This window comes from Chiloscyllium plagiosum, unplaced genomic scaffold, assembly GCF_037043375.1.
Source record: "Chiloscyllium plagiosum isolate Xiang-an unplaced genomic scaffold, Cpla_swu_hap1 HiC_scaffold_16, whole genome shotgun sequence".
Classification (NCBI taxonomy): Eukaryota; Metazoa; Chordata; class Chondrichthyes; order Orectolobiformes; family Hemiscylliidae; genus Chiloscyllium; species Chiloscyllium plagiosum.
This window is the reverse complement of record NW_028270154.1, coordinates 2670479-2742567: the sequence shown is the minus strand read 5'-3', so window position 1 is coordinate 2742567 and position 72089 is coordinate 2670479.

Below are 72089 nucleotides of genomic sequence, written 5' to 3'. Positions count from 1 at the left end.
CGAGTTTTCCCCTGATACCCACCGAATCCAGTTTTGCTCAGGCTCCATGTTGCCACACTCGGTTGAATGCAGCCTTGATGTCAAGGGCTGTCCCTCTCCCCTCCCCTCTGGAATTCAGCTCTTTTGTCCATGTTTGACCCAAGACTGGAATGGGGTCAGGAGCTGCTTGGCCCTGGCAGAACCCAAACTGGGCCTTGGCAGGAAACCAGACAGTAAGCCCCACAATGCTGGCAGCAAGGAAAGTGCTAAGAAGGTGATGAAGTGCAAACATATCAATGAGGTTTGGAGTCAGTGAAATTAAACACCAGTTTCATGTGACCAGGCTTTCCATTTCATTAACTCCCCTCCCCTCCAACCCTGCACCATATCAATGGAATAAGGTGATCAGAGGTTTTACAAAAATAATTCCATACATCCCAAATAATATTTGAAAAGCTAAAATTGATGCTGGAGGCAGTAATATTACCATTGAGTATCCTGAAAGACATATACCTCAGAAAGTGATCTTTCATGTTACAACCTACAAGAAATCATCTCACAGTAAAATAACAAATCACCAATTTCATGCCTCGACAGAGTCACACTGCAATACTGATCTAGGTGCTCCTCCTGGCTTCTTGAAACCTGGGAAATACGAACAATCCTGCAGTGCCAGGACGTTCAGTGTGCACAAATCTCTGTGTAGTCACAAACCACGAGATTCAAACTACCCACTGTGGTGGAACAAACCACGTGTAATGCAGTCAAATCTGTTCAGTGACCTCAAACGCCTGTCAGATTGATTTGACAAGATTATAAAATTTAAGGGTGAAATAGCATTTCTTCATTTAGTTGGTGGAATACACCTTATTGATCCTCTAAGGAACTGTAGTGTACACAGGCAGAAGGAGCTTTGACATTTAGAATGTCAAACACAACACAGATTGGTATAGCTCCATCACAAGCACTTCAAAGAACGATAGCAGCGCGGGAGTTTGTCCAGATCCAAAGAGTCTCAACTTTTCAATTAAAAGTTGTCCACACAAAATACCATGCTCGATAAATCAGATCCTAAACCTTTCCAAATGAGACTCCATTCCAAGTTCAGTGTGAAGTGTGGATACTGGCCTGTCCTTTCGATAGAGTATCTCAGGAGCTCATAACATCTAGAATCTTTTGGACAGGACTGTTTTCCGTGGTGACCTCTTGGGTGATGGGTTTTCCAATAGTAGCTCCAGAAGCTGATCAATATGATAATTGAGAATGTCCTGACTGTGTTGGTAGAGCTGAACATATCAGGGGCTTGGAGAAGTGGAGGCAGAACATGACGCCAACCTTCACCCACTGCTGGTACAACCACAAGGACTGGTATTTAACACCATGAAGTGGCCGGTCATTATCAGCCAGAGAAACATCTTTGGATCCATTTATTTCTCCCACATTGATCATCCAAACCATGGATGACTGAATAAATGCCTACTTCATGGGACAAAGAGGATTTGTGAAGTTACCTCAAACATTAAAATGTGCCTCTTTGTTTATTATCAATTCCTGAAGAAGGGTTCATTCCCGAAACGTCGATTCTCCTGTTCCCTGGATGCTTCCTGACCTGCTGCGCTTTTCCAGCAACACATTTTCAGCTCTGATCTCCAGCATCTGCAGCCCTCACTTTCTCCTATCAATATTATGCACAAGATATCTACACTGAGACATCTTATCCAGAAGGACATTTGGCAAGATGACCAGCAACATGTCTTCAATTCTCTCGAGCAAGTTCTGTCAGAACAATCTTCCTGATTGCAATACTATGACTGCAGCAAAGACTTAATTCTTCAAGAGGCTTCACCACAAAGAAACCTAGCTACATGTTTTGTGTAAGACAGGAAATATAACCTGTCATCTGCACTAGCCACTCTGCCAATTTTGAACATGAGACATTCACTCTGCTTCGCAGCATCATGCAGTTTCACACAGACTTAGTTGGCAAGAAAATCATCTTTGAAACAGACCATAAGCTACTGCAAATGATCAGAGACGAACCGTGAAAAAATGCATCACCTCGTTTGCAAAATGTACGTGTCAAGGTGCGAGGATATGACTTTGCAGTGAGATAGGAACCAGTTACCGGAATGATTACATATGACATCCTGAGTAGGTTGCCAAACCTACACAAAGTCCAAAATATTTCGCTCATTTTACAGGATGATGCCCTTGACGATGAAGTGAAGGATGTTCTCAAGGTGAGCTGTTACAATTTGGCCAGAGCCAACGTTAACAGCTGCAAACAACAACTAATGGGATAAGCAACCACAAGAGGAGCATTCCTTTATCCAGCAATGGCTTGAGAAGATTTGTTCATTTCAGCCTCACATAGACCAACTTTGTTTATGATGAGAAGTCATTGTCAAGGGCAAACAAGTCCTCATGCTCCAAGGATTATGTCAAGGTTTCCTGTTTATGTTACAAAACTAGAGACATAAGGGAATTGAATGGATAAAAAGGCTGGATGTAAGTTTGCTCGCTGAGCTGGAAGGTTCATTTTCAGATGTTTCGTCACCATACTAGGTAGCATCATCAGTGAGCCTCCGGTGAAGCACTGGTGTTAGTGACTTGCTTTCTAGTTATGTGTTTAGGTTTCCTTGGGTTGGTGACATCATTTCCAGCGGTGATGTCATTGCCTATGGTTATGTCATTTTCTGTTCTTTTTCTCAGAGGGTGGTAAATGAGGGACTAAAAAGGCTAGTATGTTAATCTGTCTGCTTTCTTCCATTCACTTATAGGACATGGGCATCACTAGCTGGTCAGCATTCTTTAATTGTCTGCCCTTAGTTTACATTAAGAAGGTGATGTTGAGCTTCCTTCTTGAACCTCTGTGGTCCACATGCTGTAGGTTGACCCACTATGCCCAGAGGGAGGGAATTCAAGAATTTTGACCCAACCAGGGATAACTCAAGATGGTCATCATCTTATGAGTGCCTCCTTGTGACAGTATTCCCCCAAATCCTCTTCATCTCCTCTCATCCCTCAAAGCAGAAAAATACTGAAGCTCTGCCCTGCCCCATAATGCATCATCCATTCAGGAGCCAGATGGAGCAGACAGTCTGTAAACAATATTACTTACATCTGGTTGAACAAGAATGAAGACACACAGATGTTTGTCAAGGGATGTGATGTAATGTAAAGAATATGTTTTTTTTTCACATCATACGGTTCCTACAGTGTGGAAGCAGCACACCAAACCTCCACAGAGCACCCCTTCTAGACCCACTTCAACCCTGTAACCCTGCCTTCCCATGGCCAATTCACCAAGCCTGCACTTCCCTGGACACTATGCGACAATTTAGCACATCCAGTCCACCTAACCTGTGCATCTGGGAGGAAACCCATGCAGACACGGTGAGAATGTGCAAACTCCACACAGACAGTCACCCGAGGCTGGAATTAAACGTGAGGCCACCGTGCTGCCCCTACATGTATACTGTTAATGTCAATGATCTGAAATTCACAACCCGCTATGTTGCACTGACCTGTGAAGCCAATCTGAAGCCCAACTAACCAACGCTATTCTATTATCATCCACTGACGATTTAAATACTCTTAAAGTTGGCAAGTCTACTACTGCTGCAGGCAGGGTGTTCTGCGCCCCTACTACTCTCTGAGTAAAGAAAGTGCCTCTGACAGCTGTCCTATATCTATCACCCCTCAATTTAAAGCTATGTCTCCTTGTGCTAGCCATCGTCATCTGAGGACAAAGGCTCTTACTGTCCACCCTATCTAACCCTCTGATCATTTCATCTGTCTCTATTAAGTCACCTCTCAACCTTCTTCTCTTCAATGAAAACAGCCTCAAGTCTCTCACCCTTTCCTCATAAGACTTTCCCTCCATACTAGGCAACATCCTGTTAAATCTCTTCTGTACACTTTGCAATGCTTCCACATCCTTCTAATAATGCACCAATCAACACTTTTGTACAGCTGCGACATGACCTCATGGCTGCGAAACTCAATCCCTCCACTAATACATTCAACACAACGTATGCTTTCTTTACAACCTTATCAACCTGGGTGGCAACTTTCAGGGATCTATGCACATGGGCACCAAGATATTTATGCTCATCAATACTACAAAGAATCTTATCATTAGCCCAGTACTCTGTATTCCTGTTACTCCTTCCAAAGTGAATCACCTCACACTTTTCCACATTAAACTCCATTTGCCACCTCTCAGCCCACCTCTGCAGCTTATCTATGTCGCTCTGTAACCTACAAATCCTTCAGCACTATCCACAACTTCACCGACATTAGTGTCATCCACAAATTTACTAACCCATCCTCATCTAAGTGAATTATAAAAATGACAAACAGCAGTGGACCCAAAAGAGATCTTTGCAGGACACCACTAGTAATGAACTCCAGGTTGAACATTTCCCATCAACCACCACCCTCTGTCTTCTTTCAGCTAGCCAATTTCTGATCCAAACCGCCAAATCACCCTCAATCTCATGCCTCCATATTTTGTGCAATAGCATACCGTGGGGAGCTTTACTCTCCTTTACTCTCATCCACCTGCTTGGTCACCTTCTCAAAGAACTCAGTAAAGTTTCTGAGGAACTACCTATCCTTCACAAAACTGTGTTGACTATCCCTAATCAAATTATTCCTTTCTGATGATTATAAATCCTATATCTTATAATCTTTTCCAACACTTTAACCACAACAGAAGTAATGCTCACTGGTCTATAATTACCAGGGTTGTCTCTACTCCCCTTCTTGAACAAGGGGACAACATTTGCTATCCTCCAGTCTTCTGGCACTATTCCTGCAGACAATGAAGACAGAAAGATCAAAGCCAAAGGCTCTGCAATAACCTTCTGGCTTCCCAGAAAATCCGAGGATAAATGCCATGTGGTCCAGGGGATTTACCTATTTTCACACTTTCCAGAATTGCTGGCACCTCCTCCTTATGAACCTCAATCCCATCTCGTCTAATAGGCAGTATCTCAGTCCTCTCCTCAACAACATTGTTTTTCATCAGTATTCACACTAGAAAAAACATTCAGTTAGTGCCTATCCTATCTCCTCAGACTCCACACACAACTTCCCACTACCGTCCATGACTGGCCCTAATCTTACTCTAGTCATTCTTTTATTCCAGATATACCTATCGAACGTTTTCCTCAAACCTACCTGCCAAACATTTCTCATGTCCTCTCCTGGCTCTTCTTAACTTTCCTGGCTAACTTGTATTTCTAAAGTGTCCTAACTGAGCCTTCACATCTCATCTTTACACAAGCCTTCTTCTTCTTCTTGACAAAAGATTCAACTTCTTTAGTAAAACATGGTTCCCTCACTCGACCACTTCCTCCCTGCTTAACTGGTACGTACTTATCAAGGACATGCAGTAGCTGTTGCTTGAATAAGCTCTATATTTCAATTCTTCCCCTTCCCTGCAGTTTCCTTCCCCATCCTCTGCATCCTAAATTTTGCCTCATCACATTTTCTCCAGCTAAAACTCTTGCCCTGCAGTATATACCTAGTCCTTTCCATCGCTAAAGTAAACGTAACCAAATTGTGGTCACTATAACCTAAGTGCTCACCTATCTCCAAATCTAACACCTGGCCGGGTTCATTACCCAGTACCAAATCCAATGTGGCCTCGCCCCTTGTTGGCCTGTCTACGTACTGTGTCAGGAAACCCTCCTGCACACATTGGACAAAAACTGGCCCATCTAAAGTACTCGAAAGTTAGAGTTTCCAGTCAATGTTTGGAAAGTTAAAGTCCCCCATAACAACTACCCTGTTAATTTCACTCCTATCCAGAATCATCTTTGCAATCCTTTGCTCTACATTTCTGGAAATTTTCGGAGGCCAATAGAGAATTCCCAACTGGGCAACCTCTCTGTTCCTGTTTCTAACCTCAGCAGACGAGTCCTCATCAAATGTCCTTTCTGCCACCGTAATACTGTCCTTGACTAAAAATGTTATATCCCTCCTTCTTTTACTACCTTCCTTGTTCTTACTGAAACATCTAAATCCCACAACCTGTAATAACCATTCCTGTCCTTGCTCGACCCACGTCTCCGAAATGGCCACAACATCAAAGTTCATGTACCAACCCATGCTACAAGTTTGCCTACCTTATTCCGAATGCTCCTTGCATTGAAGTAGATACATTTAAAACTACCTTTCTGCCTGCTGGTACACTCTTGTGACTTGAAACTTTATTTATGACTTCACTACTTTCAACCTCCTGTACATGGGAGCTGCAATTCAGGTTCCCTTCCCCCTGTTGAATTAGTTTAAACCCTCCCGAAGAGCATTAGCAAATCTTCTCCCAGGATATTGGTAGCACTCTGGTTCAGGTGTAGGAGTTTGTAGGAGTCCCACCTCCCCCAGAATGAGCCCCGATTATCCAAGTATCGGAATCCCTCCCTCCTGCACCATCCCTATAGCCACATGTTCAACTGCTCTCTCTCCCTATTCTTTGCCTTGCAAGCACATGGTACAGGTAGCAAACCAGAGATAACAATTCTGTTGATTCTCACTCTAAGCTTCCACCTTAGCTCCCTGAATTTCTGCTTACATCCCCATTTCTCTTCCTACCTATGTCGTTGGTGTCTATGTGAACAAAGACTTGGGTCTACTCCGCCTCCCCCTTCCGAAAACATGATCCGAGACATCACAGACCCTGGCACCTGGGAGGCAATATACCAATCTACATTTTTTAATGTTGCCAGTTAATTTATTCTCTTATTGAAGGCTTCCAAAATATTTCTAATCCCCAGACTTACTCATGTTCTTTGCAATGTCCCTTTCCTATTGTCTGATAACATCCTTAACCTCCTTAGTGAGCATGGCTGCATCTTTCCATTAGGTTTTCATTTTCAATTAAAAATATTTGTGTTGAATATTTTGAATTGTTTCCTTCTATTTATTTATTAACATACCTTTTTGTTTATTTACCGAATCAATGATAGCCTGCTCTTTTCTCATGTCTATGTCATTGGTAAGTAAGTTTAAGATTCTTCTTTGAGATTAGATCATGTCACTTTCAAATATATGTAGAATTCAATTGTATCATGATCACTATTTCCCAGTGGATGTTTGTCTATGCAACTACGAATGAACTCTGCTATTATGGTCCAGACCAAACACCCTCAAAGCACATGAAGGAGACAGCCTGGAACATAACTTACTCTTACCTTAAAGGAAAGTGATAGGCGTTGATTTCCAGATAAGCTGTCAGGCACTTTATGCATACACTATGGTTAAATACAAACAAAATGAAGGATTGGAATAAGTTAGCTCTGTTGGAAAACTTTACAGAATAATAGGTGATTTAACTACAAAACAGCAATTGTTCCAATCGTGACATCCCATAAACACTTCCTTGGCAAAGGCAAACTCAGTAAAACAGATTGTCGCACGTGCAATTCTAGCAGCAGGACGAGAACCCCACCTTTTAGCTATAACAGAGACAGAGAGAGAGAGAGAGAAATGTAGCAGCTTTCACAACTCCAAAAGCTGTTAAAGCTAAAACTAAAATCTTGATTCTGTGGGAGCTTGACCCCACCCATTCAGGCTATTTCTATTTTTTCAACTTTAGAAAATAACCCAAGGCCTCACAGGCTGTTTACTTTATTTGGCTTGAAGCAGACCACTGAGTACCCCATCTCACCCTCTCCTCATTAAAAGAACTGGAACAAAATATACCTCAAAAAAGCCATAGTATGGTAGTTCTGCCTCACTACACAACACTGGACCTAAAATAACTTTATTCTTGGTTGGTCCTGCAACATATTGCTGCAGGAAACTGTCAAAACAGCATTCTGCAAAGCCTTCTTTTAAAAATCCAATTTTACCAATTTCTGGTTAGTCCAGTCTATATAAAGATTGAAGTGCACCACAACTAGTCCACTGCCTTCACTACAAACTCCAGCAATGTCTTGTCAAAACAAAAAGTGCACTTTGAAATGTGGTGAATGGTTTAACGTAACACAATTCTGCAGCTAATTTGCACACAGGAATGTCCCACAAACAGCAAAAATATTGACCAAAGGATCAGGTCAATGTGGACATGTTCTCTAAGCCAGTGAGGGGAAAATCCCTGCTCTGATTTAAAATACTGTACACTCACTTGAAAGCAGAAAGAAAGCCTTTACTTAACATCTCATCCAAATGATTGTACCTCAAAGAATATTTCCCTCCCTGGGTATCAGGAAAGATAAACGTCTTAAAATTCTCAGCAAAACAAATGAATCATTTCAGTCTCGTGCCTTTGTTCTGATGCCTCCTATAAATAAATGTTTTGTTTTACTTCATTTATGGTTCAAAGGCATTTCCTTGTCTTTTGTTTGAAAAGGCCAACAGAATAATTCACTTCAGGTCAGACCACAGAAAGAAACGTGACTGAGATGAAAGAATCCAGTTTAATTCTGAAATGATTTCCATCGACAAATTGCTTGACATTTGCATTCAGCATTTCTTTAAAATTAATCATTGGTATCAATGTTTTCATCTAAAGCTCATTTTGTTGAAGTATTGATTGCTTATAAATATTAATATTTATAATTTTACAATGTCATTGATTTATATTTACAATACATGTTCCTGTACAATTATCTTCAAAGTTTCTTTTAGCTACTCGGTGTCAATCAGATCAGTGTTGCTGGAGATACTTCCAGGTGAGATGTAACAATGTATTAATCAGAGAATGATGGAATCTACTTCAAAGTTCCATTTCCCCAACAGTGAGAGACACCTGGGAAGTTCTGAGGATCATAAGACCATAAGAAATAGGAACAGGGAGGAGGCCATTTGACCCCCTTGAGCCTGCTCCACCATTCAATAGGATCATGGCTAATCTGACATTCCTCGTGTCCATTTTCCTGCTCTTTTCCTCATACTTTGTCTCCCGACTGATCAGGAATCAATCTATCTCTGCCAAGAATACTACCCTCACAGCTCTCTGTGGCAGAGTTTCAAAATCTCACAACTCTGAGAGAAAATAAATTCCTCCTCATCTCAGTCTTAAACTGGTGCCTCTTAATTCTGAGACTATGCCCTCTGTCCCTTGGTTCTCCCATGAGGAGAAATTACGTCACCTCTGACTCTTCTAAACTTCAGAGGATAGAAGCCTGGCCTGTCTAGCCTCTCCTCATTAGGTAATCTACTCAATCCAGAGTTTAAGTTAGTCTATTAAACTCCTCGGAACTGTGTCCACTACACTAACACTCCGTAAGTACAGTGCACCAGTTGAAGTCTCACCAATGCCTTGCTTTACTGAATAGTTGCCCCAGGAGTCGGGTTTATTCTGGTCTTCTCTAAAAGAGATGGTACAAGCCTTCCTGAGCTCTCGATCCAAGTTTCCTGTCCACCTCCACAAGATCCCACACCGCTGTATCAATATCACTGCAACTGGACAATGATCATATTGAAATGATAAGCCAGCACTCCCATGAACATTCCATCCAAATAGCCTAAAGCTTTGGAGTTAATTGTGGAGGAGAGGGTGTGCTGGAGCTGACTGCCTGACACTCTCTTCTTTCTCCCCACCATTTGCCCCACTCCCACAGGCTCCTGCAGATTAAAACTCAGCCTTCCAATCCAAACTTAATGAAGCTGAACCACGTATGTGATCTACGTATGTTTGTGAAAACTATATTTCATTGCTGGTGAAAATGGACAATTTTTCTATTAGACATGCGGTTGTAGCATTGAGCTGACTGCTGTCAGAGGAGATTCAAGGAAAGAGGCTGCTGAGCAGGGCAGACATTTAAACAATCCGCCCCCACCCCAGTCTGACCTATCACCCTCACCTTGACCTCTTTCCACCTATCACATTTCCGACGCCCCTCCCCCAAGTCCCTCCTCTCTACCTTTTATCTTAGCCTGCTGGACACACTTTCCTCATTCCTGAAGAAGGACTCATGCCCGAAACATTGATTCTCCTGCTCCTTGGATGCTGCCTGACCTGCTGCACTTTTCCAGCAACACATTTTCAGCTCTGATCTCCAGCATCTGCAGTCCTCACTTTCTCCTCAGACATTTAAACAGCAAAGTGCTCACATTTCTCAGCTGATGTAAAGAGAGAAGCAGACGGAGCAGGAATAATTTCAATCCAATTCATTGATCAGGCAACCCAATGGGGATTTCTGGAACATGCAACTCCTGATATTACTCTCCTCTGAAGTCAGGGAGAATGAAACCGAGCACTGCGTCAGATCCTGACAATCTCTTGACAGGCTGCTATGGTTTAAAACTGTATCCCTAATGCTTCCGATGAGCAGCCTCACCAACAAATGGCCTTTGACCTGAAACATTGGCTCCAATATTCACATCTTTAGGGTTTCCAAGCATGAGGAAGGAGTTCAGAAAATGTGAGGTTATACTGAAATTCTATTACACTGCAGGATTGAACAATGTGTTTGGTTTTTGTTAGGTTCCTAATGTATTAGAAAAAAATGAAACAGAGATAATAGGAAGAGAAGGAAGCTGTTCACATCCTTTGAGCCTGCTCCATGATTCAATATAATCTCTACCTGATCATCCAACTCAATCCTGTTTCCACTTTCTCCTCAGAGCCTTTGATCCCCTTGGAACTGTGTCTAATTCCTTTCTGAGGACATTCATTGTTTCATTGTTTTCTGTGATAATGAATTCCACAGGGTCCCCACTCTCTAGGTGAGAAATTTCTCCTCAGTTCAGTCTTAAATGTCCTACCCCATAACATTAGACTGTGATCCCTGCTTCTGGCCTCTCTGGATATCTGGAATATTCTTCCTTCCTTTGCCCTGTCTAGTCTTGTTAGCATTTTACAAGTTTCTGAGAGATTCTCGCTCATTCTTCTAAGTTCCTGTAAATAAAGTCTTAATCGATCCAGTGTCTCTTCATGCATCAGTCTTGCCATCCCAGGAATCAGTCTGGTAAACCTTTGTTGCAATCCCTCCATAATTGTAACACCCTTCCTCAGATAAGGGGACCAAAACTACACAAAATACTCCAGGTGTGGTCTTACCCAGGCCCTGTATAATTGCAGCAAGACATCTCTGCTCCTGTTCTCAACTCCCCTTGTTTTTAAGGCCAACATACCATTTACCTTCCTCACCACCTGCTCCATCTGTGATGCTTACTTTAAATGAACTATGTACAAGGACACCTGTTGTACCTCCCCCACATACCCAATCTATTGCCATTCAGACAGTCATGCAGCTTCCTGTTTTTGCTACCAAAGCAAACAAATAAGCAAATGAAGTGGAATTATAGTTTAATGGGTTGTCTTGAAGCAATGGCCTTGGTTACGGTCTTTTATTTCAAACTGCCAATCAGATAAATGTTGCTTCCTGTGAAACTATTTATCCGTTTTACAGAGTTTGTAGATTGACCTGAATGCTGAACTCAATCATATGTATTCATTCGCAGGAGATGTGCATCACTGGCTGGGTCAGTATTTATTTCCTAATCCTAATTGCCAATGAAAAGGTAGTAATGGTGACCCTTAAACATTGTCATTTCAGAGGGCAGGTAAGAGTCAAACACATTGCTCTGAGGCTTTGAGTCATGTACACACTGGAGCAGGGAAGGATAGCATACATCTTTCTTTTAAAGATATTGGTGAATCAGAGAGATTTTTAACACAATCTGGTGATTTTTTTCCTTTGAATATATTCACAGAATGTGAATATCACTGGCAAAGCCAGCATTTCTTACCTACCCCTAAATGCCCCTAAACTAAATGGCTTCCTCAGCAATTTCAGACCATACATCCAGGAGAAAATGTCAACCAGGGCAGATTTCCTTCGCTGAAATACATCTTGACAATAATTGACGATAGTTTCTTCGTTATCATTGCCAAGAGTAGCATTCAATACCAGATTCAGAAATTAAATGCCTTAAACTCCCATAGTGGGAAATAAAAGCATGTTCCCAGAGCTTTAATCCAAGCTCCGCCTTACTAGTTGAGTGTTGACCAGTTTCATGGTCAATATTACTGATCATTTTTTTATTCCAAGGCATAGTTCATTATTGAATTTGAAAGCCCCCAGAGCTGTGAACTCCAAAATCACAGAAGTGTGTTCTGAAGAAGGATCACTGGACCTGAAACGTTAACAATGATTTCTGTCCATGTATGCTGCCAGGTCTGCTGATTTTGTCCTGCAATTTCAGTTTTTGTTTGACAAAGGGCAGAGTTTGTTGAAATTTGAAAACACATAGGTCGATGTTATATGATTGGGGCAATGCACCAAGAAATCAATCAGTAAAGGGCCGTTACCTATTTTTTAAAATTGAAACAGCTGCGGTGCAAGTGCATGTTCTTTCTGTCTGCAAGTAGTAGAAATCTGGCTGTCATATATGTCATTTTCAGTCCAAGCAAGTATGCTAACCATTGAGCCCAGCAACAATTCTCAGTCAGTTTTCAGCATGATCCGTCAGACAATCAGGATTATCCAACAAATGTTACCCAATGGGAGAATTACATCCACTGTTGAACATTGTGTTGCAAGTTTTACAAATGTAGAATTGTTAAATAGGGCCAGTACCTTGTTTGCTGTGAACAGCTAAAAGGACATACTGTTGGATACAATCCCCAAACCTAGAGGGATCTGATATAGTTCTAAGTCAGGATGCTTTCTTGACATTGGAGGATACTTGGAGGTGATTTTTCTGCTGAGACCTTTTTGAACACCACTTGACAAAGACTTGGATTTATACAATAGAATGGTTTCCACTGAAGTATAGTGAACAGTAATATGGGAAAACTGAATGGCCATTTTGCAAACAGTCATGTCACAACTGTTGAAAAAATGCCCGTGTCCTTCTCAAAACCAGCTCTACAAAGCGTGCAGGCCAAACCTCTGCAGGATGAACTTCAATGAGATTGGGCACTGTGTCCAGAAAGTTCAAAAGGCCTTTCTCCTGCCTGATCCTGTTTCTCAACTCTCCAATGGCCAGTGTTCTAGTGGAGGATGAAGTAACTGAAGCTCCCCTTGAAGAGCGGCAGCAGCTTTGACATGAATGTTTGGGAGGAGGTTGTTACAAATGGAGACAACCTGTTCGTCAAGCTCCATCATGTGCCAAATGCCATCCAATGAGGTCACGTGGCAGTGCAGGAGAGATAATGAAGCAGATCTTGCTCTCCAGCTCTCTTCACCTCATAGGATGCCCTGCCCCTAAAGGCCTGTGGGTCAAGAATCAGACAATTCAGTCACATGGAGAGCTTCAGCAGAAACTCACAACCCACAGGAAACATCATCCTTAATTAACAGACAGCGGCTAATAGTGATGAAGATGCGATTGGTCTTGGAAATAGAAAAGAAGTTATAGTGGAACAATGGTGATGTTATTCAGCGATTGGGGCAGTGTAGAAGCTGTCTCACTCTATGTTGTACCATGTTATGTCTGATTCTGTCTCCATTTCCAAACACTAATGTCCTTCAATTTGAGAAGCAAAAGAATATAGATATGTTACTTGGCCAGCCTATTTATACTGATCTATATCCTGTCTGCACTAAGCTGGCCTTATTTATCAACCATGGTCACAATCTGTATGAACTTTTCGATTTAATGTAACTGCTGCTGGATCTGTCAGATCAATCTCAAAATAATACTGGATTGTTTTACATTGACAGGGGCTGAAGACTGTTTGAAGCTCAACATTGATCATTAAAATATTCTTAAAAATATTACCCTGAGGCTGGAGGAGAGTGCCTCACTCTTGCCCCAGTACACCCCAGGTTTCTTAATAAACACATAACTGCATTATATTAATGTAAAACCTACTCAGTAAAGATGCAATAATGCTTTAACATAAATCATTGTCAGTATTACAGAAGTATAAATGTTTAGTCCTGTAAAATATCCAAAACATAATTACACACTTTTCAGGAAAAGAGAAAACATACTCGAATGAGATTGGCCTTCTGAAGCAAAAAACATTGACCAATAGGTTATTCTTGAAGACAAGAACATACAATACAGGAGAGATGACAGTTTAGTGGTATTATCATTGAGTTATTAGTCCAGAAACCCAGATAATATTATGGGAAGCCATGTTCAAATCCTGCCATGGTGGATAGTGGAGTTTGAATTCAAGAAAAGTCTGGAATTAAGATTGTAATGATGACCATGAAATGATTGTTAGGGACATTCCTAACTGGTCCACAATGTTCTTTAGGGAAGAATCCACATCCATAGATCCCAGTTGACAGGTTTATTAAGGAGGCATATGGTGTATTGGCTTTTGTTAGCAGGGAGATTGATTTTAGACCACACTTGAAATATTGTGTTCAGTTCTGGTTGCGTCATTATAGGAAAGATGTGGAGAGGGTGCAGAGGACATTTACCAGGATGCTGCCTGGACTGGAGGGCTTGGCTTATGAAGGGAGATTGAGGGAGTTAGGGCTTTTCTCATTGGAGTGAAAAAGAATGAGAGGTGACTTGGTAGAGGTGTACAAGATGATGAGAAGCACAGATGGAGTGAATAGCTAGAAACATTTTCCCAGGGTGGAAATGGCTATCATGAGGGGGTATAATTTTAAGATGATTGGAGGGAGTTTGGGGGAGATGTCAAAGGTAGGCTCTTTGCACAGAGAGCAGTGGGTGTGTGGAATGCACTGCCAGCAGTGGTAGTAGAGTCAGAGATATTAGGGACATTTAAGCGACACTTGGATAGGCACATAGAAGATAGTAAAATGAAGGGATGTAGGTTAGTTTGATCTTAGAGTAGGATAAAAGGTTGAGTACTGAAAGGCCTGTACTGTGCTATGTTCTTTAAAGAGACTACCATCCCAACTCCAGACTCACAACGCAGCTATCTCTTAACTACCTGGGTATCTGGGTCAATAAGCACACAATACTAAGTTATAGTCCAACAAGTTTATTTCAAACATCAACTTTCAGAGCCTTGGTCCATCTTCAGGTGCTAGGGATGGCAATAAATGCTGGACTAGCCAGTGATGACCATATCCTGTGAATGAATTTTAAAAATGTTCTGGATTCTGTTGCTCTGATCTTCTGGTACATGGGGTTAAGTCTCTAACAGACTGTCGACTCCAAACTCTTGCAAGTGCAGCTTGCTCAGTGAGTACAATCCTGAGATATTTCTGTCAAACACTCTTTCAAAAGAACAAATAGGTTTCACCCTGAACTCAACATTTCCTTTCAGAAATGAGAGCGATCAATCAGGCAGCTTATTTTTAACAAGTTTTCCTCTGATGGAACCAGTTAGAAACATGAACCTGACCAAGACTGTTCAAAATGGCTGCGATTGAGCATCAAGGTGGCAGCGGAGAAACAGCACTGGGTTTGTGCTTGGGGCTCGACCACGTCTGCCTGCTTTGCTTTTTCTTTTTGCTTTTACTCTTATTTTGCTCTTTGTCTTTCCTTTTCTCTTTAATAGTCTTTCTGGGTATTTTAAGCAGGGTGAGCAGGGGCCCGTTCCCTCTGTGTGATAGAGGCGGCTCCTCCCGGTGATTGGAGGCGACCTCTTCTGTATCAGGGTCTGTGCCCTAAGCAGCCCCCTGCCCTGATCAATGGCCGCACCAGTGCTGGTGCTGAGTTAGCAGAGACATCAGTGTCCTGATGAAGGGCTTTTGCCCGAAACATCGATTTTCTTGCTCTTCAGACATTGCCTGACCTGCTGTGCTTTTCCAGCACAACTCTAATCTTGACCCTGTTGCAGAAACGCCATCTGTTTCAGAGACCCCAGCCACTGTTACAGAAAGCTCAGAGCCTGTTACAGAGACCCCGACGCGTGTTACAGAGACCCAGGGGCCCGTTACAGAGACCCAGGGGCGTGTTACAGAGAACCCAGGGGCCCATGACAGAGACCCCGGGGCGTGTTACAGAGACCCAGGGGCCCGTTACAGAGACCCCGGGGCGTGTTACAGAGACCCCAGGGGCCCATTACAGAGACCCCGGGGCGTGTTACAGAGACCCTGGAGCGTGTTACAGAGACCCTGGAGCGTGTTACAGAGACCATGGGGCATGTTACAGAGACCCCGGGGCGTGTTACAGAGACCCTGGGGCGTGTTACAGAGACCATGGGGCGTGTTACAGAGACCCCGGGGCGTGTTACAGAGACCCCGGGGCCTGTTACAGAGACCCTGGGGCATGTTACAGAGACCCCGGGGCCTGTTACAGAGACCCTGGGGCATGTTACAGAGACCATGGGGCATGTTACAGAGACCCTGGAGCGTGTTACAGAGACCATGGGGCGTGTTACAGAGACCCCGGGGCGTGTTACAGAGACCCCGGGGCGTGTTACAGAGACCCCGGGGCGTGTTACAGAGACCCCGGGGCCTGTTACAGAGACCCCGGAGCCTGTTACAGAGACCCCGGGGCATGTTACAGAGACCCCGGGGCGTGTTACAGAGACCCCGGGGCGTGTTACAGAGACCCCGGGGCGTGTTACAGAGACCCCGGGGCGTGTTACATAGACCCTGGAGCGTGTTACAGAGACTCCGGGGCGTGTTACAGAGACCCCGGGGCGTGTTACAGAGACCCCGGAGCGTGTTACCGAGACCCCGGGGCGTGTTACAGAGACCCCGGGGCGTGTTACAGAGACCATGGAGCGTGTTACAGAGACCCCGGGGCGTGTTACAGAGACCCCGGGGCGTGTTACAGAGACCCCGGGGCGTGTTACAGAGACCCCGGGGCGTGTTACAGAGACCATGGGGCGTGTTACAGAGACCCCGGGGCGTGTTACAGAGACCCTGGGGCCTGTTACAGAGACCCCGGGGTGTGTTACAGAGACCCCGGGGCCTGTTACAGAGACCCCGGGGCCTGTTACAGAGACCCCGGGGCGTGTTACAGAGACCCTGGAGCGTGTTACAGAGACTCCGGGGCGTGTTACAGAGACCCCGGGGTGTGTTACAGAGACCCCGGGGCGTGTTACAGAGACCCCGGGGCGTGTTACAGAGACCCCGGGGCGTGTTACAGAGACCCCGGGGCGTGTTACAGAGACCCCGGGGCGTGTTACAGAGACCCCGGGGCGTGTTACAGAGACCATGGGGCGTGTTACAGAGACCCCGGGGCGTGTTACAGAGACCCCGGGGCCTGTTACAGAGACCCTGGGGCCTGTTACAGAGACCCCGGGGTGTGTTACAGAGACCCCGGGGCCTGTTACAGAGACCCCGGGGCGTGTTACAGAGACCCCGGGGTGTGTTACAGAGACCCCGGGGTGTGTTACAGAGACCCCGGGGTGTGTTACAGAGACCCCGGGGCGTGTTACAGAGACCATGGGGCGTGTTACAGAGACCCCGGGGCGTGTTACAGAGACCCCGGGGCCTGTTACAGAGACCCCGGGGCGTGTTACAGAGACCCCGGAGCCTGTTACAGAGACCCCGGGGCGTGTTACAGAGACCATGGGGCGTGTTACAGAGACCCCGGGGCGTGTTACAGAGACCCCGGGGCCTGTTACAGAGACCCCGGGGCGTGTTACAGAGACCCCGGGGCGTGTTACAGAGACCATGGGGCGTGTTACAGAGACCCCGGGGCGTGTTACAGAGACCCCGGGGCCTGTTACAGAGACCCCGGGGCCTGTTACAGAGACCCCGGGGCCTGTTACAGAGACCCCGGGGCGTGTTACAGAGACCCCGGGGCGTGTTACAGAGACCCCGGGGCCTGTTACAGAGACCCCGGGGCCTGTTACAGAGACCCTGGGGCCTGTTACAGAGACCCCGGGGCCTGTTACAGAGACCCCGGGGCGTGTTACAGAGACCCCGGGGCGTGTTACAGAGACCCCGGGGCGTGTTACAGAGACCCTGGGGCCTGTTACAGAGACCCCGGGGCGTGTTACAGAGACCCCGGGGCGTGTTACAGAGACCCCGGGGCGTGTTACAGAGACCCCGGAGCGTGTTACAGAGACCCCGGGGCGTGTTACAGAGACCCCGGGGCCTGTTACAGAGACCCCGGGGCCTGTTACAGAGACCCCGGGGCGTGTTACAGAGACCCCGGGGCGTGTTACAGAGACCCCGGGGCCTGTTACAGAGACCCTGGGGCGTGTTACAGAGACCCCGGGGTGTGTTACAGAGACCCCGGAGCGTGTTACAGAGACCCCGGAGCGTGTTACAGAGACCCCGGGGCGTGTAACAGAGACCCCGGGGCGTGTAACAGAGACCATGGGGCGTGTTACAGAGACCCCGGGGCGTGTTACAGAGACCCCGGGGCGTGTTACAGAGACCCCGGAGCGTGTTACAGAGACCCCGGGGCGTGTTACAGAGACCATGGGGCGTGTTACAGAGACCCCGGGGCCTGTTACAGAGACCCCGGGGCGTGTTACAGAGACCCCGGAGCGTGTTACAGAGACCCCGGGGCGTGTTACAGAGACCATGGGGCGTGTTACAGAGACCCCGGGGCGTGTTACAGAGACCCCGGAGCGTGTTACAGAGACCCCGGGGTGTGTTACAGAGACCCCGGGGCGTGTTACAGAGACCCCAGGGCGTGTTACAGAGACCCCGGGGCGTGTTACAGAGACCCCGGAGCGTGTTACAGAGACCCCGGGGTGTGTTACAGAGACCCCGGGGCCTGTTACAGAGACCCCGGGGCGTGTTACAGAGACCCCGGAGCGTGTTACAGAGACCCCGGAGCGTGTTACAGAGACCCCGGGGCGTGTTACAGAGACCCCAGGGCGTGTTACAGAGACCCCGGGGCGTGTTACAGAGACCCCGGAGCGTGTTACAGAGACCCCGGGGTGTGTTACAGAGACCCCGGGGCCTGTTACAGAGACCCCGGGGCGTGTTACAGAGACCCCGGAGCGTGTTACAGTGACTCTGGGGTGTGTTACAGAGACCATGGGGCGTGTTACAGAGACCCCGGGGCCTGTTACAGAGACCCTGGGGCGTGTTACAGAGACCCCGGGGCATGTTACAGAGACCCCGGGGCGTGTTACAGAGACCCCGGGGCGTGTTACAGAGACCCCGTGGTGTGTTACAGAGACCCCGGGGCGTGTTACAGAGACCCCGGGGCGTGTTACAGAGACCCCGGGGCGTGTTACAGAGACCCCGGAGCGTGTTACAGAGACCCTGGAGCATGTTACAGAGACCCCGGGGCGTGTTACAGAGACCCCGGGGCGTGTTACAGAGACCCTGGGGTGTGTTACAGAGACCCCGGAGCGTGTTACAGAGACCCTGGAGCATGTTACAGAGACCCCGGGGCCTGTTACAGAGACCCCGGGGCGTATTACAGAGACCCCGGGGTGTGTTACAGAGACCCTGTAGCGTGTTACAGAGACCCCGGGGCATGTTACAGAGACCCCGGGGCCTGTTACAGAGACCCCAGGGCGTGTTACAGAGACCCCGGGGCGTGTTACAGAGACCCCGGGGTGTGTTACAGAGACCATGGGGCGTGTTACAGAGACCCCGGGGCGTGTTACAGAGACCCCGGGGTGTGTTACAGAGACCATGGGGCGTGTTACAGAGACCCCGGGGTGTGTTACAGAGACCCTGGGGTGTGTTACAGAGACCCCGGGGCGTGTTACAGAGACCCTGGGGCGTGTTACAGAGACCCCGGGGTGTGTTACAGAGACCCCGGGGCGTGTTACAGAGACCCCGGGGCGTGTTACAGAGTCCCCAGGGCGTGTTACAGAGACCATGGGGCGTGTTACAGAGTCCCCAGGGCGTGTTACAGAGACCATGGGGCGTGTTACAGAGACCCCGGGGCATGTTACAGAGACCCCGGGGTGTGTTACAGAGACCCCGGGGTGTGTTACAGAGACCCCGGGGTGTGTTACAGAGACCCCGGGGCGTGTTACAGAGACCCCGGGGCGTGTTACAGAGTCCCCAGGGCGTGTTACAGAGACCATGGGGCGTGTTACAGAGACCCCGGAGCGTGTTACAGAGACCATGGGGCGTGTTACAGAGACCATGGGGCGTGTTACAGAGACCCCGGGGCCTGTTACAGAGACCCTGGGGCGTGTTACAGAGACCCCGGGGCCTGTTACAGAGACCCTGGGGCGTGTTACAGAGACCCCGGGGCGTGTTACAGAGACCCCAGGGCGTGTTACAGAGACCCCGGAGCGTGTTACAGAGACCCCGGGGTGTGTTACAGAGACCCCGGGGTGTGTTACAGAGACCCCGGGGCGTGTTACAGAGACCCCGGGGCGTGTTACAGAGACCCCGGGGCGTGTTACAGAGACCCCGGGGTGTGTTACAGAGACCCCGGGGCGTGTTACAGAGACCCCGGGGCGTGTTACAGAGACCCCGGGGCGTGTTACAGAGACCCCGGGGCGTGTTACAGAGACCCCGGGGTGTGTTACAGAGACCCCAGGGCGTGTTACAGAGACCATGGGGCGTGTTACAGAGACCCCGGAGCGTGTTACAGAGACCATGGGGCGTGTTACAGAGACCATGGGGCGTGTTACAGAGACCCCGGGGCCTGTTACAGAGACCCCGGGGCGTGTTACAGAGACACCGGGGCCTGTTACAGAGACCCTGGGGCGTGTTACAGAGACCATGGGGCGTGTTACAGAGACCCCGGGGTGTGTTACAGAGACCCCGGGGCGTGTTACAGAGACCCCGGGGCGTGTTACAGAGACCCCGGGGTGTGTTACAGAGACCCCAGGGCATGTTACAGAGACCCCGGGGCGTGTTACAGAGACCCCGGAGCGTGTTACAGAGACCCCGGGGCGTGTTACAGAGACCCCGGGGCGTGTTACAGAGACCCCGGGGTGTGTTACAGAGACCCCGGGGTGTGTTACAGAGACCCCAGGGCGTGTTACAGAGACCCCGGAGCGTGTTACAGAGACCCCGGGGCGTGTTACAGAGACCCCGGGGTGTGTTACAGAGACCCCGGGGCGTGTTACAGAGACCCCGGGGTGTGTTACAGAGACCCCGGGGCGTGTTACAGAGACCCCGGGGTGTGTTACAGAGACCCCGGGGCGTGTTACAGAGACCCCGGAGCGTGTTACAGAGACCCCGGGGCGTGTTACAGAGACCCCGGGGCATGTTACAGAGACCCCGGGGTGTGTTACAGAGACCCCGGGGCCTGTTACAGAGACCATGGGGCGTGTTACAGAGACCATGGGGCGTGTTACAGAGACCCCGGGGCCTGTTACAGAGACCCTGGGGCGTGTTACAGAGACCCCGGGGTGTGTTACAGAGACCCTGGGGCGTGTTACAGAGACCATGGGGCGTGTTACAGAGACCCCGGGGCCTGTTACAGAGACCATGGGGCGTGTTACAGAGACCATGGGGCGTGTTACAGAGACCCCGGGGCCTGTTACAGAGACCCTGGGGCGTGTTACAGAGACCCCGGGGTGTGTTACAGAGACCATGGGGCGTGTTACAGAGACCCCGGGGCGTGTTACAGAGACCCCGGGGTGTGTTACAGAGACCCCGGGGCGTGTTACAGAGACCCCAGGGCGTGTTACAGAGACCATGGGGCGTGTTACAGAGACCCCGGAGCGTGTTACAGAGACCATGGGGCGTGTTACAGAGACCATGGGGCGTGTTACAGAGACCCCGGGGCCTGTTACAGAGACCCTGGGGCGTGTTACAGAGACCCCGGGGCATGTTACAGAGACCCCGGGGTGTGTTACAGAGACCCCGGGGCATGTTACAGAGACCCCGGGGCCTGTTACAGAGTCCCCGGGGCGTGTTACAGAGACCCCGGGGCATGTTACAGAGACCCCGGGGTGTGTTACAGAGACCCCGGGGCCTGTTACAGAGACCCTGGGGCGTGTTACAGAGACCATGGGGCGTGTTACAGAGACCCCGGGGCCTGTTACAGAGACCCCGGGGCATGTTACAGAGACCCCGGGGTGTGTTACAGAGACCCCGGGGCCTGTTACAGAGACCCTGGGGCGTGTTACAGAGACCATGGGGCGTGTTACAGAGACCCCGGGGCCTGTTACAGAGACCATGGGGCGTGTTACAGAGACCATGGGGCGTGTTACAGAGACCCCGGGGCATGTTACAGAGACCCTGGGGCGTGTTACAGAGACCCCGGGGCCTGTTACAGAGACCCTGGGGCGTGTTACAGAGACCCCGGGGCATGTTACAGAGACCCTGGGGCGTGTTACAGAGACCCCGGGGCGTGTTACAGAGACCCCGGGGCATGTTACAGAGACCCTGGGGCGTGTTACAGAGACCCCGGGGCATGTTACAGAGACCCCAGGGCGTGTTACAGAGACCCTGGGGCGTGTTACAGAGACCCCGGAGCGTGTTACAGAGACCCCGGGGTGTGTTACAGAGACCCCGGGGCGTGTTACAGAGACCCCGGGGCCTGTTACAGAGACCCTGGGGCGTGTTACAGAGACCCCGGAGCGTGTTACAGAGACCCCGGGGCCTGTTACAGAGACCCCGGGGCGTGTTACAGAGACCCCGGGGCCTGTTACAGAGACCCCGGGGCGTGTTACAGAGACCCCGGAGCCTGTTACAGAGACCCCGGGGCGTGTTACAGAGACCATGGGGCGTGTTACAGAGACCCCGGGGCCTGTTACAGAGACCCCGGGGCGTGTTACAGAGACCATGGGGCGTGTTACAGAGACCCCGGGGCGTGTTACAGAGACCCCGGGGCCTGTTACAGAGACCCCGGGGCCTGTTACAGAGACCCCGGGGCGTGTTACAGAGACCCCGGGGCGTGTTACAGAGACCCCGGGGCGTGTTACAGAGACCCCGGGGCCTGTTACAGAGACCCCGGGGCGTGTTACAGAGACCCCGGGGCGTGTTACAGAGACCCCGGGGCGTGTTACAGAGACCCCGGGGCCTGTTACAGAGACCCTGGGGCGTGTTACAGAGACCCCGGGGTGTGTTACAGAGACCCCGGAGCGTGTTACAGAGACCCCGGAGCGTGTTACAGAGACCCCGGGGCGTGTAACAGAGACCCCGGGGCGTGTAACAGAGACCATGGGGCGTGTTACAGAGACCCCGGGGCGTGTTACAGAGACCCCGGGGCGTGTTACAGAGACCCCGGGGCGTGTTACAGAGACCCCGGAGCGTGTTACAGAGACCCCGGGGCGTGTTACAGAGACCATGGGGCGTGTTACAGAGACCCCGGGGCCTGTTACAGAGACCCCGGGGCGTGTTACAGAGACCCCGGAGCGTGTTACAGAGACCCCGGGGCGTGTTACAGAGACCATGGGGCGTGTTACAGAGACCCCGGGGCGTGTTACAGAGACCCCGGGGCCTGTTACAGAGACCCCGGGGCGTGTTACAGAGACCCCGGGGCGTGTTACAGAGACCCCAGGGCGTGTTACAGAGACCCCGGGGCGTGTTACAGAGACCCCGGAGCGTGTTACAGAGACCCCGGGGTGTGTTACAGAGACCCCGGGGCCTGTTACAGAGACCCCGGGGCGTGTTACAGAGACCCCGGAGCGTGTTACAGAGACCCCGGAGCGTGTTACAGAGACCCCGGGGCGTGTTACAGAGACCCCAGGGCGTGTTACAGAGACCCCGGGGCGTGTTACAGAGACCCCGGAGCGTGTTACAGAGACCCCGGGGTGTGTTACAGAGACCCCGGGGCCTGTTACAGAGACCCCGGGGCGTGTTACAGAGACCCCGGAGCGTGTTACAGTGACTCTGGGGTGTGTTACAGAGACCATGGGGCGTGTTACAGAGACCCCGGGGCCTGTTACAGAGACCCTGGGGCGTGTTACAGAGACCCCGGGGCATGTTACAGAGACCCCGGGGCGTGTTACAGAGACCCCGGGGCGTGTTACAGAGACCCCGGGGCGTGTTACAGAGACCCCGGGGCGTGTTACAGAGACCCCGGGGCGTGTTACAGAGACCCTGGGGTGTGTTACAGAGACCCCGGAGCGTGTTACAGAGACCCTGGAGCATGTTACAGAGACCCCGGGGCCTGTTACAGAGACCCCGGGGCGTATTACAGAGACCCCGGGGTGTGTTACAGAGACCCTGGAGCGTGTTACAGAGACCCCGGGGCATGTTACAGAGACCCCGGGGCCTGTTACAGAGACCCCGGGGCGTGTTACAGAGACCCCGGGGCGTGTTACAGAGACCCCGGGGTGTGTTACAGAGACCATGGGGCGTGTTACAGAGACCCCGGGGCGTGTTACAGAGACCCCGGGGCGTGTTACAGAGACCCCGGGGTGTGTTACAGAGACCCCGGGGTGTGTTACAGAGACCCCGGGGTGTGTTACAGAGACCATGGGGCGTGTTACAGAGACCCCGGGGTGTGTTACAGAGACCCCGGGGTGTGTTACAGAGACCCCGGGGTGTGTTACAGAGACCCCGGAGCGTGTTACAGAGACCCCGGGGTGTGTTACAGAGACCCCGGGGTGTGTTACAGAGACCCCGGGGCGTGTTACAGAGACCCCGGGGCGTGTTACAGAGTCCCCAGGGCGTGTTACAGAGACCATGGGGCGTGTTACAGAGACCCCGGAGCGTGTTACAGAGACCATGGGGCGTGTTACAGAGACCATGGGGCGTGTTACAGAGACCCCGGGGCCTGTTACAGAGACCCTGGGGCGTGTTACAGAGACCCCGGGGTGTGTTACAGAGACCCCGGGGCCTGTTACAGAGACCCCGGAGCCTGTTACAGAGACCCCGGGGCCTGTTACAGAGACCCTGGGGCGTGTTACAGAGACCCCGGGGCGTGTTACAGAGACCCCAGGGCGTGTTACAGAGACCCCGGAGCGTGTTACAGAGACCCCGGGGTGTGTTACAGAGACCCCGGGGTGTGTTACAGAGACCCCGGGGTGTGTTACAGAGACCCCGGGGCGTGTTACAGAGACCCCGGGGCGTGTTACAGAGACCCCGGGGTGTGTTACAGAGACCCCGGGGCGTGTTACAGAGACCCCGGGGCGTGTTACAGAGACCCCGGGGCGTGTTACAGAGACCCCGGGGCGTGTTACAGAGACCCCGGGGTGTGTTACAGAGACCCCAGGGCGTGTTACAGAGACCATGGGGCGTGTTACAGAGACCCCGGAGCGTGTTACAGAGACCATGGGGCGTGTTACAGAGACCATGGGGCGTGTTACAGAGACCATGGGGCGTGTTACAGAGACCCCGGGGCCTGTTACAGAGACCCCGGGGCGTGTTACAGAGACCCCGGGGCGTGTTACAGAGACCCCGGGGCCTGTTACAGAGACCCCGGGGCGTGTTACAGAGACCCCGGGGTGTGTTACAGAGACCCCAGGGCGTGTTACAGAGACCCCGGGGTGTGTTACAGAGACCCCGGGGCGTGTTACAGAGACCCCGGGGCGTGTTACAGAGACCCCGGAGCGTGTTACAGAGACCCCGGGGCGTGTTACAGAGACCCCGGGGCGTGTTACAGAGACCCCGGGGCGTGTTACAGAGACCCCGGGGCCTGTTACAGAGACCCCGGAGCGTGTTACAGAGACCCCGGGGCGTGTTACAGAGACCCCGGAGCGTGTTACAGAGACCCCGGGGCGTGTTACAGAGACCCCGGGGCGTGTTACAGAGACCCCGGGGCGTGTTACAGAGACCCCGGGGCGTGTTACAGAGACCCCGGAGCGTGTTACAGAGACCCCGGGGCGTGTTACAGAGACCCCGGGGCGTGTTACAGAGACCATGGGGCGTGTTACAGAGACCCCGGGGCGTGTTACAGAGACCCCAGGGCATGTTACAGAGACCATGGGGCCTGTTACAGAGACCCCAGGGCATGTTACAGAGACCCCGGGGTGTGTTACAGAGACCCCGGGGCGTGTTACAGAGACCCCGGGGCGTGTTACAGAGACCCCGGGGCGTGTTACAGAGACCCCGGGGCGTGTTACAGAGACCCCGGGGTGTGTTACAGAGACCCCGGGGCGTGTTACAGAGACCCCGGGGCATGTTACAGAGACCCCGGGGTGTGTTACAGAGACCCCGGGGCGTGTTACAGAGACCCCGGAGCGTGTTACAGAGACCATGGGGCGTGTTACAGAGACCATGGGGCGTGTTACAGAGACCATGGGGCGTGTTACAGAGACCCCGGGGCCTGTTACAGAGACCCCGGGGTGTGTTACAGAGACCCCGGGGCGTGTTACAGAGACCCCGGAGCGTGTTACAGAGACCATGGGGCGTGTTACAGAGACCATGGGGCGTGTTACAGAGACCATGGGGCGTGTTACAGAGACCCCGGGGCCTGTTACAGAGACCCCGGGGCGTGTTACAGAGACCCCGGGGCGTGTTACAGAGACCCCGGGGCCTGTTACAGAGACCCCGGGGCGTGTTACAGAGACCCCGGGGTGTGTTACAGAGACCCCGGGGCGTGTTACAGAGACCCCGGGGTGTGTTACAGAGACCCCGGGGCGTGTTACAGAGACCCCGGGGCGTGTTACAGAGACCCCGGGGCGTGTTACAGAGACCCCGGGGCGTGTTACAGAGACCCCGGGGCCTGTTACAGAGACCCCGGGGCGTGTTACAGAGACCCCGGGGCGTGTTACAGAGACCATGGGGCGTGTTACAGAGACCCCGGGGCGTGTTACAGAGACCCCAGGGCATGTTACAGAGACCATGGGGCCTGTTACAGAGACCCCAGGGCATGTTACAGAGACCCCGGGGTGTGTTACAGAGACCCCGGGGCGTGTTACAGAGACCCCGGGGCCTGTTACAGAGACCCTGGGGCGTGTTACAGAGACCATGGGGCGTGTTACAGAGACCCCGGGGTGTGTTACAGAGACCCTGGGGCGTGTTACAGAGACCCCGGGGCGTGTTACAGAGACCCCGGGGCGTGTTACAGAGACCCCGGGGCGTGTTACAGAGACCCCGGGGCGTGTTACAGAGACCCCGGGGCGTGTTACAGAGACCCCGGGGCCTGTTACAGAGACCCTGGGGCGTGTTACAGAGACCCCGGGGTGTGTTACAGAGACCCCGGGGCGTGTTACAGAGACCCCGGGGCGTGTTACAGAGACCCCGGGGCATGTTACAGAGACCCCGGGGCCTGTTACAGAGACCCTGGGGCGTGTTACAGAGACCCCGGGGCATGTTACAGAGACCCCGGGGTGTGTTACAGAGACCCCGGGGCGTGTTACAGAGACCCCGGGGCGTGTTACAGAGACCCCGGGGCATGTTACAGAGACCCCGGGGCCTGTTACAGAGACCCTGGGGCGTGTTACAGAGACCCCGGGGCATGTTACAGAGACCCCGGGGCATGTTACAGAGACCCCGGGGCATGTTACAGAGACCCCGGGGCGTGTTACAGAGACCCCGGGGCGTGTTACAGAGACCCCAGGGCGTGTTACAGAGACCCCAGGGCGTGTTACAGAGACCCTGGAGCGTGTTACAGAGACCCCGGGGCATGTTACAGAGACCCCGGGGCGTGTTACAGAGTGCACGATACAGGGACCCCAGGTGATATCAAGGACTGAACAGAGGTGAAATGGAATGTAACAATAAGAGGGGAAGATGATGTCTACTGCAATAAAATCTTGCATTCTCTTGAGAGTTTCAAATTGGCACCGGAGCGTGGTGATACTTTGTGTTGTGCATGGTATTAGATGTTTCACTGTATTTTCATATACATGAGACAATAAATCTCAATCTAAATACAACAATCCCCAGTAGCCGTCTCCAGATAAACAGGAGTTATTACCAATAATTAGAGCCGTGTTTAAAAAAAAACTGTCCAATGTCCCCAGTGAACTTTCAATGACCTCTTTCAATGAAGCCCCTCAAATTAAATCTAAAACCTTCCAGAACCCTTCAATATGTCATTCCTGCAAGTAATGTTAAACATGAAGCATCTTCATTACAAAAGGAATTGATTGTGAGAAAATTTAATGTCGTAAGTGATACAGCAGTTAGGAAAAAATGCATTTTTCTGGGGCCTTTCACAGTTTCTAAACATGAGACTAGGAGCAGGAGTAGGCCATTCAGCCCTTTAGCCTGCTGCACCATTCACTATGATCATGGCTAATTGTCCAACTCAGTCCCCTGTACCCACTTTATCACCACACCTGCGATCCCTTCAGCCCTATCAACCATATCTAACACCTTATTGAAAACATTCAATGATTTGACCTCAACTGCTTTCTGCAGCAAAGAATTCCACAGGCTCCCCACTCGCTGGGTGAAGAAACTTTTCTTTAACATTAATATGTTTACAACCAATGAAGTATTTTTGAGGTGAAAAGGCATCGTGACTGGTATAAAATAGGAAAACATGGCAGGTACAGAATCATAGAAACATAGAATCCTTACATTGTGGAAGCAGGTCATTCAGCCCATTGAAGAGCAACTCCCCTAGACATGCCCCTACCATATTCCTATAACCCTGCATTTTCCCATGACCAATCCATCTAATCTGCACATCTTTGGAGTGTGGGAGGAAACAGGAGCACCTGTAATATATGCACAGCAAGCACCTATGTACCTAAATATGGTAATGATCATATTGTTTTTTTAAATTATGTATGATGGACAAGTCTTTAAGAAATGTAACATGCTGCAAGAATTATAAACTGGGCTAAGAATAGTATAAAGTGTAAAGAATCATGTAAAAACTATGAAGTATAAAGGCTGTATCTTTGGCTTCTTTCACTACATACCAGTTATGTCGAGTTTCTTTGGTTTCCCACTGTGAGGCCTGGTGAGAGTTCAAGCTGTATCTTCCCAAAAGTATCTTATTAACTACCAACTTCCTCTCCCTGACATCACTTACATCTGATTCGAGCCTCATTCTAATTGCACTATTTCTGGATCAACTTGTTACTTAGTGGACATCTGCTGAAGCATCAGCATCCTGAGTCTCAGAACTTCATTGAAAGGGAGGGCCTGCAATCTCATTGGTTTAGTGTCGAATTTCAGAATTAAGAGTGTGACACTTCATTGGGACTGATTTTCAGAGATGTGGCTGGGAAAAAAAATGTGTTGTTTCTGATCTTTCAAAATCATCTTACACATATGCATAGATATGGTATTTTTCTTTCTTTTGTACAATAATGTTATTTTCTTTTGTTAAAAGTACATTGGTAATCTATTGTGAAATGCTCAATGACTGATCACCATGGTAACCAATATTAAACTTACAGTCTATCAAGTGAGGTTTTAATTTGGGATCTGATTTTCTAGACATTACAATCAGCTGGGATCAGAATTATACCAAGGTAGCTTGGACATCTTTTCTATTGTGTAATAAACCAGACTTATTTAAGAAAAAATCATCTTCTCAGTAAATTACCAAATGGTTTTTCTCTACCACCTTAGACTGATAGTGGCACTGTATCTAGCTGATGGATCTTAAGCATGATGGCCTGTACAGTCAGTTATACTAACTTCCAGACATTTGCCAGCTGCAGTACATTAATTGCCAATAACCTAGATACTTGCTTATCACTAATGTGTTGCAATTTATATTCTCCACTAACTTTAGCACAGGAGATTAGAAAGAATTTAATTTCTACTAATTGTTATAAAGTCTTTACGATCATCTCTAATATAAAGTTACTCCAGTTCTGTGACAAAGCTGACCAATTGGTCAGCATTAGAATGGTCTGCCCCAGAAGGCTGTGGAGGCCAAGTCTCTGGATACTTTCAAGAAAGAGATGGATAGAGCTCTTAAAGGTAGTGGAATCAAGGATAATGGGGATAAGGCAGGAACAGGATACTGATTGTGGATGATCAGCCATGATCATAATGAATGGTGGTGCAGGCTGAAAGGGCAGAATTGCCTACTCCTGCATCTATGATCTATTGTCTACAATTGGGGGCAGCTTCTCTCTCACTTAACCCTGAGAGATCAAACAAACACAGTCTCTCTGACTTGCAGCTGAAATTACAACCATCACCACTCACAGGCTGCAGGTGGGTTTTAAACCAATCTTTAATTAGAGAGACAGAGTCAGAGTCATAGAAAAATGGAAACAGACTCTTCAATCCAACTAGCCCATGTTCCCAACTAATCTAGTCCCACTTTTACCTGCATTTGGCCCATATCCCTCCAAATGTTTCCTATTCATGTACTTATCCAAATATACCACCACTTCCAGCACTTCCTCTGGCAGTTCATTCCACACACGAACCACTCTCTGTGTACAAAGTTGCCCTTTATGTCCTTTTTAAAAGTTCCTCTTCTCACCTTAATAATATGTCCTCTAGTTTTTAACTCCCCACTGTCGGGGAAAGAGCCTTGTTATTCACCTTATCTTTGCCCCTCATGATTTTATAAACCTCCATAAGATTACTTCCTTGACCTCTCTGCTCCAGTTAAAAAAAAGCCCAGCCTATCCAGCCTCGGCTTATACTCAAACCTTCCATTCCCAGCAACATTATGGGAAGTCTTTCTGAACCCTGTTCAATTTAATCATACCATTCCTATAACAGGGTGATCAGAGCTGGACGCAGTACTCCAGATGAGGCCTCACCAACATCCTGTACAACCTCAATATGATGTCCCAACTCCGAAACTCAAAAGGTCCGAGTAATGAAGGCAAGTGTCCCAGTCGCTTTCATAACCACCCTGTCTAATGTGATGGAAATTTTAAAGAATTATGTATCTGAACCTCTAGGAATCTCTGTTTTATCACACTACTCAGAGATCGACCATTAATTGTATAAGTCCTGCCATTGTTTATTTTACCAAAATGCAGCACCTCACATTTATCCAAATTAAACTCCACCAGCCACTCCTCAGCCATTGACCTCCAACTGATCAAGATCTCTTTATAGTCTTAAATAATCTTCTTCACTGTTCACACTAACACCAATTTTGTATTATCTGTAAACTTATTAACCAGCTTGCGGACACCTCCTCCTACTGCCCCCTTGACCATGACCCCACCTCCCACCACCAAACCATCATCTCCCAGACCATCCATAACCTCATCACCTCAGGGGATCTCCCATCCACCGCCTCCAACCTCATAGTACCACAACCCCGAACCGCCCGTTTCTACCTCCTGCCCAAAATCCACAAACCTGACTGCCCCGGACGACCCATTGTCTCAGCCTGCTCCTGCCCCACCGAACTCATTTCTGCATACCTCGACACGGTGCTGTCCCCCTTAGTCCAAGAACTCCCCACCTACATTCGGGACACCACGCACTCCCTCCACCTCCTCATGATTTTCGCTTCCCCGGCCCCCAACGCTTTATCTTCACCATGGACATCCAGTCCCTATACACCTCCATCCCCCATCACGAAGGCCTCAAAGCCCTCCGCTTCTTCCTTTCCCGCTGACCCAACTTGTACCCTTCCACTGACACCCTCCTTCGACTGACTGAACTGGTCCTCACTCTGAACAACTTCTCCTTCCAATCCTCCCACTTCCTCCAAACCAAAGGAGTAGCCATGGGCACCCGCATGGGCCCCAGCTTTGCCTGCCTCTTCGTCAGTTATGTGGAACAGTCCATCCTCCGCAGCTACACTGGCACCACCCCCCACCGTTTCCTCCGCTACATCGATGACTGAATTGGCGCTACCTTGTGCTCCTACGATGAGGTTGAACAGTTCATCCACTTTACTAACACCTTCCACCCCGACCTCAAATTTACCTGGACCATCTCAGACTCCTCCCTCCCCTTCCTAGACCTCTCCATTTCAATCTCAACACGGACATTTACTATAAACCGACCGACTCCCACAGCTACCGAGATTACACCTCCTCCCACCCTGCCCCCAGTAAAAACTCCATCCCATATTCCTAATTCCTTCGCCTCTGCCGCATCTGCTCCCAGGAGGACTAGTTCCAATACTGAACAACCCAGATGGCCTCCTTCTTCAAAGACCGCAATTTCCCCTCAGACGTGGTTGATGATGCTCTCCACCGCATCTCCTCCACTTCCCGCTCCTCCGCCCTTGAACCCTGCCCCTCCAATTGCCACCAGGACAGAACCCCACTGGTCCTCACCTACCACCCCACCAACCTCCATATACATTGTATCATCCTTCGTCATTTCTGCCACCTCCAAACAGACCCCACCACCAAGGATATATTTCCGTCCCCTCCCCTATCAGCATTCCGGAAAGACCACTCCCTACGTGACTCCCTCATCAGGTCCACACCCCCCACCAACCCAACCTCCACTCCCGGCACCTTCCCTGCAACCGCAAGAAATGCAAAACTTGCGCCTACCCCTCCCCCCTCACTTCCCTTCAAGGCCCCAAGGGATCCTTCTATATCCATCACAAATTCACCTACGCCTCCAAACACATCATTTATTGCATCCGCTGCACTCGATGTGGCCTCCTATACATTGGGGAGACAGGCCGCCTATTTGCGGAATGTTTCAAAGAGCACCTCTGGGACACCCGCACCAACCAACCCAACCACCCCGTGGCGGAACACTTTAACTCCCCTCCCACTCCGCCAAGGACATGCAGGTCCTTGGCCTCCTCCATCGCCAGACCATGGCAACACGACGCCTGGAGGAAGAGCGCCTCATCTTCTGCCTAGGAACCTCCAACCACAATGGATGAATGCAGATTTCTCCAGCTTCCTCATTTCCCCTCCCCCCACCTTATCTCAGTCCCAACCCTCGAAATCAGCACCACCTTCCTAACCTGCAATCTTCTTCCCGACCTCTCCGCCCCCACCCCCTCTCCGGCCTATCACCCTCACCTTAATCTGCTTCCACCTATCACATTCCCAACACCCCTCCCCCAAGTCCCTCCTCCCTACCTTTTATCTTAGCCTGCTTGGCACACCTTCCTCATTCCTGAAGAAGGGCTTATGCCCGAAACGTCGATTTTTCTGCTCCTTGGATGCTGCCTGACCTGCTGCGCTTTTCCAGCAACACATTTTTCAGCGCTGATCTCCAGCATCTGCTGTCCTCACTTTCTCCAAACTTATTAACCACTCTTCCTGACCTTATTGTGTCTCCTCTACATCTATTTGAATTCCACAGATGAAGCTGAAATTCAATCACTTTATTGCTTTATCACGTTATTAAAAGAAAATTGTTTGGACCTGACCTCACACTCTGTATCTTATAATCTGTCTCTGTCATTCTTGCCTTGATCTTTCAATGTATGACTCTATCCTTAAGCTGCAATTGTTTATTTTCCCACAGTCAGAACCTGTGGTTACAACATTTCTCCAGCCTCTACTACACTATGGTGCTCTTTTCAACGTTATCATCACAGATCATAGAATCCCTTCAGTGTGGAAACAGGCCACTTGGCACAACAAGTCCACACAAAGCCTCTAAAGAGTAACCCACCTAGACCTATTCCCCTATCCTATTACTCTACATTTTACTGCTGACTAATGCACTTAACCTACACATCCCTGAACACTACGGGCAATTTAGCATGGCCAATTCACCTAACCTGCACATCTTTGGACTGTAGGAGGAAACTGGGGTACCTGGAGGAAACGCAGACGTGGGAAGATCATGCAAACTCCACACAGACAGTTGCCCAAGGCTGGAATTGAACTTGGTCCCAGGTGCTGTGAGACAGCAGTGCTAGCCACTGAAACACCATGTCACCCTTCACCTACTGTGTTGCCCATAGCCATCTGTTTGCACCACTTGCTGTTTCCATCCTATTTGACAGAGCAGGAATTTTCTTAAAGGAATTAATTACATTCCTTACAGTCTGTTTGTATGGTTGCATTTACAATGACCTAAAAAGTTCAGAATACTGTGGAATCAGAGTTTTCCTTCTACATTTTACTAAATAAGAAACTTGGGACTGTGGTTAGTGCCCAGGTATCTTTTATCCTTTCAAGAGTACTCTTTATCAAAATACCTACGTGTTTAGAGCTGCCTTCTACAGAAATCTAATCAAATTCCCCTTTCTTTTGTCATCAGGACCCATCTATGATTCCCACAGGATCTTTCATTACCTCATCCAATAACTCTGCACGGTGACCACAGTCATAGTGAATGTCTGCTATATCTAGCTGCTAACCCCTTTTCAGGCATCTTATGACAGCTAAATAGCCCTGGGCAGCCATTTGATGTTAACATAAAGCTAAAGAGTAACCATCTAAAAGAACAGTGGGAACCTCAGTTTTACAACTCACCTGGAAGTTGACACCTGACAATGCAGCATTTCCTCATGGTTACTGTGTCTCACCTAAGAATCTGAGTTTGTTTTTGGAAGGGGCGTGAATGTCCAGTCTTGAAGACTTGAGTAAGAATGTTAGGTGGAAGCGAAAGCTTTTCGAAAGCATTTGTTGGTGCAGTAAAAATCCATTCTGTCTAAAACTCAACTTCACAAAGACCCACATGAAGTGGAATTTATTTACTATCTTCCTTTGCTCCCTTCCCTTCCCAGCCCCAAAACAGTATTTAAAAAATCCACCAGAAAATTGAAGCTAACCAAGTTCTGTGTGTCTGTCTTATTTTCTCCAAAGCTTGAAGGGGAAAGACATTGCTGAGTTCACTTAAGTAATAGTACTGTTATATTGCATGTTTCAGTGTCTGTTTGAGTGCTCAACATGTGGATAAAATAGAGCAATACTGTCCCTCATCTCATGAATTCATTGCTTTTTGAAAATATATATTTTTCCTGTGCAGTTCTAATCATTAATATCACTCTGACAGTGCACACATGCATGAATATTAAAACACTCACACCACAGCAACAAATTAAAATAAAATTATTAATGATTATGAAAATCCATATTATAACAAAAACGTTTGGATTAAAGTTTGATTATAGATTGTGATCACAGTGCAAAATAAAGAAGGGAAATGCAAGTAAAAGAAAAGATATATTAATGCTAAAATCCAACAAAGCTCCATCCAAATCTTATTGAAATTGCCTGTCACCTACATTTCACCAACCCACAGGATCACAGAATTATTACAGCATAGAAGGAGGCCATTTAACCCATCATTCCTGCACTAGTTCTATCACCCAGTGTCAATCTCCTGTCTTTCCCCCATATTCCTGTACAATATTTCAATCTAACTAACCATCCATTACCCTCCTGAATGCCTTTTTGGAAACTACGTCTACTACATTTCCAGACAGCATATTCTAGATCCTACCTACTGTGGCAATAGGTTTTTCTTACAGAATCCTTGCTTCATTTGTAGATGATTTTAAAATCTTGTCTCTTTTTCTTGTTCCTTTTATGAGTGGGAATAGCTTCCAGCTCATTCAGGATTTTGAAAACCTCAATTAAATCCAATAATAAACTAATTTCCCTGCAGACAATCAAGGTCTTCATATTTATTTTGAAGAAATGGTCTGTCACTTGTAGTTGTAGCTGATTTAGTCGATCAATGATTTATCACTCTTTCCTTTCAAGAAATTAATATTGCACTCAGGAAGGTTAAGCTTTTCTCAGCTGGTGACATAGAAGCAAAGGAAGTAACACAGAAATGGCAGAAAGCTAGTCAAATTCTCAAAACTGATCTGCTCTTCAATCTGACTATTGCATTTTCAGTTCACATCCCGCCCCACCATCCTAGAGCATCACAAGTTTGGTGGAAAAGAGTGTTTCAGATTTCTACAACACATTGCAATTGTTCTGGATCACCAACCTCTCTTTTCTGAAACCTCTTTTGAACTCTCCCACCCGGGAGTTTAATTTATCTGTTTTTCTCTCTATCCAATACGTTCAAGGCCAATTAAACACCTTTAATCTATGAGGGAATCAAAGATTATGAAGAAAAGGCAGGAAAGCAGATTTGAGGATTTTAAGATCTGCCATGGTTTCATTGAATGGTTGAGCAGACTTGATTGGTTGTATGGCTTACTTCTGCTCCTATGTCTTGCTGTTGTATTGTCTTGCTGCTCTGTCCCCCTCTGAAGTTGATTTTATTTTGAACTTCTGCAGGCTGGGTATCCAAACAAAACAGAAAAGAGAGAATTCAAGAGGGGGAGGAGCTGAGTCTTTATTGTAATGTTTGTGAGGCAAGAGGAATAAAGGCATCACCCCCACTAGCTAAGAGCCACGAGGTCATCCCCCATGACCAAGTGGGCACGCCTCCCATGAAGGCCACCAAGCCTCTCCTCATGATACCGAACTCACCCCAATGTCCAATCCCTGCTGCACACAGAACTCTCCGCTCTCTCCCCACAGTCCCATACACACTGCAATATACATGTAGGCCGGAGGCCAAGCATGATAGGTTGTCCTAAGGTCACAAAAGTCATTGTGTCCATTTTTAATTCAAACAAGACTGATGTAGTACTCCAGATGAGGCACTGATAGAACGGATCTAATCACAGGCTGAAGGATCTCATGGGGATAATGTCAATTGGGCCGTGATTGTACTGACAAGTGTACAATCTGTCACTAGTCACCAAGAATCATGTATGAAGGCACAGTGTTCAGCCAATCAGGGCTGATTTTTCTTCACTCTGATCCAATTCCCCTTTAATGTTTGATGGCTATCGTGTTCTTGTCTGTGCTAGCGACATCCATCAAATAGCTTCCCCCAAATAGTGTTTTATTGATCTCCATTATAGTCAATGTCAATTCTTTTGCAGTTCTGTTGTGTAACACTTATCAGGACCGACATCTGACCTGAAACAATTCAATATCATATGTTTCGCTGCTGGTAAGTACAGTTTTATAATCCAAGTGAAATGGTGTGTAGAAAAGTGGAAATAATTGAAAGCTATGTATTTTTTCCACATTTATAAATTGATTAATGCTGAGCTTTGCTGCAAAGCCTGATTTATATTTAATTAGTAACAAAAGTGAGGTAATTTAATGCTTTGATCTGTCCTCACTGGAACGAAGTTAGGAAAATGAATGTCAGTTAAAGTCTTAATCAGACATAGTACAGATTATTAACATCACTTGTCTCCAGAAATGAACAGATCTCCAGTCACGACTGTGAAGATATGCCATTGTACTATATCACAAAATCCAAGGAATATTGACTTGCAAAAAAGGATTTTGAATCTGAGTGCCACCTGTCTCACATTGATTAAGAATTAATGGGTGGATTGTGATTCATTGGCACCCCATACTCCACCTTAAAAATCCACTCCCTCCATCACCAACACTCAGTAACAGCAGAATGTACCATCTACAAGATTCACTGCAGAAATTCACCAAGAGTCCATAGACAGCATCTTCCACACCAGATACATGCAAATACCACCACCTGCAAGCTCCCCCTCAAGCCACTCACTATCCTGACATGGAAATATATCATCACTCTTTCACTGTCACTGGGTCAAAATCCTGGAACTCCTTCCCCACATGCATTGTGGACCAACCTAAGGCACATGTACTACAACGGTTCAAGAAGGCAGTGCTCCCCCAACTTCTCAATGGTTCAGCCAGTGATATCCACATCCTGTGAGTGAATGAGAAAAAAAGTTGCCCCAGAAAGTTTAAATTTCAAAGGGGCAATGATCCATCATGTAGCACCCTCCAAATAAATCGCCACCTCTGAGATAAAACTGGACAATTCAGAAGGTTCCAACTCAGCTGAATACTAAACCAAAAATAATCAGAACAATTAAACTTGTTCAAAATCCTGACTAACCGAAAAAACCAAGTGACATCCATCAAAAACATCCAATAGTCTAGTCCTTCCAAACCTGATTCAAAATCACTTCCCCACTCCCAAGCACTGCCTTCATCCTTGTACTGGGCACATACTATCCCAGGTGGACTCCCTCTTGCTAAGCTCTTTTCAGATTTAGCCCTATCTGGATAGGAGTCCCTGTCTCCTCCAGACCCAACATGACTCTCCCATTGCCTGTGACTACCCCTGATCTGATCTTCCCTCTACCTAGAAATCACCTAGAAAAGAATAAGTTGATTAAGGATTGTCAACACAGTTTTGTGAAGGGTAGGTCATGCCTCACAAACCTTATTGAGTTTTTTGAGATGGTGACCAAACAGGTGGATGAGGGTAAAGCAGTTGACGTGGTGTATATGGATTTCAGTAAGGCGTTCAATAAGGTTCCCCACGGTAGGCTATTGCACAAAATGCGGAGGCATGGGATTGAGGATGATTTAATGATTTAGATCAGAAATTGGCTAGCTGAAAGAAGTCAGATGGAAAATATTCATCCTGGATTTCAGTTACTTGTGAGGTATCACAAGGGTCTGTTTTGCATCCACTGTATTTTGTCATTTTTATAAATGACCTGGATGAGGGCATAGTAGGATGGGTTAGCAAATTTGCTGATGGCACTAAGGTTGGTGGAGTTGTGGATAGTGTCGAAGGATGTCATAGCTTACAGAGAGACATTATTAAGCTGCAGAGTTGGGCTGAGAGGAAGCAAAAGGAGTTTAAACAGAGGGTGGTGAATCTGTGGAACTCATTGCACAAAAGGCTGTGGAGGCCAAGTCATTGAGTGAAATTAAGATAGGGTTAGACAAGTTCTTGATTAGAAAGAAGATCAAGAGCAGCATGATCAAATGGCAGAGCAAACCTGATAGGCTAAATAGCCTAATTCTATTCCTTTATCTTACTGTCGTATAATGTTAAAAATCACACAACACCAGGTTATAGTCCAACAGGTTTATTTGGAAGCTCTAGCTTTCGGAGTGCCACTCCTTCATCAAGTGGTTGTGCTCGTAACATACCAAATTTATTGCAAAAGATTCCAGTGTCATGCAACTGAAATGATATATTGACTGTTTTTCTATTGATGTTTTAAAACAGAAAGTAGGTAACTTCATCATCCTTCATATTTATGGAACATGGAACATAAACATGACAGCACAAGAACAGGCCCTTCGGCAAAGATGTTGTACCAAACATGACACCAAATTAAACTAATCCTTTCTGCCTACCTTTGGTCCATATGTGCCCATTCCTTCCATATTCATGTGCTTTTCTAAAAGCCCTTTAAACATCCCTATCGTATCTGCCTCCACCACTACCCCTGGCAGGGTGTTCCAGACTCCTACCACTCTCTTCGTAAAACACTTGCCCCTCACATCTCATTTGAACTTTCTCCCTCTCGCCTTAAATGCATGCCGTCTAGTATTAGACATTTCTACTCTGGAAAAAAGATTCTGAATGTCAACCCTATCTATGCATCTCATAATCTTATAGACTTCTGTCAAGTCTCCCCTCAGCCTTCGCTGCTCCAGAGAAAACAACCTGAATTTTTCAAGCCTCTCCTTATAGTTCATACCCGCTAATCCAGGCAGCATCCTGGTAAATCTCTCCTACACCCTCTCTGAAGCCTCCACATCCTTCCTGTAATGTGGCGAACAGAATTGAGCACAATATTCTTTAGATGTGGCCTAATCCAAGTCTTAAAAAGCTGCAACATGACATATTGACTCTTGTACTCAATTCCCCGACCAATAAAGGCATGCATGCCCTGTGCCTTCTTTACCACCCTACTTACCTTCAGGGAGCTAAGGACTTGAACTCCAAGATCCCTCTGTATGTCAATGCTGTTCAGGGTCCTGCCATTAACTGGATACTTTTCCTTAGCATCTGATCTCCTCAAGAGCAGCACCTAACATTTAACTGGATTAAACTCCATTTGCCATTTCTTTACCCATACTACAACTGATCTATATCCCGCTATATCCTTTCACAACCGTCTACACTCTCCACAACTCCACTGATCTTTGTGACATCTGCAAACTTACTAACTCACCCATCTACATTTTCATCTAAGTCACTTATATAAATATCACAAACAGCAGAGGTCCCAGTGTAGACCCCTGTGAACCACCCACTATTCACAGATCTGCAGCCTCAAAACAACCTTCTACCACTACCCTCTGCTTTCTACAGGCAAACCAATTCTGAATCCATGTGACCAAGTCACCATGAACCACATGCATCTGGATGAGCCTACCATGAGGGACCTTGTTGAAAGCCTTACTGAAATCCATGTCGACAACATCCACTGCTCTACCTTCATCGATCACTTTTGTCACCATCTCAAAAACTTCAGTCAAGTTAGTCAGACATGACCTGGCCTGCACAAAGCTATGCTAACTATCCCTAATTAGGCCATGTTTTTCCAAATGGGCATAAATCTTATCCCTAAGAATTCTCTCGAAAAGCTTCCCAACCACCGATGTGAGATTCTCGGTCTTTAAGCTTCCAAGATTCTTCTTATTTCCCTTCTTGAACAGAGCAACAACATTAGTGACTCACCAGTCCTCTGGGACCTCTGTAGTGGTGAGAGAGCACATTCAGATCTCGGCCAAAGCCACAGCAATCTCCTCTCTTGCCTCTCTCAATAACCTGAGGAAGACCCCATTGGTCCACCTTAATCCTCTTCAATAGACCAAAGCCACATCTTGATCTCAACATGCCCTAATCTCACTATTCTCCATGACTTTGTCTTGGGTGAATACAGATGCAAAGTCCTCATTTAGAGTATCACCCATATTCTCTGCCTCCAAGCATAAATTCCCTGCTTTATCCTTGAGTGGTCCTACCTTCTCTTTAGTTATTGTCTAAAAGTCATAGAGCATAGAGATGTACAGCATGCAAACAGCCCCTTCAGTCCAACTCGTTCATGATGACCAGATATCCCAACCCAATCTAGCTCCACCTGCCAGCACCAGGCCCATATCCCTCCAAACCCTTCCTATTCATATACTCATCCAAATGCCTTTTAAATGCTGCAATTGTACCAGCCTCCACCACTTCCTCCAGGAGCTCATTCCATACACGTGCCACCCTCTGTGTGAAAAAGTTGCCCCTTAGGTCTCTTTTATATCTTTCCCCTCTCACCCTAAACCTATGCTCTCTAGTTCTGGACTCCTCCACTCCAGGAAAAAGACTTTGTCTATTTATCCTATCCATGCCCCTCATGATTTTTTAGACCTCTGTAAAGTCACCCCTCAGCCTCTGACGCTCCAGGGAAAACAACCCCAACCTGTTCAGCCTCTCCCTTTAGCTCAAATCCTCCAACCCTGGCAACATCCTTGTAAATATTTTCTGAACCCTTTCAAGTTTCACAACATCTTTCCGATAGGAAGGAGACCAGAATTGCACACAATATTCCAACAGTGGCCTAACCAATGTCCTGTACAGCCGCAACATGACTTCCCAACTCCTGTAGGGAGAAAGTGAGGTCTGCAGATGCTGGAGATCAGAGCTGAAAATGTGTTGCTGGTAAAGCACAGCAGGTCAGGCAGCATCCAAGGAATAGGAGAATCGACGTTTCGGGCATAAGCCCTTCATTCCTGATGAAGGGCTTATGCCCGAAACGTCGATTCTCCTGTTCCTTGGATGCTGCCTGACCTGCTGTGCTTTACCAGCAACACATTTTCAGCTTCCCAACTCCTGTACTCAATACTCTGACCAATAAAAGAAACACCTTTTTCACTATCCTATCTACCTGTGACTCCACTTTCAAGGAGCTATGAACCTGCACTCCAAGGTCTCTTTGTTCAGCAACACTCCCTAGGACCTTATCATTAAGTGTATAAGTCCTGCTAAGATTTGCTTTCCCAAAATGCAGCACCTCGCATTTATCTGAATTAAACTCCATCTGCCACTTCTCAACCCATTGGCCCATTTGGTCAAGATCCTGTTGTAATCTTCTTCACTGTCGACTACACCTCCAATTTTGGTGTCATCTGCAAACTTACTAACTGTACCTCTTATGCTCGCATCCAAATCATTTATGTAAATGACAAAAAGTAGAGGGCCCAGCACCGATCCTTGTGGCACTCCACTGGTTACAGGCCTCTAGTCTGAAAAACAACCCTTCACCACCACCCTCTGTCTTCTACATTTCAGCCAGTTCTGTATCCAAATGGCAATTCTCCTGTTATTCCATGAGACCTAACTTTGCTAACCAGTCTCCTATGGGGAACCTTGTCGAACGCCTTACTGAAGTCCATATAGATCACATCTACCACTCTGCCCTCATCAATCCTCTTGTTTTTAAGGTGTGCATAGAATGCCTTGGGATTCCCTTTAACCCTATTTGCCAAGTCCTTTTCATTCATAACTACAAAAATAATTCAGTACAAAACCATTTTCACACATTAGATGTTATGTGGCATGCCTTGAAGTAGATTGAGAGTTCTCCTGGTGACCTGATCAACAGCTTCTCCTGAATATATTAGCTCAGAAGACATTTTCTGGATATTTATCACTTCACTGTTTATAAAACTAAAACATTCTCCAATGGAGAATGGCTTTGTTGTTTACTGTTGCGGAAATTATAACTATATTTTCTGGTGTATAAGTGTTTTTGGAATGCTACACAGACACAAAGAATGCATTTACTCATAACTGAATGCTTTAGGGACAACAACGTGGCCTTTGGAGAGAATGAATTATTTGAGACCGTTGCATTCCAAAGGGAAGGAAGAAAAAGACTCAAAGAACAAAGAACAATATGCCAAGGGAACAGGCCCTGCGGCCCTGCAATTCCTCACCCTTATTTCGACTTGCTGTTTCCTGCCCATTCACAGTTTCTATCCCTCTTTGCCTCCCGGTTATGTGTCTATCACAATATCCCTCCAATGTTGCTAACATGCCAGCTTCCACCACCTCATAAGGATTTATAAGGAATTTTAGAAACAGGTTGATTCAGCTTAATAGAATTTCTTGCCACTCACTATCAAAACAATAGAAATACTGGGCATTACATCAGGAGAGCAGCAGAGATAATGTGGATAAGAACTAATAGTTATAAGGAAAAGAAAACTAATCACTGGGAACAATCAGTTAAGGTGCACATTCATAAGGGAGTTTTGTTAAAAGTAAGAAGCAGCTGTGAAACAAAATGCAGCAATCAGAAATCATATTCAATGTCACAAAAGCAAAGTAGGGAATAAAGGAGCAAATTGAATGCAAAAGGTGAAAGTAGCAATAATTTACACACATTTAATCAATGGTTGCTCAAGTGGATTGGAATAACATGCGATGCAAAGCAGGCTCCAGTTTTGTCGCAGGTCCCCATTCCGTAACTGAAATCCACTCGCTCTGACGCATGTATCAAATCCTGACAAACGACAGATAGATTTATGTATATCTACAGTTAAGCATACTTCAATGCATTTTTGCTGTTGATTTTTCATGTTTGAAGATTGCAACAAGAGCATCTGCCATGACATAAAACCCAACTGGAGACATTTGAACTCAATGAGATCTGTGTTGACCCAAGGGAAGCTTCAGGTCATAGATTGTCAGATTTGTGAACGTTTCTTCTTACCTTTACTAATATTATTCCTGTTGCCCTTTTGTGCCCTTTTTCTGATTTCTTTTCCTTACAAAGCTGATGTTGTCATTTCACATCAGTCATGTTATAGTCCGAGCTGGAGAAGTTAGATCTTAAAATAAAAGTTGAATTGACCATAAGTTTCATATTGGCAGTTGTTCACAGTGGTGGGGGTGGGTAATTGGCTGAAATATATTCTAAACGTGATACTGTGCAATGACATATTATTGATTACAATCTCATTGTGTGGGTCTGTGAGGAAGAGTGATCTTAATATGATCGCATTCCTCATTAACGTTAAGGGATTAGCCTTAGAAAAATCAGAAGAGGAAGAATTTCTTCACTCAGAGAGTTGTGAACCTGTGGGATTGTCTACCACAAAAAACTGCGGGAGGCCAGGACATTAGATACATTTAAGAGGGACTGTACGTGGTTCCTGTAGCCAAGGGGATCAAGGGGTATGGAGAGAAAGCAGGAATGGGACATTAAGATTGCATGATCAGCCATGATCTATTGAATGGTGGTGCAGGCTCGAAGGGCTGAATGGCCTACTCCAGCACCTACCTTCTATGTTTCTATGAATGTGTGCATGAATTACAGCAATTATCCTTTCATGCCTAGCATAAAAATGAAAGGTCACAAAGGAAATTAGGAATAGCATAAATCTAAAGAAGAAATCTATAAAATTGACAGTAGTATCACCAAACCTGAGGATAGGGAGCATTTCAGAATTCAGCAAATGAGGACAGAAAATGTGATCAAGAATATGAACATAGATTAAGAAATTAAAATTACAGGGAACATGGATACTGAACATAAATTATTCCATCAATATATGAAAAGCATTAATAGAAATAAACATATGTCTCTTACAGTCGGACCCTGGACAAATTGTAATGGAGGAGCCAGCAAATGGTAGAAGAATTGAACTGATACTTTACCTCTGTCTTAACAAAATGGGGTACAAATACACTCCCAGAAATGTTAAAGAACTAAGGGTCCAGTGAGAGAGTGGAACTGAAGGAAATGGATATCAGTAGGAAAATCATGCTAGGCATGTTAATGAAATTAAAGACTGACAAGTCCCAGGGCCTTAAAACCTACACTCCCCAGAGTACTACAGGAACTAACTCTGGAAATATCAAATATATTGGTGATCATCTTCCACAATTTTATAGAGTCCAAAAGTTCCCATTCTCCAGTAAGTAATGCTGTAAAATTGACTCAATTGTGATGATCTCCACAGATTGTCTCAGCCTGAACAGGGCGGGTAAGCGCTTTGATGTCCTGGAAGACACCTGATGACTTTGCAGCCGATCCCCAGCAAGAATCAGTCAGAAGGCAGTGGGGTTTGGGAGGAAATGATTGACATGAGGAGAGCTGTTACTGGATACTCAACCCACAGCAGTGACAGGAAACTCACTGTAACATAACAAATGGGGAAAGGTTTACTGTGGTCCCCATCACAGCAACTACTTCCTCATCTCTGTCTCCAACTCCTTTCTTACCTCAGGACATTTGAAGTATGATATTCTACTGGGAGCAGGGTCCTCTGTTGTACCCAATTAGCCCAAACTCTTCAGCGTCTGAGGAATTAAATGTTTGTACACAATAGTTACTTGTCATAAATATCTATTGGATTCTTCACCACCATAATGTTCACTTTCTGTACCTTATGTTGTGGGAGATAGTGTACGTGTTGTTGTATCAGGTAAAAAAAAAAACTGTTGGAAACAAAGCCACACCCACACTGATGAATTTTACAGAATTAGCCAGTGTTACTGGTCCCCTCCATCAGCTCCCACATCCTTGCCTCAGGATTGGCTTGTATCCATTCAACACATTCAATCCTTTAAGGTTTATGTCTAAAATCACCTGGTTTGGAAGCTTCACAAATCAAAACACTTTGGCTAGCATGACAGGTTGTCCTGAACTAAAACTTGAATCTCATGTTACAAGCAACTGTTCTTCCTTCTGAACTAAATTCCTGATTCATTTGAACCAAAATAGAGTCTTACCAGGCTTGAAGCATTCACTCAGTTCCTCTCTTCACAGACGCTGCAATACATGCCAAGTTTCTCTAGCATTCTTGGTGTCTGCTTCAAAGATAAAAACAATGACTTTCTGGTTTGCTGTAAAGTCAATTCTGAGGACTCAGGGTAAACCATTTTGGACTGACTTGATGAGAAATTTCACTACAGAACTTTCTACCACAGAAAGCAGTCAAGGCAAAAAAAATTGTATAATTTCAAGGAGTTGGATAGAACACGAGGCTAAAGGAACCAATAATATGGGGGAACATGGGAGCAATCTACGGAGTTGAATGATCAGCCATGTTGTGTGTTTCTACATTTCAACAGCAGAAAACAATCGAGTCTTTATCATTACATGTATTCTTCTAGGCATTTCGATGCAGCCACATGGTTTCCTAGTATTTATGAACTTAGGCCACTCTTCCTAATGATTTTCAGACCAGCTTTTTAATAAAACCTTTACAGTATGGACTTACATCTGTCTGCTACTATTGTAAAATCCAAATCCTAAGTATTAAAGAGGCATATTGTATACCTTCCCTCACAATTGTAGGGCTGAGATTAAATTCAGATGTTTATGATAGAATACATGAACTGTTGGGAACTGATCAGAAAATGTCAGTGTGGAATTTTGATAACTAAATTACATTTGACTCCAATCGAGGAGCATGTTTGAGGAAATCATTGATTAAGGAAATAAAAGCGTGGCAGTGAGTGTCATCACTGTACAATTCAAGAAGACATTTGATAAGGTTAAGTGGATGAGATTACCATCAAAAATTAGATTAGCGGAAATAAAAGGAATGTTGTTAAGGGTTGGAAACTGGTTGGGAGGTAAGAAATAGAATCAAGATAAATGATGTGTCTTCTAAGTGATCAAATGTAAAAAGTGCTTATTTGCTGCTTTTTTTTCATAAAATGAAAGCATCACTTTCTGGTCCAAACTTATTATCCACCTGTAATTGCCTGGCAAAGATGTTACTAGGCCACCTTCTGGGAGCACTGCTAACCTTAGGGATTAGGTTGAGTTCTGTTAGGAGGACTGTTCCAAGTTTTTACCTCAACAACTGTATGGGAAAGGTGACATAGTTCCGAGTCAGGCTGGTTTGTGGCTGGAGGGAAACTTGGAGATGGTAATATCCTGTCTATCTGCTCTCCTTGTTCTTCTGGGTGATAGGGGTCATGGTTTAGAATGCACCATAGAAAAAAACATTGTTATGCTTCAATTGGATTCTGGACAGTATGGAAACAAACCTTTTGGCTCAACAAGTCCACATCAACCCTCCAAAGGGTAACCCACCCAGACCCATTCTCCTATCCTATATTTGCCCCTGACTAATGCATCTAACACAATGGGCAATTTAGCACAGCCAGTTCACCAGACCTGCACATCTTTGGATTGTGGGAGGAAACTAGAGCATCCAGAGGAAACACACGCAGACACAGGGAGAATATGCAAACTCCACATAGACAGTTGCCCAAGGTTAGAATAGCACCCAGATCCCTGGTGCTGTGAGGCAGCAGTGCTAACCACTGAGCCACTGTCCCACCACCTGCTTCAGTGCATTTTTTTGGATGGTATAAATTGTGTATAGGGGCCATGGCTAAATTGTCATTTGCTGGGGATGAAAATTTCCTGTTGTGTGTGGCACAATATTATAGAGGTGCTGGAAAAGCACAGCAGGTCAGGCAGCATCTGAGGAGCAGGAAAATCAGCGTTTCAGGCAAAAAGCTTTTCATCAGGAAGTCCTGATGAAGGGTTTTTGCCCAAAACGTTTATTTTCCTGCTCCTCGGATGCTGCCTGACCTGCTGTGCTTTTCCAGCACCACTATAATCTTGACTCTAATCTCCAGCAACTGCAGTCCCCACTGCCGCCCTGTGGCACCATATTTCCAAATCGCTTACCAGTCTGAGTCAGAATGTTGTCCAAGGTTTCTGTATTCGGACATGGACTGCTATGTGAGGAGCGTGAATGGTGCTGAAAGTTGTACGACCAAATACAAACATCCCCACTTCTGACCTTATGGTGAAGGAAAGTTCATTAATGAAGCAGCTGAAGAAGATGGCTGGCCTCCGACACTATCTTGAGGAAGTCCTACATAGACGTTTTGGAGCTGAGGTGAATGACCTCCAACAACCGCAATCACTTTCCTTCATGCTAAGTATGGCCCCAACCAATAGAGAATGCTCTCCTGGATTTTCATAGACTGCCATTTTGCTAAGACTTTTGATTCCATACATAGTCTAATGCTGCATTAGTGTCAAGAACAGTCACCTTCACTCATACCCAGAGATCTGGTCTCTTTTTCTATGTTTAAACAAAAGCTTTATTGAAATCAGGAACTAAGTGGCCCTGGTGTAACATAAATTGAGTATCAAATGAGCAGGTTATACCTTTGCGAGTACAATTTATTAGCACTATCAATGACCCCTTCTAAGACTTTGTCTATGGTCAAGAGTATTCTGATAGGACAGTAATTGGTTGCATTGGATTGTCCTGCTTTTTGTATTCCGTTCTTACACATTGTTGTAGCCGTTCTGGAGCTACTGTAGCTGTGCGGATGGGTGTGGCAAGTTCTGGAGCACAATCCCTTGGAATGTTGTCAGAGCCCATAGCTTTTTCAGTATTTGGTATCTTCAACTATTTCTTAATATTATGGGGAGTGAATTGAATTGGTTAAAAACCGGCATTGATAATATTAGGGACCTCTGATGAGGCCAAGGTGGATCATCCAATCAGCACTTCAGGCTGAAGATTGTTGCAATCTGTTAGTTGTGGAATTGCTGAGCTCTGTCTAACACTTGCTGCTTATGCCATTTGGCACGCAAGTAATCCGGTGCTGTAGCTTTACCAGATTGACACCTTACTGAACCAGGCTTGATGGTAATGGCAGAATGAAGGATATGCTGGGGATGGAGCTTATAGACTGGAGTTGAATGCAATTTTGCTGCTGATGATGACCTAGAGCATCATTGATGTCATAGAGTCATAGAGATGTACAGCACGGAAGCAGACCCTTCGGTCCAACCCGTCCATGTCGACCAGATATCCCAACCCAATCTAGTCCCGGCCAGGACCTGGCCCATATCCCTCCAAACCCTTCCTATTCATATACCCATCCAAATGCCTCTTAAATGTTGCAATTGTACCAGCCTCCACCACTTCCTCTGGAAGCTCATTTCATACACGTACCACCCTTGGTGTGAAAAAGTTGCCCTTTAGGTCTCTTTTATATCTTTCCCCTCTCACCCTAAACCTATGCCCTCTAGTTCTGGACTCCCTGACCCCAGGGTAAAGACTTTGCCTATTTACCCTATCCATGCCCCTCATAATTTTGTAAAGCTCTATAAGGTCACCCCTCAGCCTCTGATGCTCCAGGGAAAACAGCTCCAGCCTGTTCAGCCTCTTCCTATAGCTCAAATCCTCCAATCCTGGCAACATCCTTGTAAATCTTTTCTGAACCCTTTCAAGTTTCACAACATCTTTCCGATAGGAAGGAGACCAGAATTGCCCTCAATATTCCAACAGTGGCCTAACCAATGTCCTGTACAGCCGCAACATGACCGACCAACTCCTGTACTCAATACTCTGACCAATAAAGGAAAGCATGCCAAAGGCCTTCTTCACTATCCTATATACTTGCAACTCCACTTTCAAGGAGCTATGAACCTGCATTCCAAGGTCTCTTTGTTCAGCAACACTCCCTAGGAACTTACCATTAATTGTATAAGTCCTGCTAAGATTTGCTTTCCCAAAATGCAGCACCTCGCATTTATCTGAATTAAACTCCATCTGCCACTTCTCAGCCCATTGGCCCATTTGGTCCAGATCCTGCTGTAATCTGAGGTAACCTTCTTCGCTGTCCACTACCCCTCCAATTTTGGTGTTGTCTGCAAACTTACTAACTATACCTCTTATGATTGCATCCAAACCAATTATGTAAATGTCCTGTTGTGATTGGCTAGATCTGCTCAAACTCTGTCCCATTTAGGATAGTGATATTGCCAATGTGAAGATGGGGCATAAGGATTGTGAGGTGATGACCCAGACTGACACTGTCATGGCCAAGTGCATCTGTGATAGATCAGTTGGTGAGAATGTGGTCAAGTATACTTTCCTTTTTTTTGGTGTCCACACAACGCTTGCCATTGAGCCAGTCTAACAGCTCTGTTCTTTGGGACTCCATCACGAGAGACATTACCCAGCCAATCTTGGTAACAGATAATACAGCCCACCACCTCGGTACATTTTATGCCTCTACTATAATCAATGCTTCTTCCAACTTTTTTGCAACATGTATAGCTACTGAATCATCAGCACCAGGGCCAGCATCAGCACCAGCCCGAAACGTCGATTCTCCTGTTCCCTGGATGCTGCCTGACCTGCTGCACTGTTCCAGCAACACATTTTCAGCTCTGATCTCCAGCATCTGCAGACCTCACTTTCTCCTCTTATTGACCTGGTGCCATGAAACTTCCTTGTGATCAAAGTCAATGTGACAGACTTGTTTGTGTATTCCTTCTTGGCTGTATATCACTCTCCCAGCACCTCTTGTGGGACTATCCTATAATTGGGACAACATATGCTTATGGACAGTGATGGTAATCTCTGGCATATTGTGTTGAAAATATGATTCAGTGAGTACATCAGGCTGTCGCTCAACTGCATTCTGTTGAGTACCTTTCCCAATTTTGGCACAAACCCCCTCTCAGATGTTAATAAGGAGGACTTTTCAAGGTCCAACAGGGTAGGGTGTGTCAATATCACTACTGGTGTCCAGGTCAATACTGAGTAGTCTGTCCAGTCTCATTCATTTGAAGCATTTCTCTAGTGGTTTGGTAGGTCTGAGTGACCAGGTGGGCTGTTTCAAAGACAAGTGAATATTAACTTTCCCAGTGATGCCCACTTCCTGAGAATGAAGGAAGGAAAGATGTGTCCATGAGTTACTACAGCTCAAACTTTGTTGGATGCCACATGTATGTCAAAACTGAGACAATAGAGGAATAAATGTGATTTCAGAAATATATTATTCTTTTCATTACACAGTGAGTTACAAAGCTATTACTTTGGTGTATCAGAATGTACTTCTACTCCCAGAAGCATTTGCAATATTCAAAAATACCCATCAGAATATACTGGATTTTCACTTTGGCTCATTTAACTCTTACATTTTCACGTCATTTCACTAATGGCTTTTTAAAAATGAACTTCTTAAAGTTTATCTGGAGATATTAGACCATGCGTTCAGTCATCTAATCAGGGCAGAATTTCAGATATAAATTTAGAACTGTGTTCTTGTTGCAAATTCTTTTTAAAAATCTGTCGTTATTCCTATTCAAATCAGCAGTGAGAGATTTTTCTGCCATTTACTCCTGCAAAATTGTGCAGGTGGAAAATGTTTTTTTTCAACATCCTTGATGCAAATTGCAACAAATGAAAACTTCCTCCTTCCCCTGACTGAATACATTTGAAGGCTTCTGATTTCCTCTGGTGGAAAATTACAAATGTGCATTACATGCTCTTCAAACACAGTTAGTTCTTTCACTTATCAGGGCTATGTTGGTGAATATTACACTCGAGAATGTAAAATCTCCCTTAGCTCTGAAATTAAAGCCTTGAGATGCTGTTGTAAAATTATCATTCATTATAGCTTCAGCATCATGGACAGTTGGTTTTTTTTATGTAGTCCCACTGGGTTAAATGTGTGTAAAATGTCTTTTACAAAATTTTGTTGCCATTTGATGCGGATTGTCAAGCCAGTTCCAAGATGTCTGATAGACGAATGTCAGGGTGAAAAATTCCCAACCCTAAAAAGGACTAAATTTTCTGACTGACAAAACTGGGGTCCATCTCTTGCTGAATTCACTCTGTAATTCCACTATATTGTATTTTGTTGCAAGGAAGAAAGGATTTCAATTGGAAGGGATTTTAAGTTGCTAGTGGTGTCTGATTGAAAAAAGCTTGGGAGGAAGCAGTGAACTCATAATGTAGGACCAGTGATAGCAAACTATTGACCAAGCCCAAGGCTGAGACTGTGTGGATAAGGAACAGGTCTGGCCTCACACTAACTGAAAACGTAGTCGCCAGTTTCCAATTTTTCCGCAAAGCCATATTTGCTGCTCCGAGTTGATCATTTAATACAGAGTTTCTTCTCACACTCAACATTGCAGACTCCAGGAAATAGATATATCTAATTATATTAATTAAATATAGCAGTAACTATTTTGAAGCTAAGAATAACTTTGTGATTTTTCTTTCTTTCTTTCCTGTTTTATTTACGATCTTATTTTACGTCTGTTTGGTTCTGGTTGAAATTTGTTCACCGTGTGTCACCGTGTGTCAAAGGGCTGGGTGTTGGGAGAGTTGGGAAGGTGGCAGAGAATGGGTGCCCAGTGTTGTACCATCACTGTTACAACTTAGGAAACATGACAATCAACTTACACACAGCAAGATCCCACAGCCACAGTGTGGTCATGACCAGACAAATTGTTTTGTGGTATCGATTGAAGTAGAAAGAATTTGGGGAGGCATCTTCTGTTTTTCATTGGAATGGAGACAATGGATCTGTTACATCCCCCTGACAGGACAGAAGGAGCCTTGGTTTAATTTCTTATCTGAAAGATAAGACCCAGCAATAACTCAGCACACTCTTAGCTCTGGAGTTTCAAATTTCCTTTGAGATTAGATTTCTTACACAGTGTGGAAACAGGCCCTTCAGCCCAACAAGTCCACACTGACCCACCAAAGCAAAACCCACCCAGACCCATTCCCCTACAGTTACCCCTTCACCTAACACTACAGGCATTTTAGCATGGCCAATTCACCTAACCTGCACATCTGTGGGAGGAAACCTGAGCACCCGGAGGAAATCCACGCAGACACAGAGAGAATGTGCAAACTCCACACAGTCAGTCACCTGAGGCAGGAACTGAACCCGGGTCTCTGGCGCTGTGAGGCAGCAGTGCTAACCACTGTGCCACCGTGCCACCCATCTTGCTGTAAACCTCTGAAATGGGATTTGGAGGTGCTGTTATACACAGTCACTGTCCTACTTCAGACAAGTTCCCACTGTACAACAAATACACGTCCAGCAATGGATTAATGTATGCATGGATATGAATAAGAAGCTTTGAAAGAGAAGTTATACACTAGCATATCTGCCCATGAAGGAGACAGGTGGAGGGGCTGAATGGCCAATTCCAGTTCCTGTTTCTTATGGTCATTGTCCAGATTGAACTGATGGATGTGAATCTTAGATCAACATGAGGTTATGTGACCTCAATGTGATATCACAGTTAGTAAGATCGACATGAGACCTGAAAAATATTTTGCAGAGAATAAAGTGAACATTGAAATGACGCTTATTGGATTCACAGCATTATAACATATTGCACAGTAGAATCAAAGCATAAGCTCACACTTCTATATCACCTTTTGCAACAAGAGTTCACCTCGCTGTTCTTTTCCACCATGTGTAATAATTGTTGTTTTTGGGGAAATATGTCAGTCAGCTTTCACACAGCAAAATCCCACAATAACACTGTGATAGTGACAAAATGATGTGCTATGGAGGAGTTGATGTTTTAGCTGGATGCCCTTCACCCATCACAATTGTACTATCTGAAAGAACAAAGTGTGGTGGTGGGAAAGCAAAGCAGAATGATTCCTGATGAAGAGCTTTTGCCTGAAACATCGATCCTCCTGCTCCTCGGATGCTGTCTGACCTGCTGTGCTTGTCCAGCAACACACTCTCGACTCTAATCTCCAGCATCTGGAGTTCTCACTTTTGCCTCTCTGAAAGAACAACCCACTTTGTATCAACCTTCCACTCCTTCCCTTCTTCAAAAAAGATCGTGATATTTTTCTTCACTTTTAAAATATAGATTCTCTTCCCTCTGCTGGGCATTCCTTGACCAATCAAGCCTCTCTGTTACCAAAACAAAGCATGACAAATCAGACAAATTCTTTATTCCATGGTTGATTTGTTTACAGAATGTGATTTGACGTAATTCTGCTTCTGCCTGACCAATCAACCCAGTGTCCCAGTAGTCCCATTTTATACTCTATTGAACTGCTAAATAAACAAATGAATAAATACATTAAAATGTTGAAAGGGAGCATCTTTAAAACAAAACTCATGGGCCGTGGGCATCACTGCTTGGGTCATGGTTTATTGACCATTCCTAGTTGCCATTGAGAAGGTGGGGATGAGCTGCCTTCTTGAACCACTGCAGTCCGTGTGCAGTAGGTGGACACTCAACACCATGTGGTCTGTCTGCTTTCATTGCCTATTTCCCCTCTAGCAGTTGATACAACTGACCGGCTTGATCGGCCACTTCAGAGGGCAGTTAAATGTCAGCCATCTTGCTTTGGGTCTGGAGTCACATGTAGGCCAGACCAGGTAGGGACAGTGGTTTCCTTCCGTAAAGGATGGGTCTTTGAGACAATCAATTCATGGGCATCAGTAGATTTATTCCAGGTATTCGTATCTGCCATGACAGGACTCAAACATAGAAACGTAAAACATCGGAGCAACAGTAGGTCACTGGCCCTCTCGCCCTGCTCTGCCACTTAATATGATCATGGCTGACCATCCAATTCGGTCCCTGTTCCTATTTTCTCCCATTATCATTTGATCTCTTTAATTCTAAAATTTAGATCTAATTCCTTCTTGAAAACATTCCAAGTTTTGGCATCAATATTTCCTACAGCAAAAAACTCCACAGGCTCTGTGGGTGAAGAAATGTCTTTTCATTTCAGTACTAAATGACCCACTGTTTCCACCTTTCCCAATCCATTGTCATTCAGACAGTAGTCAGCCTTTCTATTTTTGATAACATTGTCGCAAGTATCACATTTATCCAGAGTATACTTCATCTGCTTTTGTCCACTCATTCAATTTGTCTAAATCAGAATGAATCATCTCTGCATCCTTCTCACAGCTCACCCTCCCACTCAGTCCTTTGTCAGTCATAGATCTCCACTACAATACCTGGGTATCAAAATTACTTGCCCAGCAACAAAACCATGAGAGCCATTGCTTGCCTATAGTAGAGTCATAGAGCAGAACAGCATGGGAACAGACCCTTCAGTCCAACTCATCCTTCCCAACCAGATCAGGTGTCCGAAACTGCTCCAGTCCCATTTGCCAACATTTGGCCCACATCCTTCTAAATGTTTTTTATTCATGCACCCATTCAGATGCCTTTTAAATGTGGTTATTATATCCACCTCCACCCCTTTCTCTGGCAGCTCATTCTATACACACACACCTTTGACACACCTTTGCTCCTCATGTCCCTTTTAAATCTTTCCCCTCTCACCTTAAACCTATGCCCTCCAGTTTTGGACTCCTCTACCATGGGAAAAAGACCTGGGCTATTCACCTTCTCCATGCTGCTCATGATTTTATAAACCTCTATGAGGTCACCTCTCAGCCTCCGATGCTCCAGTCAAAATAGCCCTAGCCTATTCAGCCTCTCCCTATAGCTCAAACACTCCAACCTCGGCAACATGGTTGTAAATCTTTTCTAACCCTTTCCAGTTTAACAATAGCTTTCCTGTAGTAGGGAGACCAGAACTGAATGCAGTATTCCAAAAGTGGCCTAACTAAGTCATGTATAGCCATAATATGACATCCCAACTCCAACATTCAATGCACTGATCAATGAAGGCAAGCACGCCAGATGCCTTCTTCACCACCCTGTGTACCTGTGATTCCATTTTCAAGGAATTATGAAACCCCGAGATTTCTTTGTTTGTCAAAACTCCCTGGGGACCATTAAATGTATAACTTCTGCCCTGATTTGTCCTTCCAAAATGTAATGGCTCATATTCATATAAATTAAATTCCGTGTTTCACTCCTCAGCCCATCGAATCATCTAATCAAGGTCCCATTGTAATCTGAAATAACCTCTATGCTGTCCACTACATTTCCAATTTGGACGGGGAAATGATAACAACGCATTCCTTGTGATGCCCACTGGTAACAGAAAGTGACTGGTGTGTGCTGATGGAGAATGTATTCAGCTTCCCCAGACCCACTGGGTGAGGACATAGCTGTGGAGGTATGTCAGGCAGCCAGCAATAACAATCCCCTTCAGCACCCACTGCCTGGAGTTAATCATGGCTAACTTAGTCCGTCTGATCACTTTTTTTCCTTTTGTTTGCACAGCTAGAAATGCAATCAAACACAACTGAACAGTTTTTTCTTCCCCATCACCAAATCACCGTGACTTTTGTTTATGTTTTTAATTAACTATGAACAGTAAATCATCTGGATAGCTAATTGGATATTTACATGTAAAACCAGTTAAAGGCAATTTAAACCATGAGAAGGTGACGGGGAGTAGGGGGAGGGAGAGGGGCTAAACTAAAATAGATTTGGAGGGGGAGATAAAACACTGTAACCTCCATGATGCTCATCTCTCATTAAAGGCACTGAGAGCACTGGAGGACATTGCATGCTCTCTGTCCAATGACACCTGGGCATAAGCATAATGGTGGAAGAAGGGCAGGCAGTCGGTAGTGATGACCCCCTTCACAACTCACTGCCTGGAGCTGTTTATATCCAGCCTGACCAGGCCGAGGAGCAGACCCACAAGGAGATCCTCCAATCTACCTAGACGTGGTGCCCAAAGATCAGGAGCGTAGAGTACAAGTGCAACGAAAAACTCAACAAAAGATCTTTCAATTAACTAAAAGGGGTATAATCACCTAAAACCAATTTGTTGACACAATGGCACATAGGGACCTGGTTTGATTCCTGCCCCGGGCGACTGTTTGTGTGGAGTCTTCACATTCTCCACCTGTCTGTGCAGGTTTGCTCCAGGTGCTCTGGTTTCCTCCCACAGTTCAAAGATGTTCAGGTTAGGTGGATGGGCCTTGCTAAATTGCCCCGTACTACCTAAGGATATGCAGGTTAGCTGGATCAGTCATGGGAAGTGCAGAGTTACAGGGGTGGGGTGGAGCAATGGGTGTGTTTGAGATGTTGTTCTGTCATTCAGTGTGACCTCAGTAGGCTGAATGCCCTGCTTCCACAGTGTAGGGATTCTATGATTCTATGATTTGCACATGATTCACAGACTCTACAGTGCTGCAAAATAAACATTTGCCCTGAGAATCCATGAATTGCCATAATCTGTGATTTAATGGAACTGCTGCATGGAACAATCCACCAAGACCAGTCACTTTTGATGCCTCTTTTAGGTGAGATTAAATGAACAAATAAATGAATGAACTAGTCCTTAAAGGGTCATTATAAGAAAAACAACTAACCTAATATGTTCCATTCAAAGTTAATCAGTAACTTTGGTAGTCCCTTTTGAAACTCTTTAACACAATTAACTCATTAACGAGATGAAAGCCCTTAAAGGTTCACTATAACAAAAGCAACACTTTAAAAGGAACTTATAAACATAATCAAAATGATTGGGGTGGCATGTTGGCTCCCAGTGCCAGGGACCCAGGTTCAATTCCAGTCTCAGGTGACAGTCTGTGTGGAGTTTGCACAGTCCCCCTGTGTCTGTGTGGGTCCCCTCTGGGTGATTTGGTTTCTTCCCACAGTCCATAGATGTGCAGGTTAGGTGGATTAGCTACAGAAATTGCCCATAGTGTAGGCATTAGTCAGGGAACTGGGTCTGGGTGGGTTACTTTTCAGAGGGTGGGTGTGGACTTGTTGGGCCAAATGGCCTGTTTCCACACTGTAGGGATTCTTTTTTTAAAAAAAGTGAGGTTTAGAAAAGAGAAGTATAATCGAATTGTTATTCCCGGAGCCAATGCCTTCTTATGTGTTCTCAAGATATTTAGTTAATCAATATTGTTCCATCTGATATAACTTTAACACATTTCATCTACAAATGTACAAAACTCTTCACAATATAATGTTTCATGAGCTACTTGATGTTGTTTAAAAATCTACCATTAAACTCAAATAATAATTTGCACAGTTGTTAATGGACTATGTCTTGCAACATTTAGAGTTGTTGCTTATAAGAATTGCTTCCATCACAAGCTTTCTAGACCCTGTATCTTCATTCAAACTATTGCTCAACTTACCTTACTTCCTTTGTTCATAGAGATTTTCACAAGGGAAACAGGCCCTTTGGCCCAACTCGTCCATGCTGCCCAGTTTCCACAAATAAACTGGCCCCATTTGTCTGTGTTTGATCCATACCTATCCCATCCATGTACCCAATGCACTATTACCACAATCCAGGATGATCTTCTTTATCTCAGCACATGTTGAAAAAGAAATGCTTTGCACAATTTGTACTGCTTTTTTCTCTCAATTATATCAGAAATGTGCATGTCATTTTATACCCTCACCTTTGTCACCCTCTACAATCTGCATGCTCTTAAAATCCAAACTTGACGTGATAGTATCAATACCTCTTGATTTACCATGTCTTTACAAATCTCAAGCACAGCAGGTCTTGCAATTTGAGATTTGACCCTTCACCCAGAACTCTCGATAACGATAAAAAAAGAATGCAGAGACAATTGGAACTCACTATCCACTATTATCAATGACCCATCATTTCTCAAAAAAGAAGACAAGACATAAATTGCTGACAGCTTATTTACAAGGATGTCATTCAATTTTCTCCTGCAATTTGTTTTAACATCCTGTCATCTGACTTTCTGAAAGGACTGTGCTTTAGTGCAGTCATTTTAAACACAGTCATTGTTCACTGCAACCTAGGAATGACCTAAAAGATGAAAAACTGGCACATGTGAAGGATTTCTTGGGGTCTTTTAAATCACACTAAAGCAGCACTATATTCAGTTTTCAGCAGTCTGACAGGCAAATACCTCACAGTAAGCCAGATGGGCTTCACATGCTTTCAGATCCAGAGACAATCCATTGCTGGATGTGGAACTCAATGGCCTTTGGTCTATTTCAAAAATATAAGTTAGATTTAATTATCTTTAAGCTTAAAAGAACCTCATTTGTTGCCGCTTGGCTTTTGTAAAGTGCCACATCTCATTACAACAGGATAAAATAACCACCACAGAACACACCAGATGGCCTCCTTCTTTATTGACCGCAATTTCCCTTCCCACATGGTTAAAGATGCCCTCCAACGCATCTCGTCCACATCCCGCACCTCCGCCCTCAGACCCACCCCTCCAACCGTAACAAGGTCAGAACGCCCCTGGTGCTCACCTTCCATCCTACCAACCTTCGCATAAACCAAATCATCCGCTGACATTTCCACCACCTCCAAACAGACCCCACCACCAGGAATATATTTCCCTCCCCACCCCTTTCCGCTTTCCGCAAAGACTGTTCCCTTCGTGACTACCTGGTCAGGTCCATGCCCCCCTACAACCCACCCTCCCATCCTGGCACCTTCCCCTGCCACCACAGGAACTGCAAAACCTGCGCCCACACCTCCTCCCTCACCTCTATCCAAGGCCCCAAAGGAGCCTTCCACTTCCATCAAAGTTTTACCTGCACATCCACCAACATCATTTATTGTATCCATTGCTCCCGATGCGGTCTCCTCTACATTGGGGAGACTGGGCGCCTCCTAGCAGAGCGCTTTAGGGAACATCTCTGGGACACCCGCACCAATCAACCACACCACCCTGTGGCCCAACTCCCCCTCCCACTCTGCCTAGGACACGGAGGTCCTGGGCCTCCTTCACTGCCGCTCCCTCACCACCAGACGCCTGGAGGAAGAACGCCTCATCTTCCGCCTCGGAACATTTCAACCCCAGGGCATCAATGTGGACTTCAACAGTTTCCTCATTTCCCCTTCCCCCACCTTACCCCAGTTCCAAACTTCCAGCTCAGCACTGTCCCCATGACTTGTCCGACCTGCCTATCTTCTTTTCCACCTATTCACTCCATCCTCCCCCCCCCGACCTATCATCTTCATCCCCTCCCCCACTCATCTATTGTACTCTATGCTACTTTCTCCCCACCCCCACCCTCCTCTCACTTATCTCTCCACCCTTCAGGCACTCTGCCTGTATTCCTGATGAAGGGCTTTTGCCCAAAACGTCGATTTTCCTGCTTCTCGGATGCTGCCTGAACTGCTGTGCATTTCCAGCACCACTCTAATACAGAATAAAATTACATGTGTCAGGAGAGATCTGTGAGGTTTCACATTAAGGAAGTAGACCTCGAATATATAAGCAAGTAAACATTGCTCAAGGGACATGAGATGTTTAAGTTAATTGTCTCACACCAGCAGAAACAAACTTGAAAAATGGGATACCACTCTACATAGGAAAAGGAATTTGTAGACATGTTGCACTTATGTCTATAAAAAAAACCCATGGAAACAGCCAAGCCTGACTGCATCTGCATAGCAACATCCAGTTCTGAGGAAGGGTCACTCGACCTGAAATGTTAACTCTGATTTCTCTTCGCAAATGCTGCCAGACCTGCTGAGCTTTTCCAGCAACTTTTGTTTTTGTTTCTGCAAAGCAACATCCTGACTAATCAGAAACTACCTGCCTGGCCTGAGAATTAAGATTGACAGTTAACTGTTTGAGCTGCATCCTGGTGCCAATAATGGCCAATCAGCACCCACGCTTCAGGCTGCAAAATATGGTGTTCCTCTGCTCATGGCTATTCCTTGCATTCTTGTGCTGATAAGGGCAAGAAAAAAATACTTCACCTTTTAGCAACATAACCTTATAAAACACTGATCATTTCTTCAGAGAATTGCTACTCTCATATTTGAGAGAGTATGAGGATATTGTTAGAAAGAGAGACGTTTCGTTCTGAAAAATGATTTAGTTGACTAAGTTTGTTTTTTGTTCTGTCCTGGGTAGTTACTAGGTTCTGGTCAGAACTGAAGGAATTAACTTGTCAATTATTGCAGCTCAATAAGGAGATTTTATTTCAATACAGTGTACTCTGTAAGATCTCAAACCAGTCTGATGACTCACAATTTTATGTTACTCATCTCTTAAAGGGATGTTGTCCCAACATTACATGCAAAAACAATAGGATTTCTTTAGAATAGTGAACTAGGGACCCTGAATTTGTTACCTAATGCTTTTAGCAGAGAGTTCAATAAGCAGGGTACTTGGTTTAAATTGGAAGGGGATTTGGGGTTTTTATTTTAGGATGTCAGTTGTCTGGAATGTACTGTCAGAAAGTGTGGTGGAAACAAAAATGCTAATCCCTTTGTAAAAACCCACTAGGCTCCATCCATTATGTGTTATCATCTACAGGCTATGGATAAAGATCTGTAATGATATTAGATTGCCCTTTCAAACCACAAGTCCCTGATGAGTCAAATTCTCTCCTTTTAAGCTGGGAATATTATTCTTTTTCCTTAAATTTATGGCATAAATCAATACTATTGGTTTTCTACTGAGGTTATATTAACAATGGGTGGGGTCTTAGTGGTATTAAATATTCCTGAACAAAAACTGTCTGGGTTAATTGTTTAAGTAGAAAAACTGGATTATACTGGCCAGTTTGTCTTCACTGAAGTGATGATGGTACTGCTGACTTTGGAAATCTCTCTAAGACTGTGTGGTGAGTGCATTAACTCTCTGGTCATGCAGTTGCTATTCTTTAACAAGGATTCACATTAAGCAATTATAGTGATATCTTCAACCTGTCCAAGCAGCCAATCACCAGCCAAGCAGTCAATTGCAGGTCTGATATTCTTCAGCTGGTAAATTGAGCAGATAATGTATTTTGAGAGGTCTAATAATGGGAGGGTTCACACAATAACTGGTGGGTTTTTAGGGAGTACTGAGAAACAAAGGGATCTTGGTGTACAAGTCCACAAATCCCTGAAGATGTCAGTACAGGTAGACAGGGTGAGGAAAAAGGTATGCAAGATGTTTGCTTTCATTGCCAGGGCATAGAATATAGCAGCAATGAGCTCTTGATCCAAACTTTATAATGTTTTTATTAGTTCAGAGATGGAGTTCTGCATATAGTTCTGGTTGGCATATTGTTAGAAGGAGGTGATTGCACTGGAATGGAAATTCTCAGTTATGAAGAGGGACTGGATAGGCTGGCTTTGGTTTAGTTGGAAAAGAAGAAAATGAAGTGGGATTTGATTATGGTATACCACGTTGAGAGGCATAGACAACAGAGATTGAGAATCTTCTCCCTATGGCAGATGTGTCTAAAGCCAGGGGGCATAAGTTGAAGGTGAGGTGTAAGTAGTTTAGAGGAGATCTGATTTTTTTTTTTCTCACCTGGAAAGTGATAGAAATATGGAATGTGCTGTCTGAGAGGGTAGAGTCTGGCACTCTAACAATATTTAAAAGCATCTGGATGGGTACTTAAAATGGTATTGTAGGCTATGGACCAAACAGGTTAATGGAATTAGTGTAGTTGTTGGTTAGCATTGACATGGTGGGCCGAAGGGCCTGTTTCTGTGTGGTTTGACTCTCAATTCTCAGATAATGACCAGTCACTTAGAGGCAATGGTAAATATTTTTTTTGAAATTTTCAATGAAAGCAAAATATAAATTTGAACATGTAAATGAGGGAAAGATCCTTTTTTGTAAAAAAAAACAAAATAACAATCTTTTTAATTTTTAAAATAAAGTTCACAAACATTGCTCAAATCAATGAAGATATTTAATACTGTTCAAAATGATTTCCATCTCCGCTTCGTTCAGCTGTAGTTATTCTCAAATTCCACTCAATTGAACAAAGTGAGTCATCTAATAGGGAAGAAAATACAGAATGAAGGGGATTGTCCTTTAACAGACTGCTCCATGAAGTTGCAAGGGTATGGGTAGGGTGGACTACTGTGTCTACAGTGAAGCATGAACTGTTGAAGGATCAGTAGCTGTCTTATGGTAAAAGGTAGGAGGCTCAGAGCACATTTTGCTTAGATTCCTACAGTGTGGAAACAGGCCATTTTTCCCAACAAATGTAATCCACCAGACCTATTTCACTCTGACTAATGCACCTAACACTATGAGCAAATTAACAAAGCCAATCCACCTGACCTGCATGTCTTTGGACTGTGGGAGGAAACCAGGACACCTGGAGGGAACCCATGCAGACACTGTGAGAATGTGCAAATTCTTCACAGACAGTCGTCCAAGGCTGGAAGCAAACCTGGGTCCGTGGTGCTGTGAGGCAGCAGTGCTAACCACTGAGCCACCGTGCTGCCCTATTGAAAAATCTTTTATCACTCAAAGGGTTATGGGATCTGGAATACACTGCCTGGGAAGGTAGTTGAGCTGAGAAACCTCAATCTTTAAAAAGTACTTGGATGACCACCTGAAGTGTCATAACAATCAATGCTTTGGGTCTAGTGTGGGAAAGAAGGACTGGTGTAGATTTATTCTAGTCTTTGTGGTACAAATTTAATCAGCTGAAGGGCCTTGTCTCTATTACATGATTCTAAGATGAATTGTAACCTCAGGATTCTCAAAAATATCTGCACTATAGAAGAACCTCTATCTGGCATTCGATTATCCAAATTTCAGCTTATCCGAACAAGATGGCAAGGTGCCGAGGCTTGGCTTGGCTTGGATAAGCTGTTATCCGGCACTTGATTATCTGAACATTCAATTATCTGAATAAAATAGTCCCCGCCCATGTCATTTGAATAATCAATTTTCCTCTGTACATTAAATCCTGAAGGCATTATCTGCATCAGTGGCATACCTGTGTGACAATCCTAGATCACTATCTGGGAAAATGTAGGTAGTTCTGCTTCACTTGTACATTGCTCTGCTCTGGTCAGCTCATGCTATGGGGGCTGGATTTTACAAGATGTCATAATCTCGCCAAGCCCCACCCTGGCTTGGCTTAAATGTCAGAGTGAAGCATCGTCATGATCCTGACTACTGCCTCGCATCTCGTCAATTCTCTCTGCACCTTTCATTAATTTGAGGTGAACCTCCAGTCCATCTGATGAGGATGTCTTGCCTTGTTTCCTGGGATGTCTCAAACTTACTGGTAGCTCTGTAGTCACTAGACAAGAACATTGACCACTTGCGGGACTACAGGCACCTTGTGGAGCAGAGGATCCCAAACTATGGGGGTATCAGGTCAATAGACTGTGGTGAGGGAATGTGGGTGTGTGGGATAAGGGTCAAGGATTGAGAGGCCAGGGGAAAGGCTGAGAGGGAAGGAAATTGTACTCTGGAGGGACGGTGGATTTTCAGAGGGAGCCCAGGTGATCTACAAAGGATGTTTGCCATTTAACCCCCCTACCCCCACCCATGCGTGCTCCTCCACCAGCTTTCCTAACACTAGCCCTCACAGGCAAAGCTGTCAGGTTATTCACCCCATTAATGCCTACGGCCTCCCCACTATCCTTGTGGGTAAAATAGTGGCGGGACTGAGGTCTTTTATGGGTCACTTAATGTCTCCAGTAAGTCCAAAGATGGGCAGATCAATTAATATCTTCCCACCCCTCATAAAATTTCATACATTTCAGTCAATAAAAATTTAAATCACATTGCCCTTCAGTGCCCAGGTTTGTTGGTAAAGTAATAGAGACAAAAACAACCACAAAATGGCCCAAAGAAATTTGAAGGATTGTCTCTTACTGGTGATGGTCATAGCCTGGCATTTGTGTGGTGTGATTATTACTTCCCACTTGTCAGCCCCAGTCTGGATATTGTCCAGCTCTTGCTGCATTTGAACATGGACTGTTTCAGTATCTGAGAAGTTATGAATGGTGCTGAACATTGCACATTCATCAGCAAACATCCCCACTTCTGAACTGATGATGAAGGGAAGGTCATTGATGAAACAGCTGAAGATGATTGTTGGGCCTAGGACACTACCCAGAGGAGCTCCTGCAGAGATGTCCTGGAACTGAGATGACTGAGCTCTCATTCAATCTCTCACTTTTTAAGAGGATTTTTGTCCCAGGTTTCTTTTAAAGCCACAGCAATGTCACACCAGTGACTCCAAACATTTCTTGGGGGCATGAATTGAATCGTCTGAAGATTGGATTCTCTGATGCTGGGGACCAATGGAGGAGGTTGGGATGAATCATCCACTCAGCATTTCTGGTTGAAGATTGCTGCGAGTGCTTTGGCCTTACCTTTTACACTGATGGGTTGGATACCTTCATTATTAAAGATGCATGTATTTGTGGAGCCTCCTCCAGTGAATTGTTCAATTGTCAACTACCACTCACTATTGGATGTGGCAGGACTGCAGAACTTAGATCTGATCCATTGGTTGTGGGATCATTTAAGTCTGTCTATCACTTGCTGCTCATGTTCTTAACACACAAGTAGTCCGATTTGGTAGCTTCAGTATGTTGACACCTGGTTGACACCATAATCAGGAAACTGTTGAGACTGAAAATCTGCAATCTACAGCATTCTATGACTTGACATCAATAGGTGATGGGATTGTTATTGTACTTGTCTACATCATTTTCATAATGTCAGATCCATTATCTTTGAAGATTTCCAAACTATCCCAAACTGAAGGTGATAGAACAATTGAAATGTCCTCTGTGGTGGGAGTGTATAAGATAGATTTCCTAAAATCAAAGCACCCATAAAAAGCGATCATTGTCTCAGAAAGATGTTTTAAAAATGCAAAGGACTAGGCATTGAAAAGATGTCTGACATAGAAAGATTCAAGAAAATAATTCTTGAAAATACATACTAAACCTCGAGTTGAAAGTTCTTGGGGTTGAAATGGAGGTTGCTATCACTACTACTGCACCAGTCTCTCAAAGAAACTGATTCAGTTATCATGGTAGGAATTCCAGAAAACCAGAAATTGCATCAAAATGCAGTACGTCTTGCAGGGTCTGTGCGGTGAAAACAGAATCCAGATACCTGCCTTCAGAATTGCCCCAGAGAGCTGAGAAATAACTGCAGCATTTGTAATGCTGACCTCATTCAAGAAATCAGCTGAACAAGTTCTAATGTTTATACCTCAAATTACTAAATAATTCAAAATTATACATTCTTCTATGTTGCTTTGAACTGAACACTATCCACTTTGTGTGTGTGTGTGTGTCTGTCTGTCTCTATGTGGACCAAATGACTGCACAAAGTTACATGACATGAAGTTACATGTTATCTTTCCAGTTTTAGCAAGTAATAAACTTACTCTCTCTATTACTCATTAAATCCTTGTGATTGACTCCTTATTGCTTACAGCAAGAATCATTAACAAATTTCCACTGGAGAGTGGAATAACCTCATGCTAAAATGAACTTGAATCTGTTTGTGATCAGTTATGATGTGGAAATGAGGGAAGCCAATGGGACGTAGCATCTTCCAAATCCCCCTTGATTCCCAAATCTAACCCTTCCCCTTCCTGATTCAGGAACTGTTAGTTTGAAAAAATAACAGTCAACTGTTCCAGAGGATAGGCGAGAAAGAAGCAGACACTATGCAGCTATTAGAAGGAGAAGGTTACTGGACTCTTTATTAGCCACACAGGGACTGAACTATTGCAGAAATGTGAGCTGATCTGACAATGAGACAGCCTTACAATGCCATACTAAGACATGGCTAATGAACCTAACATAGTATTTTTGAGGGGGTCACTAACATGGGAGATAAGGGAGTGTCTATTGATGTTTAAATGGCAAAAGAATTTAGATAGTTTCTGCAATAGGTTTTTGGGTCAACTATATCAGTTTGGTGTCCAGTTGACAGGTCAATACACAGAAGGTGATACATGTATGGAAAGAGCTGCCAGTGGAAGTGGTTGAGGTGGGTACATTAACAATATTTAAAAGGCATTTGGACAAATACATGGATAGGAAAGGTTTATAAGGATTTGGGATTAGTGTGGATGGATGGTTTTGGTTGGCATGGACAGTTTGGGCCAAAGGACCTGTCTCCATGCTGCAGGACTTTATGACTCTATAACTCCACAATCAACACACCATGGAGTGAGCTTTGGGGGGCTATCACAAAGGAAACACAATCCATGAAATAATTCAAAAACCGGATGAAGGCTATGGTCTCCGATTAAGATGAGATGCCTATTTTCATATACGTAGTCATAGAGTTATAGAGATGTACAGTATGGAAACAGACCCTTCGGTCCAACCCATCCATGCCAACCAGATATCCCAACCCAATCTAGTCCCATCTGCCAGCACCTGGCCCATATCCCTCCAAACCCTTCCTATTCATATACCCATCCAAAAGCCTTTTGAATGTTGCAATTGTATCAGCCTCAACCACTTCTTCCGGCAGCTCATTCCATACACGTACCACCCTCTGTGTGAAACCATTGCCCCTTAGGTCTTTTTTTATATCATTTCCCTCTCACCCTAAACCCATGCCCTCTATATCTGAACTCCCCCACCTCAGGGAAAAGACTTTGTCTATTTATCCTATCCATGCCCCTCATAATTTTATGAACATCTATAAGGTCACCCCTCAGCCTCCGACGCTCCAAGGAAAACAGCCCCTCCTTATAGCTCAAATCCTCCAACCCTGGCAACATCCTTGTAAATCATTTCTGAACCTTTTCAAGTTTCACAATATCTTTCCGATAGGAAGGAGACCAGAATTGCACACAATATTCCAACAGTGGCCTAACCAATGTCCTGTACAGCTGCAACATGACCTCCCAACTCCTGTACTCAATACTCTGACCAATAAAGGAAAGCATACCAAATGCCACCTTTTACTATCCTATCTACCTGTGACTCCAATTTCAAGGAGCTATGAGCCTGCACTCCAAGGTCGCTTTGTTCAGCAACACTCCCTAGGACCTCACCATTAAGTGTATAAGTCCTGCTAACGTTTGCTTTCCTAAAACGCAACACCTCGCATTGATCTGAATTAAACTCCATCTGCCACTTCTCGGCCTATTGGTCCATCTGATCAAGATCCTGTTGTAATTAGAGGTAGCCTTCTTCGCTATCCACCACACCTCCAATTTTGGTGTCATCTGCAAATTTACTAACCGTGCCTCTTATGCTCCCATCCAAATCATTTAAAAAGTAGAGGACCCAGCACTGATCCTGGTGGCTATCCACTGGTCACAGGCCTCTAGTCTGAAAAACAATCGTCCATCATCGCTCTCTGTCTTCTACCTTTTGAGCCAGTTCTGTATCCAAATGGCTAATTCTCCCTATATTCCATGTGATCTAACCTTACTAACCAGTCTCCCATGGGGAACCTTGTTGAATGGACTTCAGTAAGGCATATAGATCACATCTACTGCTCTGCCCTCATCAATCCTCTTTGTTACTTTCTCAAAAAACTCAATCAAGATCAGATACATTATTTAATCTTGTGTACAACGCAAAAACAAATTCTGAAGACTAACTGAAATTAAAGGACATATGAGAATTGGAACAAAATAAGGTAATTGTTAAAATATGTACCACTGCCTGAAAGATTCCTAAGTTAGACTTTGTCAGGCCACTCACAATTTAATCATTCTCTTCCTCAGAAGCTGTATAAACTGTAATACTTTCTCCAGCAGTTTTCTATTTTTATGTCTAAGAAATGCTGATGTTGTTAAATAAAGTAAGCAAATGCTTATTCAACACAATTCAACAATACATTCATGATTTTTGCAAAAAAGCATGAATAAAGTTTACTTTCTGATCTGTTTTGGGACTCCTGATGCCTCAGAGCTCAAATTTGATATCATCTGTGAAGCATTGAATAATCTCCTCTTGCTTCCATTTTCAATGTTTCTGTGTTTCCCTTCTCAGAATCTCAATAGCATCTGAATGTTGACATCAGAATTACAGCATTATGTGTGATGATTGCCCCAAAATGCTTCCCAGGCAATGAAATAATTCTGAACGGTAGTCACTGTTGTATTGTAGGGATTGAGCAGCCAATATGTACAAAGCAAGCACTCATAACCAAAACTGTGACCATGATCAGATCATTTCTTTATTTCTTTCCCCTCAGTTGTTTGATAAGGAGACAATAGGTCAAGAACTCTTCTTTGAAAGCAGGTTAAGGGATATTTTACTTTAGAAAACCAGTTAGGGCCATATCATTTTAGACACCTCTGACAGTGAAGCACTCTTTCCATACTGTAATGTAGTCTCAGCATGGAGACTAGGAATTGAACCCATGAATCTCTGATTCAGAGACAAGTGTGCAACTGTACCATGGCTGAGTATGTAATTTAAGTAGCAGAGATTTCCCCAGTGCACAAATTGAACAAATGTTTTTCACAAATGCTCTATTATTCAAAAGAACTAAGGAAGATTTCCAATCTCCATTACGCTTAACCTCTTCCCGGTCTCCACCGCCACCTCAATGATTCAATCTTCCTGTTGAGCTGTTTAAACTTAAGCTTTTTTTTGAAGTAAGACCCATTGGTCATTTTCTCACCTCCCTGAGCCAATGAGATAGTTGTTCAAATCCCATTGTCGGGACATGCAGAGATACTCCAGGTTGACGTCTCATGTCAGTATTAGAGGCAGCACTGGATGTTCAAAGGTGCCATCTTTTGAACAAGATGATTATTAAAGCTTGCATGATGACATTTGAAAAAGATTCGGAAAGCTCAGCAGCTGAAAACGTTAAACCAGCTACATAAATATAAATCTGTCTTTTAGCTTCACTGCTTAAAATTGGTTCGGTCCATTTATCATATAAACACTGTACAAGCAAAATTCTGTGAATGTTCATTTCATGCTTACTGAATATTGTGTTAATATTACAAAGAACATCACACTTACAACATCACTGTGCATATGGCAGCAAAAAGCATTTGTGGGCAAGATATTTGTCAGTGTGACCCAAGCTGCACTTAACCTAATTTACATTATTGCACAGTCACAACATATCTGACCCCTTTATGAGCAGCTCAATTCATAATCTTAAAAAAAAATTCATCGTGAAAACAGCAAACCAAGATATCTTTGGTATTTCTGTACTTGAGTAAAATATGCCTAGTTTGAAAGATGATTTTATTCAAAAGGTGACAAAATCTTTTTTTAAAAAAAAATTAGTTTCAAAAATTGAAATAATTCTAATTTAGTTTTAGTTGAACAGCTGGCATTTCAGCATAACTTGGCAATTAGTCCAAATTGCCAAGCGAAATAAAATTGTTGTCAGAGTGTTCAGAGCCAGCAGGAAAGTGGCTGAAGGGAGGAGCACAAATTGTTCATTACAGTGAAACAGCAATAGATATTCTGCAAACATATTAGTGTTGTAGTCTGAACTTTCTCGAGGCAAAATATGTTTAAAAAACATTTCGATTAAACTCTGCATAATTAAATTGGAATCTAAGCAGGACTCTTTCCTTCTCTGATATGAAAGAGGAAAATCAACATAACAAGCAGCTTTCTCTGACCAGTGTAGTGGTTACTTTATAGTGATTTATTATGCTCAAGTACGTACTGCCTAAAAGGATGGTCGAAGCCCATTCACCAAAAATTTTCAGAAGGAAATGAGATGGGTATTTGATTACCAAGACTTTGCAGAGCTTTGGGAAAACGTTCAGGGCAGTGAAATCTAATGAACGAGAGGCGTGAATTCACAAGAATGAGAATTAGGTCCTTGAGAGATATCATCTGAGAGAGAAAGATAATGGTAGGTCCTCACAAAATAACATCTGTCAGTGACTTTCCAGAAGCAGGAAGGTCCAGAAACTTTTGTGAATGGATAAAAAGATCTGAAAGTTCATTCCAAACTTAGCTACAATCCGAGGAGCTCGAAAGTATTATTAGGACTGGGGTTTGATGGGTCACTGTTTTTGTTATCTAGTCCCACTTCTTCATTAGTCACAACAAATTTAAGTGGAATGAGGTCAGTGATATGCCCAATCCACTAGGTCTCAGATTATGTCATGTTCAATAATAAGAACAAATGAGCCAGGTTTCTCAGTCAGCAGCAAGTAATAGGTTTACCACTAAAGCAAACTTTCGCAAAAAAAATGCAAAGATTATGAATAACATTTTAGATTATGTGTTATATGTTTATAATATAGCTCAATCAGAGGCTTGCTAGACTTGAACTGGCAACTTTGTTTCTCTCTGTAGATGCTGCCAGACATGCTGAGTTTAGAACATCAAACATAGAACGGCATAGTACAGGAACAGGCCCTTCAGCCCACACTCTTGTTCCGAACATGACACCAAACCAAACTAATCCCTTCTGCCTGCCTTTGGTCCATATCCCTCCATTCCTTGCATACTTATGGGCTTATCTAAAAGTCTTTTAATTGCCCCTATCATATTTGCGCCCACCACCACCCCTAGCAGTGTTTTCTAGACACCTACCACTCTGTGTAAAAACCTGCCCCTCATGTCTCCTTTGAACTTCACCCTCCCACCCCCACCTTAAATGCATGCCCCCCAGCATTAGACAATATTCAGACATTTTAGTTTCTCCAGCAATTTCATATCCATAGAAAACATTTGAGGACTGGTCACAGATAGTCTGAAATCATATTCTGATTTGGAAGCTATTCTGCTGACAATCTAAGTTCTCACTGGGACTAGGATATTTTCCTAGAATTGTTGCAGTTCTTTGAGTTCCCTTTGCCTCAGACTGTGGGGTAGATTCAAAGAATACTCTACAGGAATCCTCTGCAAGTGATAGAAATGACTTCTGTGAGGTTTTAGGCTCTCATGCAGGAATTGCAAGAGGAAGGAAATAATGGGCTTTTGTACTTCAAGGAGGTGGATTTCTTCCTGACGACTGAGTTCAAAAACACTGATTATATTCCACTGACAAACTGGGCCATGTGACATCTCCCAGAAAGTTGGCCAGACCATGTGACTCTATTCCCCACTACCGTCATAGCCATACAACAACCAGTCCACGCTGAACATAATCCCAAACTGAACTAGTCCCACCTGCCTGCTCCTGGTCCCTATCCCTCCAAACCTTTCTTGTAGTCATGTATTGATCCAAACTTTTAAAATGTTATAATTGTACCCACATCCATCACTTTTTCTCAGGAAGTTCATTCCACATGCGAACCACCCTCTGTGTAAAAGAATTTGCCCCTGATGTCTTTTTTATATCTCCTCTCCTCTCACCTTTAAATAATGTGCTCCCTACTCTTGAAATTCCCAATCCTAGGGAAACAACAACTGCCATTAACTCTATCTATACCCCTCATTATTTTATAAACCTCTATCAGATTGCCTTTCAACCTCCTACACTCCAGCAACAAAAGTTCCAGCCTTTCTTTACAACTCAAATGTTCCCTTCCCGGCAACAACCTGGTAAATGTCTACTGAACGCTCTCCAGCTTAATCATATCTTTCCCAAAACCAAATGACCAGAATTAGACAGTGTTCAAGAAGAAGCCTCACCAATGTCCTGTACAACCTCAACATGACATCCCAAGTTCTATACTCAAAGGACTGAGCAATGAACAATGTCTTCTTCTTTTGCAGAATGCTCTTTGTTGAAAGAACCAAGAGATACCTGTATGGATCCACATAACCTTTTGAAAAATAATACTTGCATCACATCCTTTCATAACAGAAAATGCCAGCAGTGTCTTTGGAATATTGAATTCTAGTATTTTTAATCAAAGACCAATTAATTTCTTCAGATGAGCTGTCATTCACAATCGCAGGTTATCCAAAGGAATGGGCATAGTTGTACCTTAAACAGGATTGACAGTAGTACTCACTCAGGTCCAGTATAATGGTTAATTCAGATAGGTGATGACCTTAGTTGTGTCGCTGGGGCCTGGGTTTGAATCCTGCTGTGGCAGATAGTGGAATTTGAATTCAATAAGGAGGAGAAAAGTCTAGAATTAGGAATCTAATGATGTTGATTGTTGGGGATAACCCCATCGGTTCACAAATTTCCTCTCGTGAAGGAAATCTGCCATCCACCCCTTGACTGACTGACTTGTTGTTGACTGTTAATTGCCCTCAGAGCAATTGGGGCTGGGTGATCACGGTTAGACTGGCCAAAAAATATCCACTTTCTTTCAACAAAAATACAACTTAGAAGCCATTAATCAAAACAGTTTTGTGACCTCAAAAAAGAGACATTGGCTATAGGGATGTGAATGATTCTCAGACTATCTGTTTGAGTTTGTAGTTTTAAATTGAGATGAACTACAGCCAGAAATCACGTTATTGGATTTAACAAAAAGCAATCAAATCCAATACACATTGAGAGGCCCTGACTCTTTCTGATTATAGAACAATGTATGTACCAGAGAATACTCAGATCACAGCTGACACTAATTGTTTTCCAATCAACTGATGTGTCCATTGCAGGCTGGGCCAGCATTTATTCTCT